Here is a 72,089-nt window from a genome sequence, read left to right on the forward strand (position 1 = left end):
GGCACATGAAGTTCCTCTTCGGCTAGACATTTTCGAAGATGTGACACATGAAATACATCATGAATACCCTTAAGTTCTTCTGAAAGTCTAAATCGATAAGCTACCTTTCATCTCTTTCCATGGAGAAAACTTAAGAAGTACATGATCCCCGACACTGAATTCTAAGGTCTACGTCTAACATCAGTATACCTTTTTTTTCATTCTCTTGCTAGTCTAAGTCGCTCTTTAATCTGGATTATCTTCAATAAGCTCAGGTCCAACCAACTGTCTATCACCAAAGTCAGCCTACGCGACAGGGGATCTACACTTCCGTCCATATAATGCCTTAAAAGGAGCCATATTAATACTCGTGTGATAACTATTATTGTAAGAGAATTCTATCAAGTGTAGATGGTCATCCCAGTTACCACCAAAATCTAAGACACACGCTCTCAACATGTCTTCTAGTTTCTGAATCGGATGCTCACTCTGACCATCAGTTTGAGGATGGTACGTCGTACTCTTGTCTATCCTAATTCCAAAGGCCTCCTGAAATCCTCTCCTAAATTAAGAATTGAAACGAGTATCCATGTCGTATACCATGCTTCTACACGATTTCCTTTACATACTTCTTCACCAACTTCTCTGTGGAGTCTTTTCACGAATGGCCAAAAAAATGAGTAGACTTGTCAGTCTATCGACAATCATCCATGTCATAGCATGACTCTCTTTTGTTCTATGCTGTTTCGTAATAAAATCTATAGTCACACATTCCCACTTGCATTCAGGGATTTCTGGTTGTCTGAGTAATCTTGCAGGCTTCTCATGTTCCATTTTCACCTATAAATACGTCATAAATGGGCTTACAACTCAGTAACATCTTTCTTCATGTCACGACACCATTACAACTCACATAATTCGTAATACATCTTGTTAGTGTCCGGACTTACCGAATACATTAGATTATGAGCTTCATTAATAATTAATGACCGTAGATCACCAATGAAAGGATCCCATAGTCTATTCACAAAGTAAAATCCACTAATGTCCTTTTTATCTAAATGTTGCTCCATGCCTCGCAATTCCTTATTAAGAAGTTCTTCATTGGCAACAACCACTGCATGTGCTTCTATGATCTGAACTCTAACACTTCCTTGCACTGTAATACTCATAACACGTACTCGTCTAGACTTAACTCTTTCCTTACGGCTTAAAGCATCGACCACAACATTGGCTATCCCCCAGATGATAACGTATGTCACAATCGTAAACACTAAGTAACTCAAGCCATCTACGTTGTTTCATATTTAAATCTTGTTGAGTGAAGATATGTTTTACACTTTTGTGATCCATATAGATTACAAACTTGGTTCCATACAAATAATGCCTCCAGCACTTTTATGCAAAAACTACTGCTCCTAATTCCAAGTCATGAATTATGTAACTATTCTCATGAACCTTCAGTGTCGCGAGGCGAACGCAATCACCTTGCCTCTTTGCATGAGCACAAAACCTAATTTTTGACCCGATGCATCTCAGTATACTACAAAGTCATTAGATCCTTCAGGAGAATCAAAATCGGTGCATTAGACAACCTATCCTTCAAAATCTGACACGCTTTTTCTTGTTTTTCGCCCCAAACGTATGGTCTGTTAATCCGAGTCAATTGCGTTAGCGGTAGCGTAAAAATCTTAGAAATCTTTCAATGAACCTTCTATAATAACCCGCCAGACTAAGGAACTGTCTAACCTCAGTCAACATCTCTAGCGTTCTCTAATTCTTAACTGAATTAACCTTGCTAGAATTTACATGCATTCCATCCTTGCTCACAACTTGTCTCAAGAGTGTACCTCATTCAATCAGAATTCACATTTAGAGAAACTTCCATACAGTTTTTCCTTCCTTAACAATTCCAGTACCTTTCTCAATTGTTCAGTATGTTCCTCTTTTGTCTTTGAGTAATTCAAAACGTCGTCGATAAACGCAATAACAAACTTGTCCAAATACGGTCTGCACGCTCTAATCATCAACTCCATGAATACTGTTGTTACATTGGTCAATCCGAAGGGCATCATTGTGATTTTGGAATGTCTATATCTCATTCTAAAAGTAGTCCTTGGTACATCTTCCTCATGTACAACCAATTGTTAATATCCTGAACGTAAGTCAATTTTGAGAAACATTTTGCGCCTTGAAGCCGATCGATAGATCATCAATTCTATGAAGGGGATAACAGTTTTTCACCGTTAACTTATTCAGCTCACGATAATCGATACACATACGAAATACCATCCTTCTCTTTGACGAATAAAACACGTGCTCTTCACGGTGACTGACTAGGTCTAATAAATCCCTTTTCAGGAAGTTCTTTTAATTGCATGTCCAATTCTCGTAATTCAGTCGTTGCTAGTCTATAAGGGAAATTTGCTACAACAGCTGCGTTAGGGACAAGGCTAATATGATAACCAAATTGTCGAAACAGAGGTAAGCCGGGTAAATTATTAGGAAAACGTCTTGATAGTCACGAACGATGGGGACATTTTGCACTAGGTAAAGGGTTTCTAATGACTTTTGCACTACATAGAATAGTCGCGTCGACCAAAGATATCTAGTCCCTACCACCAATAACGTCAAAATTTCCCTTTTCAAAAGGTACTAAGTCAATAAAGAAAACATAGTCATTAAGAACTAATGTGCACGAACGAATGACCCAGTCTAGTCTGACTAGCTCTTAATTAACCATTTGTACGTCAATATATAAATACATATGTAACACCCCGACAGCGGCGAAAAACTCGGGATGTAAGATAAAGCCACGCGCACATGGATGTTACATAGGAATACTAAATGAGTGCATACATTAAGCTTAAATAGTAGTCATCACACACAAGTTAAAACAAGCATTCAAATAGAGATGAGATAAGTTCCCACGCAGGGGAAAAGGTTAGGCATATTGCCATCGAGCATAAACAAGAGCATGCAAATTTCAAAACCTAGCCTGCACTCTGCTAAAAGTCCCATGCTACCAATCCTAGCCACGATTTGCTTGATTACCTGAAAAGAATACTTAAACGTGTCAACACAAAGGTTGGTGAGTTCGTAGGTTTGAGTACATAAACAAGTTGCATAAATATGTTTTATGCCGTCGATAGAATGTTGAGAATAAAGTAGTATGATGTGGCTAGAGACTAACTTTGCACATAATTATGTGTTTGAGTATAAACGTGCACTTATGGTACGTTAAATATGTAATGTTTCACGTTTCGATTGCACACCAAGTTTACAGGCATTAAGTTGCACGTTAAATTTTAAATATGTAATCATACAATATGTAGCAAGTAGCGCGTTTCACATTGAGTTTCAAGTATCATATTGCCTAGCATGCGTCAAGTATCAAGTTAGAAACTAAGTCCATAAGTTTACTTACTAGCTTGAGATATTAAGTTAAGCGAATAGGTGTGGATACTTAAGCTTCATTTGATCTTCTCGTTCCCAAGTGAATTCTGGGCCTCTACGGGAGTTCCAACGAACTTTCACAATGGTATACTTATGTCTCTTGAGCTTTTTGACTTCTCGTTCCAGAATTTCAACGGGTTCTTCTTTGAAGCTTAAATTACTATCTACTCGTATCTCGTTCAAAGGAACATATGTTGTTTCGTCAGCTAGACACTTCTTGAGGTTCGATACGTGAAAAACATCGTGTACGTTACTCAACTCTTGGGGAAGTTTCAGACGATAAGCTACTGCACCAATGCGTTCTACAATCTCAAACGGTCCAACATATCTTGGAGCTAGTTTCCCCCTCTTTATGAATCTGACTACGCCCTTCCAAGGCAAAACTTTAAGCATCACTCGATCACCAACCTGAAACTCTAAAGGTTTCCTTCGGTTGTCTGCGTATTTCCTTTGTCTATCTCTCGCCTTCATGAGGTTCTCCTTGATTTGAGCAACCCTCTTGGTAGTTTCGAGAATGATCTCTGGACCTATTAACTGCATGTCTCCGACTTCGTGCCATGCAAGTGGAGATCGACATTTTCTTCAATACAAGACCTCAAAAGGCGGACACCCAATACTAGCATGATAACTGTTGTTATATGAAAATTCTACTAGTGGGAGGTGAGTATCCCAACTCCCTCCGAAATCTATGACGTATGCTCTTAGCATGTCTTCTAGAGTCTGAATCGTCCTTTCACTCTGTCCGTCCGACTGTGGATGGTAGGCGGTGCTTATATCGATACGTGTTCCCAAGGCTCGTTGCAACGATTTCCAAAATCCTGAGGTAAATCGACTATCCCTATCACTAATGATTGATACTGGGATGCCGTGTTTAGCCACAATCTCCTTAAGATACAGACGCGCATACTGCTCCATTGAGTAATCTTCACGTATGGGTATGAAATGTGCTGACTTGGTCAGTTGATCTACCACCACCCAAATTGCATCCTTACCACTACGTTCTTGGTAACTTTGTGACAAAATCCATAGTAATCTTTTCCACTTCCAACTGGGAAGCTCTGGTTGTGTTAGTAGCCCGCCTGGCTTCTTATGTTCTGCCTTAACCTTCAAGCACGTTAGGCACTTGCTCACATAGACCGCCACATCGTTCTTCATTCCTGGCCACCAAAATAGATTTCGCAAGTCTTGATACATCTTATCTATCCCTGGATGGATAGAATATCTTGCTTGTGCGTTTCGTCCATTATCAACTTCCTTAGTCCTCCATACCTTGGTATCCACAATCGATCGCAAAAATACAACCCTCCATCATCTCTTTGAGCGAACTGTTCTATCATACCTCCCAATCCTTCTCTATCAATATTCTCTTTCTTGTTTGCTTCTACTTGTGCTCCAATCACTCTATCTTTCAGACTGTTGTGCACAGTAATGCTCATGGCTCTAATTCATCTTGGCCTAACTCTCTTCTTCCTGCTCAAGGCGTCCGCTATAACGTTTGCCTTTCTGGGATGATATCGAATCTCACAATCGTAGTCGCTAAACACTCTAGCCATCGTCTCTGGCGCATATTAAGATCTTTCTGAGTGAAGATATGCTAAAGGCTCTTATGATTTGTGTATATCACACTCTTTGTTCCGTATAGGTAGTGCCTCCAACATTTGAGTGCAAAAACGATAGCTCCCAACTCCAAATCGTGAGTCGTGTAATTCTTCTCATGAATCTTCAGTTGGCGACAGGCATACGCAATGACCTTGCCTCCCTGCATCAGCACACCTCCTAAGCCTTGACCCGACACGTCGCAATATACGATAAAATCTTCGGTTCCTTCTGGAAGACTTAAGACCGGTGCATTACATAACTTCTTCTTCAAGATTCTCAAAGCTTCTTCTTGTTTCTCTCCCCAATCGAAACTTCTATCTTTGTGTGTCAACAATGTAAGAGGTTGTGCGATCTTTGAGAAGTTCTCGATAAATCGTCGGTAGTAGCCTGCTAATCCGAGAAACTGTCAGATCTCGGTCGGTGTTTCTGGCCTTCTCCAATCCTCTACTGCTTCTATCTTGCTGGGATCAACCTTTATTCTGTCCTTGTCAACTACATGACCCAAAAACTTCACCTCTTCTAACCAGAATTCGCATTTCGAGAATTTTCCATACAACTTTTAAGCCCTCAGAAGTTCTAAAGCTTCTCTCAGATGAACTTCATGTTCTTTCTTAGTCTTTGAGTAGATGAGAATATCATCAATGAAAACAATGATGGACTGATCTAAGTAGGGCTTACATACTCGGTTCATTAGGTCCATGAAAACGGCAGGCGCATTTGTTAGTCCAAACGCTGTTTTTGGTACGTCTTCTTCACGGACTCTTAACTGATGGTAACCTGAACAAAGATCAATCTTAGAGAAGTACTTGGCGCCTTGCAACTGATCAAATAAATCATCAATGCGCGGTAAAGGATATCGATTCTTAACGGTTAACTTGTTTAGCTCACGATAATCGATGCACATGCAAAAAGATCCGTCTTTCTTCTTAACGAATAATACCGGTGCACCCCATGGTGAAGAACTCGGTCGAATGAAACCCTTGTCTTGTAACTCTTGCAGCTGTGTCGCGAGTTCTTGCATTTCAGAAGGAGCTAAATGGTACGGTGCCTTTGCTACAGGAGTTGCATTAGGTAAGAGATCGATTCGGAATTCAACTTGTCGAGTCGGAGGCAATCCCTGAACATCATCAGGAAATACGTCAGGAAAATCACGGACTATTGGGATATCGGCTAGCTTGATTACTTCGGTTGCCGTGCTCATTAGGATTCGTTTGTGTGACTTGGGTCGTTCACCTTGGATTTCTAGTACGTCTCCCTCACTTAAGGGAATTCTAAGGATTTTTGCACGACATACAATTGTTGCATCTACCAGGGATAACCAATCCATCCCCATTATTACATCAAAGCTACCCATTTCAAATGGGACTAAGGCTATATAGTATGAATGTGTATCAAGTGTTAGCACACATTTAGGCACAATTTGGTCAAGTTTAGAGATTCCACCACAAGCTACCTCTATTTCATAACATGCATGTGTACGAATGGGTTTCACGTTAATGGTGCACACAAAGTTAGTGGAGATAAAGCTGTAGTCGGCACCCGAATCGAATAACACAGTAGCTAGATGATTGTTTAAGAGAAATATACCCGTGACGACGTTTGGATCGTTAGCGGCTTCCACAACATTCAAGGCAAAGACTCGGCCCCTGGCCTGCTGGGCTTGGTTAGCTCTTGGTGGATTTGGTGTTGTGATCTGCAATGGATTCTGATTGACTGCGGCTGGGGCGGGTCGTCTAACAACTCTTGGGCAAGCATTACGGTAGTGCTCAGTGTTGCCACACTCATAACAGGCTCTCTGATTAGCTGGAGGATTTCTGAAGTTTCTTGGAGCGACATTCAGTGGTGCTGCTGGGATTCTAGCTGTTCTGCAATCTTTAGCTAAGTGCCCAAATTTCTGACAGTTCTGACAAAATCGGCATGGCACTGTTGTTGAATGATGATAAGTACAAGTAGCACACTGAGGAGAATGGCCAACATACGCCCTCTGTCCTGACTCAACTGTTGCAAACACCTTTCCAACTCTGACTCTCTTTTCAGCTCTGAAATCTCTCCTCTTACTGGTTTCACCAGAATCTCTTTTCTTCTCTGCAGACTTAGTCAGTATTCCAGCCCTAACCAAGTCATCCGTCATGGCACTGGTTCTTCGAATAGCTTCTTCAATCGAGTAAGGAGGAATGCCAGTCATAGTGTTGCGAATCTGAGGAATGAGACCATAGATGTATCTCTCAATCAACTTAGACTCAGAAGTCACCAAATGAGGTACCAATCTAGCCAACTCTTGAAACTTGCTAGTATACTCTGCATGACCGGATCCCACCATGGTGTGGTGCCAAAACTCTTGCTCAATCTTTTGCATCTCATTTAGTGGACAAAAGTGGTTCTTCATCATCTCTTTAAACTGATCCCATGGTGTTTCCAAAGTAGCAGTTCTTCCACGGGCTCCTAGCAAAGTATTCCATCATGACAGTGCATCATCTGTAAATGAACCTCCAGTGAATCTTACCCTCTGATGAGATGGACATTCACTTATGTCTATGACTGCTTCCAATTTCTCCAACCACTTCATAAACACGCCTGCCCCTCCTCTTCCATTAAAATCTGGTGGACCACACTTCTTGAACTCGGTGTAATTGCAACCTTTTCTCTCTACAGCATACTCATCATTCCTGGGAAACCTTCTGGGTCCAGGGCCCACATACACACCTTCCCCAACAAACTCCACTTCGGGATCAAAATTTTCTGGTTCTTGATTCACTTGTTGCGGCGCAACTCTTGCTGGTTCAGCTTCAACTTCAGGTGCTCTTCAGTTCTGATTCGGGACAGCACCCATTGCGGCAATCACTTGTTAGATAATAGTAGGCATTGAAGCCGCCAACTGTTCAGCAATGATAGTGGCCAAATCAGGGTTCTCAACGTGACCCATGCCATCACCACGGCCACCACGACCTCTACCATGGCCTCTTCCTTGCTGACCTCCACGACCTCCTCTCGGGTTGCCACGACCACCTCCAGGGTTACCACGACCAACACCATTATCTTGAACTTCGACATTCGGGTTTGCTCTTGTTCGCACCATTTTCCTATATTAGGAAAAGATGGGATCGGCGTTAGAATGAGGAAATAGTCGATCGTGATGTCATTTACGCACTCTCAAACACACTCGTTTTAGTTTTCTAGAATCCTGTACACTTATATCTTCATTATCGCATGTATCTCAAGAAATCAAGTATTACATCTGAACGTGAGCATTATCATCAATATCCATCATGCAGTACAAAGTAACATTACAATAAGATATTCAATTCATGAAGGATAGTTCGCAAGATGAATAATGTAACCATTTCAACTTAAATTTAATTTTTGACAGCCAAAATGCGGTCTGGATCTAACACCTACATCCGTTGCACTAGCGATGTATGTATACAGAGTGTACCAGCGGCTAACCCTCCACACCTCTAGTACATCTAACGCAAGGTCGGTTCACGGTACTCATATGCTCCCTAGGTATTGGCAAAGGTATGTATACAGGGTGTACCAGCGGCTAACCCTCCACCCGACCAACACCTATTGAACATGCTAGAGTTGCTACCACACTCTAACCATCTTAGGCACGATCCATGTCGCCATCAAGTCCATAGAAAATATACCACACGCGAGAAGTTGATCAGCCTTTTCAGTGAGGATATATCGTCATACTTCCTTGCTAACAACACGTCATTTCGCTAACTTATTATCATTATTTAAGTTTAACACATCTCATAGTTCGAATACCAATAGCATGAATGTACGTGGCAAGGTAGCATGGTTCTAAGGTCTGCGCATGTATGAATATAATAGCATGGATATCGCAAATATCGATAAAATTCATAGAGGTTGAATGCACACATAATTCCTATCATGCATGCTACGTGCGGTTCCTAAGTTATAGTCTAGGAAAATCCACCTAATTCACTATAACCACGGATCTGATACCAATCTGTAACAACCCGACAGCGGCGGAAAACTCGGGATGTAAGATAAAGCCAGGATGTTATTACATGTTACTGGTATTGAGAGGAATATGCTTAAAATTTTAAATGAAGGACCCTATATTCTTAGAAGTCCTCTCAATCCACTTCTTGATCCAACTGGAGCAAGATCTGGGAGGGAAAAGAGAGAGGAACATTGGTCTGAAGAGGAAAGGAGACTGGTCAATATTGACAATACTTTAAAAGTCATCATCCTCGGGGCCGTTCCCGAAGCTCTAATTCCTACACTAGTGCTTTATCCCAGTGCCAAAAGCATGTGGGATGAACTAGTAAACCAGTATGAAGGTGGTGATGATACTATTGTTACCAGGAAAGTGGCTTTAAATAAGAAGTACGAGTCATTTTTTGCCCTACCCAATGAATCATTAACTGGTACCTACACTAGATTTATGTCTATCATAAACCAGTTAAGAGGGCTTGGGGTAGAAAAGGACAAGGACATACTTCTTGAAAAATTTTATGATATTCTTCCTTCAAAATGGTCTCATATGATCGTGGTCTTGAGACAAGGTAAAACCTTGCATTCCCATACTCTGTCATCTTTGTATGGAGCCTTCAGATTCACTGAAGAGAATCAAGCCCAGAGAATTGAGGCAGAAAAAGATGCTATTAATCATGCTTCCAGTAGTTCCCCTGTGGTTAGTCATATTGAACCACCATGTGCAGTATTAATGTCTTCCGAGAATTTTTTTCTATGAAGAAGATGATGTCTGAATTAATGGATTCTGGAGTCATGAATAATATCTCTCCAGATTATGATGAAACTGATAGTGATGATCTAATGGCTATGATGGCTAAAACGTTTAACCGTTTCAAAGCCAGAGCTAACAGACCCACTGGACACACTGCACCCAGTTCTTCTACTGATAAGACCAATTTGACATGCTTTAAGTGTGGCAGAAAAGGTCATTTCATGAAAGAGTGAAAGTCCAATCAGTTTGTCTCACAATCTGGTCCATCAACTTCTTATAACAAGCCTGATGATAACTACAGATTAAAATACAAAAAGCTTAAGGCTCAAACTGCTCTCATGTCTGCTGAGAAAGATAATAATAAATGCATGGTGGCAAAAGAAGAATGGGTTCCCTTTGATGACTCATCAGTCGATGATGAAGAGGAAAGAGATTGTTGTTATATGGCTGTAGCTGATGAAGAGCATCTGGTGAAAGAAGATGTCACATCTAGAAGATGGGTGGACATTGTCATTAAAAAGGTAATAGATTATGACAAAGAAACTGATCCTGAGTTAAAATTGGACATTGCTGAAGCTTTAAACTCTGATTTAATGGTTGTGGAAACTGTTCGTTCAGAAATGTCAAATAATTTTGAAACAAATTTTTCTGAAATGACAAACTTACAATCTAAGTTAAAAGAATTGCAAGATATTGAACTAGCTTTCAAAGCACAAGTTTTGGTTACCGAACAATTGGTCCAAGAAAAAGAAGAACTGGAAAATCTTTTATCAAAAGAAAAACTTGTTATCCAGTCATGGCTTGAGACCAAGAAACCATATGATGCTGCACGTAACCAGTACCCCTCCCAAAAACGTGCATATCTGGGGGGTGATGTTAATGCTGCTGTATTAATACCTGTTGTTGACCGACTGCCTGAAGTGTTAAAACCTAGCACTATCTATGATGAACCAACAACACCCAAAACTTGTATTATTCCTCCTGTTCAATTGTCTGAGGTTAAGACTGGAGCTCCACAGATGAATGCTCCAATCAAGAAGGTTAAGCAGAATAAACCTTTGCCTCAATCATCTTCTAAAGAACCCCAGGTTCAAAAAAAGAAGAATGTTGTTCCTCCACCTAAGCCAAAAGTACAGTCAACTGGAAAGGCTATGGTGTCATCTGAAGAAAATATTTTGTTAAGGCTGGAGAGTCAGTTTCAACTACTGGCTCGTCAAGTTCAAAGTTGTAATGCAAGAATTAACAATTTTGAGGGTACTTCATCTGGCCCTAAACAAAATACAAAACCTTTTTCCAAGAAAGAAAAATCGAGCACACCTATTGACAAGAAAAAGAAAAAGGTTTCAAAACTATCAGTTCCAATGATGTTTACTGAGAAACCCACTATTTTTGAAAGTGAAATCAACCAGATACCTGCTGGGATCCATCCTTGTGGATCCAGAGAACCCATCAGTCGATGGGTTCGCAAACCTTTAAACTAATAATCTGGTGGATGTGCAGGGCGATCGAAAGAAATATATTTGGTATCTTGACAGCGCTGCTGGCAGGACAATGACCGGATATAAGACCCTGCTGGAGGAGTTCGAAGTTTCAGACGGACCCTCCATTACTTTTGGAAATGATGGTTCTGGAAAGACTGAGGGATATGGTGTTCTGAACAATGGTCAAGTCAAATTCAGATGAGTGGCTTATGTAAATGGGTTGAAGTATAATCTCATAAGTGTGAGCCAGTTGTGTGATGATGGCTACCAGGTGTTATTTAACATCTCTCAAGGCATCGTATTTAATAAGGATTGGAAGGTAGTATTGATTGCTCCCAGAAAAGGGAATGTGTACATAATGGATATGGAAAGCTCTCCTTCAGAGTAGTGTTTCTATCCCAAGGTTGATGAAGACACAAACTGGCTATGGCATAAAAGGTTGTCCCATTTAAATTTCAAAAATATCAACAAGTTGTCCAAAAAACAACTCGCAGATGGGATACCTTCTGTCTCCTTCAAAAAGGAAAGGCCATGTCCAGGATGTGAGATGGGGAAGCTGAAACGCACCAGTTTCAAGACAAAACAGAATTTTAGCATATCTGAACCTCTTCATATGCTTCATATGGACCTCTTTGGTCCAGTGAATGTTCAGACTCGTGCTGGTAAGAAATATACCCTGGTAGTTGTTGATGAATACTCCTGATATTGTTGGGTAATATTTCTTAAATCGAAGAATGAAACTGCTGCTGAAATCATCGCTCTTATCAAGCAAATTGAACTCAAATACAAGTGAAAAGTGTGTCAGTTAAGAAGTGATAATGGAGCAGAATTCCAGAATGCAACTCTGGAGAAATTCTGCACTGACACTGGCATCTCCCAGAATTTTTCATCAGCACACACACCAGAACAAAATGGAGTTGTAGAAAGAAAGAACAGAACGCTGATAGAAGCTGCCAGGAGTATGCTTGCTGAATCTGGTCTTCCTAAAATGTACTGGGCTGAAGCAATTGCAACCGCTTGTCATACTCAAAATCGTTCAGTATACGTGAAGAGACACAAGAAGACATCCTATGAAATATTGAGAAATAGAAAACCAAATATTGGTTATTTTCATGTTTTTGGATGTCCAGTATACATCCTGAATGACTCCAGTCAGTTAGGAAAATTTGACGCCAAAGCTGATGAAGGATATTTCTTAAGATATTCAGCCATTCGCAAAGCCTTCAGGGTCTACAACAAGAGACTGGAAAAGGTCCAGGAGTCAATACATGTCACATTTGATGAGTCAAATGAAGCAATCAATAAAAAGCCAACCCTTAATTCTCCCCCAGAAAGTCCAATTATCTTTTGTGAATCTGATCCTATCAACTACAATATAGATTCATCTGAAGATGCTTCCAGTCATCCTGACTTGGAACCAGTGCAATTTGAAAAACCTTCCAGTAATACTTCATTCTATCCTTCAATAAGTTTCAAACTACCCTCTGAACTTGTTATTGGATCAGATGTTCGTACTACTCCTCCAGTATCAGATTCAATTGATTCTGAGCCAGTAATTCAAGAAATGACTTTAAATGAAGAATTTCATGATGCAAATCGTGATCTTACAGATTCTGATGAAGATGCTGAAGTTGTCTGGCAAGATCCTTCTCCAGAGAATCAATTGAATTCTTGCACTGATATTGTTGTAAGAAACAATCCTGGTCAATATTCTAAGTGGACAAAAGCTCACCCAATCAACCAGATTATCGGTGACTCCAGTAGAGGGGTTCAGACCAGAAGTGCCTCTAGTGAACAATGTTTATATGTCAGCTTCTTATCACTGATGGAACCGAAGAAGATTGACGAGGCAATGAATGACCCAAGCTGGGTGATAGCTATGCAAGAAGAGCTTCACCAGTTCGAACGAAATAAAGTTTGGAATTTGGTTCCTCCTCAAGTTGGCAAGAAAGAACCAATTGGAACTAGATGGGTCTTCAGGAATAAGATTGACGAAGATGGTCATGTGATCAGAAATAAGGCCTGATTGGTGGCACAAGAGTACGTCCAGACAGACCTTGACTTTGAAGAATCATTTGCACTAGTAGCAAGGTTAGAAGCCATCAGAATGTTTTTAGCCTTTGCTGCTTATCATAAGTTCAAGGTCTACCAGATGGACGTAAAAAGTGCATTTTTTAATGGAGAATTAGAAGAAGAAATTTTTGTCAAGCAACCTCCAGGCTTCATTGATGAAAAGCATCCACATTGGGTATATCGTCTGGACAAGGCACTGTATGGCCTCAGACAAGCCCCTCGAGCCTGGTATGATACTCTGACCAAACACTTATCAGAAAATGGTTTCAAAAGAGGTGCAATTGACAATACCTTATTTATTCTTCGTGAAAGAGGTAATCTTCTGTTGGTACAAGTTTATGTTGATGATATTATTTTTGGTTCTACTGATGAATCTTTGTGCAAGAAATTTTCAAAAATCATGTCTTCAAAATTTGAAATGAGTTTAATGGGTGAATTAACATTTTTTCTTGGACTTCAGATTAAACAAACCAGTGATGGTATTTTTATTAATCAAGAAAAATATTTTAGAGATATTTTAAGAAAATTCGATATGAATTCTTCACCCTCAAAATCCACTCCTATTTCTGCACCTTTAACAATAGATTCAGACCCTGATGGGAAGCCAGTGAACACCACTGTCTATAAAGGCATGATTGGTTCACTAATGTATTTAACTGCCAGTAGACTAGATATAATGTTTGCAACATGTCTTTGTGCCAGATATCAGTCTAACCCAAAAGAATCTCATCCGGCAGCTGTAAAGTGCATTTTGAAGTACTTTAAGGGTACTCCCAATTTGGGTCTTTGGTATCCCAAAGGCTCAGGCTTAGATCTAATGGGTTATTCAGATTCAGATCATGCAGGTTGTAAGATAGACAGGAACTCCACTACTGGTGGATGTCATTTCCTTGGTGGCAAACTGGTGAGCTGGACCAGTAAAAAGCAAACCTCAGTTTCTTTATCCACTGCTGAAGCAGAATATGTGTCTGCAGCCAGTTGTTGTGCTCAGATACTCTGGATGAAGCACCAGTTGCTTGATTATGGTATTAAGTATTCAAAGACTCCTATCTTTTGTGACAATACCAGTGCCATTGCTATCTCAAACAATCCAGTCATGCATTCCAAAACGAAACGCATTGATGTCAGGTATCATTTTATTCGTGATCATGTAATGAAGAATGATGTTGAAATCCACTTTATTCCCACTGATAAACAACTTGCTGACATTTTTACAAAACCTTTGGATGAGAAAACTTTTCAAAATCTTGTCAGTGAGTTGGGAATGTTGAACCCTTAATCTGGAACCTTGTTATGAACGCCTTTGTGACACTGGCAGGGTTCTTTGATTCCAGATTTATAAATCTATACCAGTAAAGCTATCGAACGCCTTTGTGATACTATCTTTGCACTGATAGATTTATGGATCACCATTCCAGGGGGAAAGACTCAGACCACATTTTTTATATATATCTAAGTTTCAGGGAGAATTTATTAATTTATTTTCTCACTGGACAAATTTTTTTTTTAAAAAAAAAAAGGGTGTTTCTAGTACCTTGTAAATTTGTCCCTCTCATTAATACTGGATAAGTTGATGTGCATGTTTGAAGTGACTTCAGTTGCTTTGTAAATGTGTCCCTCTCATTTATTTATATTAGTTGATGTGCGTGTTTGAGGATTACTAGAATGGTCAAATCTGGGTACTTACTGGAGTGTCCCTCCAGTGTACCATTAATGCATGTTCTACTGGCCTAATCCACCAGTGAAACTGGAGTGTCCATTCAACCTCCAGATGCATTAAAATGAGTCTGTGTGTGTCAAATCTTTTCTTTTTAATAATCAAGGATAGTATATGCCAACCTTACAAATTTTTCATCTGGACAGTTACTGTTCAGCTTACGTGGCATGATACTTTCAATTTAAATGATGGTTTTTGTTACCTTGGGAAGATAAAAAGTGTTAGTGGATAATTTTTGTGGGCTGTCAACCGTCATATATTTATGTATGATGGGAAACATTAAATGCGGATGTCAAAACCGATCAAAACTGTTTTGAACTTTTTTCAAACTTAACATTTTGAATTTCATTTTCTCTTTCCTCTATAAATACTAACATTTACCTTCACTTTCAGATTCATCTCGAAAAATCTTTTACTCCCATATCTTCAAATTCCTTCATTTATTTCCTTCTTCATTTACTCTCCAATCATCATCATCTCTCTTATTAAATTTTTGCTTTCAATCTTAAATTCCTTCACTTTCATTTTCATAATATCTAAAATGGCTCCTAAACCATCTCCTAAAAATCTTCTTGCTGCAAACTATAATCCTGTCGATAATGTCAAGAAGGCATCTCATATATCTCTCTCTGCTGATGCCATCCGCATAAACATGAATAACTGGATGGCAAAACTCTCAACAAATTACTCTGCCACTTCAATCATTGGAAGGTTGAACACCTTCTTCTTGAGTAGTCCACTCTATGGTGCCCTAACTCTAAATCCGGGCAAAATGTATCATGAATATCTTTGTGAATTCTGGTATACTGCTGTGTACGTGGAAAGTGATGAATCCATCCACTACACCTTAAAACAAGGCACCAAACACTTCACCATTACTGTTGATTCCCTCAGAGATGCCCTGAGAATGAATTATTTTGATGAGAATGAAATGCCAATTGAGATTCCATCTGGAATCAATACCAGGGAGGTGTGCAGGTTGATGGGGCACACAGAAATAGTGGATGAGAATGGTCAGCTGCTCAAGAAGGGCACTGTATATATGAGCAAGCTGACAGACTCATGGAGGTATTTCTTCACTCATCTTGTTGAGTGTTTGGGTGGCAATTTTGGAGGTTTGGATCAGATTAACCAGACACAGCTCCAGATTGCTTACTGCCTATGGAATGGATACAGGGTGGACTTTGCCCAGATCTTCTTTAATGATCTGGTGGACAGACTGAGGGTCAAGAGCAGGAAGGCCTTCATTCCTTACATTCGATTTCTGTCCATCATATTCAGAAGGGCCCTGAAGAATGAGTACAATGTAAATACAACTCATTTTTCAATGTGTGAATATCTGAGGGACCTCAACCAGTTGACCTCATCTCCTACTGAGGTCGACATTCCATCGGTGATGCTCTATCAATTCAGAATTCAAGAAGATGCAATTGCATCATCACCTGATGAGGAGGTTGCTGGTGAGCCTCATAATGATGAGGAAAATGTTGATAATGTTACTGCTGAAAGGGTGCAACCTTTTTCCCAGATCGCCCCAGATCTTCAGCAGCCTGGTGTGAATATTGTTGAAATTCCACCTAACCCCACCAGGCCAAGGAATAGAACTCGTCGTCTTAGGAGAGACGGAGTTCTGGTATCAACCCTTCCAGAATCTACTCATCAGGATTCTGGAAAAATGGGTCAGGAAACTGCCCAAGTAACCACTTCTCCAGTACAAGTAGAAGGAAGTGGTGAAGAAGAAAGAGGATCTGGATCACCTCTTGTCATTCTAGTGGCAATTGCTGAAAGTGGGGACATCATGGCTGCTAATGGGTCCCTGATTGTTGAAGAGGTTGAGGGGGAACAAGTTAGGCAGGTTGAAGGAGAGAATCTGGAGCAGGTGGCTCAGATTGATTTGAATGTTGGGGTGGAGAATATACAAGTAGAGGACCAGGCAGGTGGAACCAGCCCAGATTGGGATATGGTTGATTCTCCACTGTCTAAGGATAATGAATTTTGATGTGAATATGAGTTTTCTGGGAGAAGAAGAAATTGATTGCACCATCCACTCTGTCTCTCAGTCAATTCTATCTGATATGCCTCCTCCACCCCCAGAAAATACACCAACACCCCTTCCAGAACAAACAACAACAATTCTTGAATCACCCTCTGCACCAGAAATTCAACATTCTGAACCACTGGCAGTCACCCAACCAACTAAAAATATCACAAGGGTGTTGCTAGTATCATTAATCACCAGAATCACCAATCCTTCCAGTGGTCTCTCCCCATCTTCTTCAACCGAGGTCCAAGGCCTTTTTGATAAGGTGGCGGACCTGGAGAGATCACTTCAGGCTTCTTCTCAGGTTATTTCTGACTTCAAAAATATAATTTCCAATAATCTTAAGTCAGAAAAGAATATTTTTGCTGGTAATGAGAAGATAGTCTTTGAAAAGCTGGATGAACTTGTCATGGCAACAAATAGAAATTCTGAATTAGTACAAGTTGCAGTCCAGGGAATCAAAGAGGATGTGGTAAGAAGTGTTCAGACTGCCATTCAAACTGAAGTTGCTCAACCTCTGGCAAGTCTAACTGGTGATGTTCAAAATTTGACCACCAGAATAAGCTCTCTGGAGAGCAGGCCAACCCTGGAGAAAAACTCAGTGGTCAGCACCCTCAATGATGAAGTTGTTAGGAAGTTCAGAGGCAATATGTTGAAAGAAATCACTGAGGAGGTGTTTGAAACTCTCCTTAGAAATCTCCGAGATGGGTTGTTGCCTGAAGTTATGAAGATAATTGACGCCCAGTTGCCTCGCCACTTTCCTCAGGATCTTGAGATAATCAAAAAGGAAGTGATGCAGTTGAGGAAAACTGTAAACAACATTGCTCCAGTGTCTGGTCGAACATTTGACTCTGCTGACAGACATAAACTGGATCTGGTATGGAATCATCTTCAATCTGGAGATGCTTCCAAGGGGGAAGGTTCTGGTTCTGGTTCTGGAACAGAGAAGGTTGATCTTAGGAAGAAGATCGAAGTCTGGAAGAAGGTTATTGGTGAAGATGTCACTGGTACTGAAGCCAGTGGACAAGTTGAGGAAGAGGCTGCTGGTATTGATGCCAGTGAGCCAGTTTTTGAAGAGTTCCCAGATATCACTACAACAATGAAAAGTCTCAAAAGAAAGAAAGTGGTATCTGGGGAACCAACAAATGAAGCAGAAGAGTATGTGTCTGCTGATGAGGCCAAGGTAAAGAGACTGGAGCAAGAGTGCATCTTAATTGAAGAAGAGGCTGCTGGTACTGATGCCAGTGAGCCAGTTTTTGAAGAGTTCCCAGATATCACTACAACAATGAAAAGTCTCAAAAGAAAGAAAGTGGTATCTGGGGAACCAACAAATGAAGCAGAAGAGTATGTGTCTCCTGATGAGGCCAAGGCAAAGAGACTGGAGCAAAAGTGCATCTTAATTGAAATCTTCAAGAAAAACTTAAAAGATGACTTGATTGCTCACCAGTTGGATATGGCTAGGCATGGTACTCTGGATTCTTACAACGCTGGTAGGTTGGGCGTATAAATTGAAGTTTACAAGAAGATGAAGGATGATCCCAGGCTGAAGAAGTGTCTGGATGCCTTAGATGACGTCTATATTCGATCCATGTATGCGCAGGATGAACAAGTTTATGATTCTGAAATTTATGGTGTGAGCATACTGGATCTTATTGCCCAGAGAAGAGAAGAACTGAAAAATCTCCAGCAACAAGTAAGGAGCAATGCAACTGCTCTGGAGCATGAATATAGGAAGAAAGTCAAGGGTTTGCCTAAGGCACCAGTAAGAAAATCCAAAGCCGCCAGAGATGCAGATCTTAGCACCTTTATTCCCTTGAACAGAAAAATTTCAACAAGTTGCTGAACAGAGAAAGGTGTCGAGGGAAGTGGATGAAATGGTGAAAAGGGCTCAGATAAAAGAAAAGTATGAACATTTGTCACAATTTAGAGCTGATGTCCGACCTATACTGGGTGCTAAGATCTATCTGGCAGAAAATCATGATAACTCCTCTAAGTTCCATGTCAAACTCTTTAGATAAGGGAACTTTACTGATGAAAGAAAAGACACCTCAATCAGGGCTTTTGGGTGGTCAGAGTTAAGAGAGATTGGGCTTTCATTCAGGGGTAAAGATGTCTCCTAGGATGTGAAATACTTTATGAAGAGGATTGACAAGGAATGGATGAGGAAGGAGTTGATGGAGATGGAGCTGGGCCTAAGGACTTCTCTTACTTCGTCTTCATCTCCAGGTGTAAAGAGGAAGCCACTGAAGAGCCAGCTGGGCATGCTGAAAAGAAATAGGCCTGACTCTGATATTGTACTTGTATTTATTTTAATGTTGATAAAATTGTAACTTTCCTCCAGTTGATGTCTGTATATATAAGTTGCAATTCCTATTTTTTTTTTCAAGTACTTATCCAGATTAAGTCTAGAAATTAAAATGTACAAACTGGAAACACTGATGATCTATAAAGTGGCTCTCCAAAAAATCAAATTAGACTTAGTCAAATTTTTCAAGGATTCTTCAAGCACAAACATGTATAGATAAAAGCTTGAAAATCCTTGCATAATTTCTAAACAAATAGGGGGAATTTGTTAGGTCCAGATTTACTGGACTCGCTCCAGACGTAACTACTGGAGCCCACTGAAGATTTGTCCAGAAATTATGTGAAGACCAGTGAACAACTTACTTGTATAGAAATCTGGATTCCACCAGATTTGTTCACTGGACTTCACTCCAGTCAAGATCTTTCCACTGAAGAACATTCTCACTGAAGTCGAAGACTGAAGTCTGAAGAAAGAAGTCTGACAAATAGCGGAGCTCACTGGAAGACTTACCAGATCTCCTGACTGGAGTCCTTGTCAGTGTTCTAGACCTTACAAGTCTGAACACTGATTACGAGGAATTGACTTTATGCCTTTACATGCCCTTAACCGGACAATCCATTTGTCTTTTGTTAAAAGCCTTACACGCATGTAAAGATGGTTGGTTAATTAGAAGACAAGTCACTATCATGTGACTTTATTCTTGTACTTTAATCAATGCTTTTAAGGAATTAAAGTAGTTTCCTTAAATGCATGTAACCATATTTGTACGGCAAAAAGAATATTATATTTATTTCGTTTTGCCTATAAATACCAAGTCACTTCCTCGTCCAAATAATATACTTTTGCAATTTGGTGCCTTTGCTCAAATACTCTCGATCTAAACAGTCATACTTCACAACTTTAAGTATTTCGATCAAAGAGTTTATTTAGCAAAGATTAGATCACTTGTAATTCATAGGTTGTTTAGATACTTACTTTGTAATATCTTGTTCCGCAACAACCTTGTATTTTATTTAACATCAATAAATAAAATACACTTGAAAATTACATTGTGTCTCACCATTTACTTATTTGCTTAAGTACGTATTACGTTATATATATTCTTGCATTTATATTAATCGTAATACTAGTCCAATCTAGTGCTTACTTGACGTCTAATACTAGTCATCTCTAGTGATTACTTGACTTGTTATTCTACACTTGTGGGTTAAACCATCGAGTGAGGGACTTCACATTAATCATACACAACCCCGGACCCTCGTGGCCCTGTGTGTTATACTTCTTAACATAAAATGCTACTTTCTGAATTTATATCAATATGAAGTTGAAATGGACCATCTATCAACGCATCTCAATTTTCCTAATAAACTAGTCTTTAGTGCCCGTGCTACGCTCGACATGGTTAAAACGTAACTGATTACTTGTGTAATGTTGTCGGCTCTTTAAATCGAGTATGAAACTAAAAAGCATAGTACGTAACCTCATAAAACACCTAAAAACTCTAACAATCTATGTAAATTCCAACATAGTACTACTGCTACTAATTGAAACATTTATGAAATAGAAACTTGAACAACATCAAGTTTTGTAGTAATCTTCTTTCGAGACTCAAATACATAGGCTTCTCAAAAGCTTGGGGAAGAAGTCTGCTGCTCTGCACAAGAAGATCAAAAATCTTGAATCTCTAGGGGGAAAGTTTGGTTCTAAGGATGATGTCTTAAAAAATCGTCAAAGGGATGATGATGATGATGAAGGCAAAGATGCGAGTGATTCCAGAAAGAAAAAGATACAGAATTTACATCTCAACTGTCTGAAAAACCAACTGAAAGATACAGAATTTACATCAAATGCTCCTTCATCTGAAAAACCAACTGAATGGTTGGTATCCAGGAACAACCGGCTATAGAGGAAGTGGTTGACACTAAGAAGTTGGAAGTGAAGTCGTGGACGTTACTTCATACTTCATTTTTGAACAGTATGGAAGCCTGTTTGATAACCTGTGAGACTTTTCGGCTTAAGACAAGTGTGCATATCTTGATGCGGTATTTGATCTACTAGGTTCAAAAGCCAAGGAATCTATTGAGCTATCTCTACAAGGAACTGTTGCCAGGGGCAAAGTCAATGTCGACAATAAAATAGATTTGGGCTCAATTCTTGAGAAAAGTACTTCTGTAGTGATTGAAAAGAAGAGCACGAGTCTAGGGGATGTAACACCTAAAGTTTCTTATGATAAGACAATGACAAACACTTAGATAAACATACGTAAGACTTGAAAACCACATCAAGGTGTCAAGGGGGAGAATTTTGGTGCATGTTTTACAAAAACATTATAGATGTGTTATCTATTTTGTTGTCTAAGTCTTGAAATTTATATTGGAAATTACCGTTTGTTAATAAAATTACCTTTGCATACTTTACGATCCAAAGGGGATCTCTATATGTTTCATATGTTAGTTAATTGGTTTATCACTCAAGGATAAATATAAACAATACATATAAATGTTAATTAGTTTTAGATTTATATTTTATAAATGGATTAGTATTTTAAATGTAAACAACTTTACATGAATTGTCATAGTGTTTATCGAACTTCAATCTTGTGCATTGTATGTAATAAACTTTCAAATCTCATGCATTGTCTGTATTCGGGTATATGTGGCAACCATATAAGCTGCCATTTAATTGGTCGAATACATACAATGGAAAGGATTTGAAAGTTAATTACATAAAATGCACGGGACTGAAGTTCGATACATACTATGACAATTAGTGTAAAGTTGTTTAAATTCTGAGGTACCAATCCCTTTTATAAATGAAATATTAACTTGGAATATTCCTAAGTGTGAATTGAGTGTTCGTGGACTCACGTATGTGTTGTGTGTTGTGGGAACACTCAAATGTTTTGCGTGTTCTTGAAGACATGCCTATGTTGCGTGTTTTGGGAACACGCATATGGCCGAAACCCTAGAGCTATTGGGCCTAAAGGAAACACGTAAAGGTAAAGGGCCTGTGTGTTCCAGCCCAACTCTATAAATAGAGAGTGTGGTTTGCGCATCAAATGAGAGAACGTGAGTGAGAAATGAGCAAAATGGATAGTATTGGAAAGACTTGTTCAACTAGAGCCTAAGAATTCGCAAATCAATAGGTTCCCATTTCACACAAACTCCACAAAACACACACACTCGTGGTGTTTAGGCTTAGGAAGTAGGATACATATCGGGTATTCTTTTCCGGAGAGCCATTGCACCGATTAACCAAATACGAGTGTTTATATTCACACATTTTATATACAAAACCTCAACATGACGGTCTACAATCTCGTTTTGACGGTCTATAAATGAGGGCGACCTGGAACTTACAATAGGTATTGCTGAGTACTAATGTATTGTATCGATTTGGTGATGACAAATCCGATAGTAACCACTTGTAAAACTTTTGTGCTTCTGTGATCAGAGTCGGTCTGATCTGAGTCAACACAAGAAATCCTTATTTGACTCAGATCACGCTTCAGATACTTAATGTCGCATCATGCATTAACAATGTATTTAAAGTTCAATCCAAGTCGAAAAGGAGGATTGAAGATAAAAGATCAAGCTGAGTGTGGAAATCAGCTTGGGATTAACAGACAACTTGGAACACCTGGACAGATTGAGGTCTGACAAAATCCCTAGTTTGTGTATCACACAACTAAGAAAAGAATCAAACTAATGAGGATATATAAGGATAAGATGGCGTGACTATGCACGATCATAGTTGTTAGGTCATGATAGATGTGAGGCATCGAACTTTACAACTGTTGGTGCTATAATTTAGTGGAAGTCAGAAAAGGCTGCACCTAGTATTGTTGGTGCTAGTACGTCCGAGGATCCACCAGATCAAAATCAAGAACTAAAAACTGATAAGACACTATACCCTAATATTGAGTTTGATCGACCAGATCCACTCCGTACAAAAGATGTTGACATTGATCAATTACATAAAGCTCAAGAATTTCCTGATTTCCTCAATTAAGTGAAAGTTCAAAACAAATTGAAGCTTTGAAGAATGTAGATGAAAACCTCGATTTTTCAGATGTTGAAGAGTTAATTAATCCATCCAGAGGATGAGAATCTAGATTTAGAAGAATGTGAGATTCTACCAGAGGATGGATTGGAAGCTTTTCAAATTCCTTTAGATGCCGAGGTTGAGCAAAGTGAAGTTTATATTCCAGAACTGTTAACTTTAAAATTAATGTTGTTGAATTGTAATTTCGTATGTGTGGAAGGGGTTTAGTGAAATTAGGCATTATGTATAAATACCCCTTCCACCCCCATTTGTCAAAGTAACGCTTTTCATATAACAATATCAATATCTGTTCAATTACCGGTTTTCTCGCTTCACACACACACAAACAAACTTTACACACACTAGATCTAAACTCACGATTCCACCATTTTACCTCAAATTTAAAGATTACAATTGGCATCAGAGCCTATGGGAAAAATCCGACCTGTTCCATGATTTGATTCCTTCCGATTCGATGAGATTCAGCTTTTCCGGCGAGTTAACCGGCGGCCGTTTTCTGCCTCCAACCTTCTTCTGCTACACTCAAATACCGGTTTTCCATTTTCTTTGATTTTTAATTTTAATACCGGTTTTCTTACCGGTTTTCACCTTTCCCATACCTTTACCGGCTTTCCTATTTACATACATATACCAGCTTTCCTTTTCACCATACGAATACCGGCTTCCACTTTTCATAAAAATACCGGCTTCCACTTTTCATAAAAATACCGGCTTTCACCTCACTTTATTCACTTTTCGCTGTGTGGTTGTGGTTATGTGAAATCTATGTCTGGTTTACACCAAAACCGGCATTAGTACATATTTTCGTATATTTCCTAAACGAAACTCTATCCGTTTGAAATCTCGAAAACTGGTATTAGTTCATCAAAACTCAAAACTTTCCACACCCACTTTTACCTATGTTTTTCTTCTGCAAATCGATCTTACCATCTTTAAAGACTTGAATATTGGTTTTCGTTGTGTTTACTTGAGTATCTTGCACTTTTTGTTCATTATGTGTTAACTCTCGTTTGTGTATGAGACATTGAGAAACAGAATTTGTCTGTAAAAGAAAAAGAGGTTTAATTGTTGAAAGTGTGTTCAAAGAGAGAATGTGAAAAGCAGAGAAAAATAAAAGTGTGTTGAGAGGAGAGAGTTGTAAAGAGTATAAAGGACAATTATTTTATTTATTTTCTTTTAAAATCAATTGTGTGAGAAAAGAGAGAATCTCGAGAGGTAAAAGAAAGTGTGTACAGTGGAGATAACGTGTAACGGATGTAAGCTGTCACATGCGATTATTAGCCAACACGCGTGCTTTGATAAATACAAATCTGTGTTGTGCTGTCAAAAAGTAATTGGGTTGAAGTGTGAAAAGCCTGATCTATGCTCCATTGAGGTTGTCAATTTGTCAATATTAGCTGGCATTGTAATTCAATAGTTGACACGCGTGCTCCATTCAAAATTGAATTGTTACATCCATTGTTCTTGTGATTTGTTTCTTGTTTATATATAGTTTTTAAATAAGTAAATTTTCTTTTCAAAGTTTTTTTCGTGGACCGTTCTTTCTGTTGGGCTGACCAATATTTGGGCCGAGTTTTACATAAGTTTTTTTTTTCCTGGACTGGCATTATTTTTGGGCTGCTATTTTTAACTTGAGCTGAACTTCAAGTGTATTTAGGGCTAATTTTAAATTAGTTTTTTGGGCTACATTTTTTGTCTTAAGTTAGTTCTTTCTTTAGGTTGTCATCAAGTTATTGATTCAAAATGTCCATTAAAATAACACATGAGTTTGTTGCGACGGTGTTAGATCTTTTAATGGGTGAAGAGCCAAGTTGGGAAGAAATACGTCGTCACGATAATCACATTTGTATGTGTTGTACTAGTTCGTATCCATGTGGAGTGGTTATGTTTGAAGAAAAACAGGTCGATGTGAATACATTTAAAAAGATTGTGACAGAACACAACAGTTTTCAACTTGAAATTAAGCAACTCAAATATGAAAACAAAGAGCTTAAATCTACAAATAATCTTAGTTTGTCAGCCATGGAAAGTCTTCAATCTACCATTGACCGAATCAAATCTGAGAACAAAGAGCTCGACTCTGCTAATAATCTAAGTTTGTCTGCCATGGAAAGTCTTCAATCTGAAGTTGACCGAATCCAATATGAGAACAAAGAGCTCAAATCTGTTAATGATTTCATTTTGTCAAATATGGAAATTCTTCGAAAAGATAATGATCATTTGCAGTCAAAGATTCTCAATTTAACCAATGAGTTGGATATTTCTCACAAAGTGCTCATTGAAACCAACCTTGAAACTCAAGTTAAAGAACTTGTTCTACAACAGCAACTTTCGAAGCTGAATCATGAATTGCAAGACAAGTCCATTTCATCGATGAATAATGAGCAAGCATGTTTGAAGTTAATTCACCAACTTCAAGCTCATTCCTTGTCTTTGGAGAATCAACTTGCAACCAAGTCAAATCAAGTGAATCCCCTTTCAACTCATGCTCCAGAATCACATCTTCTCAACCCAACCACTCCATCTCCAACTAAAATAAAATATATTCCTTCAAATGCCCAATCAACCCACAATCACCCAAAACTATCAACCAATACCAAGCAACACCCTTCCTCCAAAACCAAAACAAATCCTCATGGTACCAAACCATCTCACCAAAACAATAAACACCCACAACCATTTTTCAAACCAGCTCATATCACTCCCAAATTCTCAAAAGTATCTCATTCCACCAAAACAAAAACTCTTCTACCTAAACCTCGTCCTTCTCTCAAACAAATGAACCCATATTACACACCTCGCAAGACCGGATCTCCCCTAAAGCCTATAAACAACCATTGCCAGATATGCAAGGATTCCACCACCGGAATCATTCCCTATAAAGATCAATATGGTTGGTTCTCTCATAGTAAACCCAACCCAAAACCTAAAAGCACTCCCATCAGGTACTCTCTCTCTGAGTTATTTAAGTTTGCACCACGAATCATTCACCCTAATGTGCAAAAAGTGCTTGACTATGCACAACCTCCTACTTCTCTTTTCAAATATCCAATTGGACCCACTCTCACATGGGTTCCAACGTCTGGATTCAAGTAGGTGTTTGTGATATGGCTTGTACACACTTCAGTGTACAACCCGTTCAAAATCTATTTTTCTCAATACTAATACTTCATAATAAACATTTCCATTCACCTTTTGTGCTATCAATCACTGGTGCATGATGAACGTGGTTCTCACATTCATCATGAGGGGGAGAGATAGAGATAGAATGGTTGAAGATATTGTTCATTTGAGGGGGAGCATGGGAGAACACATATACATGTATTTTTTTTTCTTTCCTATTAAAGGCTCCAAACAATAGATTGCTCATTTAAGGGGGAACACGATGAAATCTTTGAAGTTTGATTCTTTTCTCCGAAGACTATGCTCAGATTGAGGGGGAGAAAAAGTTTTAAAGATTGATTATCCTTTTTGAGGGGGAGCAAAATGCATAAGTTAATCCGTTCTTTTGAAGATTATGCTCAACTTGAAGGGGAGCTAAATGACGAACATTTTTGGATTCATTAGTATGTTTTGATTGTATATTTTAAAAAGAGTGATTGATTAAGGGTGTGGGAGTAAGAATTAGAGAAGATTCTGTACATATAACAAGTTGAGGGGAACTAAAATGACAAATCATGTTCATACCAAATTTTCACTCATTTACAAGCCAAGATTCCGTACTTTACACAAAACCAAGCTTCCTCATTTTATACCAAGCTTCCGCATTTTACAATAAACCCAGGTCTTCGCTTCCACATTATGTTTAAGGACCCAACAAGTCAAAGTTTCAAGGTCACTCAACATTAAAGATCCTCAACATAAATGGCCCACCAAGTTTTAAAGATCGAAGACAGAAGCTGCATTTACAATTCAACACCAAGGGGAGGAATGTTAACTTTAAAATTAATGTTGTTGAATTGTAATTTTGTATGTGCGGAAGGGGTTTAGTGAAATTAGGCATTATGTATAAATACCCCTTCCACCCCCATTTGTCAAAGTAACGCTTTTCATATAACAATATCAATATCTGTTCAATTACCGGTTTTCTCGCTTCACACACACACAAACAAACTTTACACACACTAGATCTAAACTCACGATTCCACCATTTAACCTCAAATTTAAAGATTACAAGAACCAGAGCCTGAACTTGTAGTGATGTCGATTGTTATTGACGAGGTAAGACATGAGACTAAAGAGTATATGAAGTTGTTTAAGATTTTTGCTGAAATTACGAGTGAGAATGCAGAATGGACGGTAGATGAGAATCGTTTGAGTTTAGAATGACATTATAATCCAGATATTGATGAGGATAGAGATACCTTGCCTATAACTGAGAGAGGACGATTTGATGATCTGTATATCAAAAATTATTTTGATTTGAAGCAGCGTACATATACAGGAGATAATATTTGTTGGATTTTTTATTCAAGCAATGGGTAGATAATGATTAAGCATAGAACTTGACTTCAGACGAGATCCTTTGTCTTCCATTACTTGAAACATGCTTCCTTCTTTTGGAGTCAACAAACACCCAGCCGTCTTCGTATTTTTCTCTCTCTCCCATCTCCAAAATGGTATTTTTGGAAGTCGGTGGTTAAAGCGATCGAGTCAATTAAAGTAGCGGATAAGGGCTTGGATAAGGTGTTTAAAAGGATTTGTGGCAACGGCCAGGAGCTAAAATTCTGATTGGATGTTTGGATTGGTAAAGACACTTTTAGAGATAGGTTCCCTGATCTCTTTCGGCTCGAAAAGAACAAGAACTATAGGGTTGTTGACCGTTATGATGGTTCCTTAAATATGTTTTCATCGCTTTGGAATTGGAGAACACCACCTCGATCGGCTGAGGAGCCGAATGAGTTGCAGGACCTGAATGCTCTACTTATCGGAAAGAAGCTAATGGATACTAACGACAGATGGATATGGCAAGGAAAACATGGTACGGAGTTGACGGTCAAAGCTGAAAGAGGCCATGACAAGCTCCCGTGATTATAGTAACAGGTATGTGCTTCGATGGTCTAAATGGATACCATTAAAGGTTAACATTTTTATGTGGAGAGTTAGTTTGAATCGGATTCCTACATTAAAGGCTCTTAAAGATAGGAATTGTGTTTTTGGAGATGGACTTTGTATTCTATGTGGGGAGTATGAGGAATCAGTGGATCACCTTTTTTGTGGGTGTGAATTGGCTAATTTGGTTTGGATTTTCATTAGCTCGTGGTGTAAGGCTACACCGTTCTTTGTTTTTTCAACAAAAGATCTAATCAAGATCCATGAGAATGTTGGTCTTGGGAAGAAGGAAAAGAAGGTTCTGAAAGGGGTTATCATGGTCGCGTGTTGGTGTATTTGAAAGGCTAGGAATGAAGCGAGGTTCTCAAATGTCCAAGTCAATATCGAGAAAGTTGTACAAGACATAAAATCTTTGGCCTTTCTTTGGTATAGTAATAGAAAGAAAAATGTTAATATTACTTGGGATAGTTGGCGTAGATTCTTGATATAGTATTTGTACATAAACGTTGTATGTTGTTTGGTATCGCCACTTTGGCGGATACTTATTGAATGAATTTTACTTTTAAAAAAAAAGATAATGATTAAGCAAATATACATTCATGTCCAAAGATAAAATTAAGAATTAGCTAGCTAAAGTATTGCAAGTATTATTATAACCATTTTTAAGAACACCAAATAGTATTATAGCTGAAGCTGTCGGGCGATCATCCTACTTTATACGAGGATTGTATCACGAAGTTGTCTAATTACATATATGAGCTAATCTTAATTTATTTGCCTTTTTTGTATCTTGATAAATTATTTACAATCCTGCAAGGCAAATTATAGTAAACTTCTCAAAATTGGACTAATATTACATATAAGAGAGGCACATATATATATTAATTTATTTACCTTTTCACAATACATGTTCTTATCTACACCAAAAAATTGTCAACCATATGTTGTATGACGTCTGCACCATCAGAATTCATCCAGGGAGTATTTACCTGCACCCATTAATCATTAAGAAATGAAGGATCATTCAGAGTTTCAGATATGATGTAATGAATTAGCAGCTTTATAGTGCAATGTTTTTACATTATATGTTTTGTGCTGGATTAGATATATATGGTTCCAATTCCAGTAAATAAACTTTTTGTAGTTAGTTGTAATTGGGCTTTGAAAATACACCCCTGTTCCAAAATAATTCCCAATACCTTCACAGATGCGGCGGTTAAACAGTAATGATAATACAAAACATTGGGGGAGGAATTGACATGCGTGTGTGTAAATAAGAAGGAGAGAAAAAAGTGACCGTGTCTTAGATCTTGGTAGGTGTTTGTTTGATTGTGTTTAGAGATATAAAAATAAAGGTAATGTGTGAATTAAGGACAACATGTGGATATTGAAAAAAGTACTTAAATTACTTATAATTGAGTTTCAATATGTTTTATAAGGCTTTATAGATATAAGATTTCATACATAGCATTTTAACGTAGTTTTGGTTTTGACATCGACAGTAAATGCATGAGATTTAAGCCTCATAAGTCAATATAAAAGAAGTTTTACATAGAAATTTGACTTTTAAGGTGAACAAACAAAAACCAAAATAACGACCTTTTTGGTCTCAGTTCTAAGAAAGTTACACTTAGTGAGTTATGAAGGAAACTTTGATAAAGTATTATATTTTGTTTGGTTAATTGTGATCATTTGAAAAATAAAATTTTCGTGAAAACTAGAAAGTTGACAAAAACACACTATGATCTAAATTTATTACAATGTGTTTTTGATGAGTTTTTAGAATACATATTGTGTTAAGTTCATATCACAGTGTGTTTGAACAATTTTCTGATTTTCACGTGTTATCAAAAATCACATTGTGATTTAACAATGTATTTTTAGATTACACAATAAAAACACAATTAAAATATATTGTGTTAAATTCATATCACAGTGTGTTTTGCCCAGTTTTCTAGTTTTCATAGAAAATTTAGTTTTCAAATGAATATTTTCCATGTTTAGTTACACTATTTTGAGTTTCTAAAATTGAAAATTTTTAAATTTGAACTTTACGCTTTGAAGCTAGGCTATTCATGACACTTCCCTTCCCTTTGATTTGATATCAGTTAACTTGTCATTCTGGTATCCCAACGCGATTTTATGAACAAGAGTTGAATACAAACACAATACGAATACACATCTAAATATTTAACAAAAAGTGTTAACAATTAAAGGTCAAAGCTAACATAATTTGTGTTTTCAACGAAAAGTGTACGTTGGCAATTAAAGGCCAATTGAAATTTACCTTAAAAAAATAAAAAATAAAAAATTAAAGGCGAATCATTTGGTTACCTTAAAAAGAAAAATCACGTTGAAAGCACGTGAGTAATATCTCGAGGGTTTGAAAGTGGTGTTTGCGATTTTTAAATGAGTTCAATTAGCCAGGTTTAATTGTATCGCATACGCTACAAAAGAGAGTAAGCTATTACGGTGGACACATTAGCCACATTAATGATCTTGCATTTACATATGGTGCACAACGGGTGAGTTATTTTGAGAACCACTAAAAAAATGTGAGAACTAATGTCAGTCTTCCATTCATCAAGATCAAGAAGGGTATGATTGTCATTATGAAAAAATTCAAATCTCTTTTTTTCTCTCTCTTCTTATTAAATTAATAAAAATATCTAATTCATTAAAAATCTTTTATCTCACAAACCGTATATCATTAGACGGAAAAAAAAACATGGGTAATCTTGAAATTTCGTCCTTTTTTATTAGAGATGCAATTCAATATACTTTTGAAAACTTTTTAAATTTCGTTTTTTCCCCATCCCGTTCATCCTACACATGTGTAGGTTCATCTTACACATGTGTAAGGATAAATAAAAACCACTAAAAGGTTCATCTTACACATGTGTAGATTCATCCTACACATGTGTAAACATCAAAGAATAATAATTTACACATGTGTAAGATGAACGTGATAAAAAAAAACAAAACTTAAAAAGTCGTCAAAAGTATGTCGAATTGCATCTCTAATGAAACAGGACGAAATTCTAAGACTACCCATGCTCTTCTTTTCGTTTAACGATTTACGGTTTGTGAGATAAAAGTTTTTTAGTGAATTAGATAAAATTATATTAATTTAATAAAGTAAGAGAGAGAAAAAATAAAGAGAGTCATACAAAGGGTTTTTTGTTTTTAATCTAGTCCATTCATTTTATTTGATCCAAGGATGGAGGGGGTTATTGAGTTTTTTTTTTTAAGGGTTCTTAAATAACCCCTCCTCTAGTGCACAATTTCTTTTATTTCAAAACCAATAACGTCGCGCTTGCCTTCAGAGACATGTTGAATTAAATAGTAAGAAAAGATGATAGCGGTGATCTAGGTTAGAGGTTAACGGGATCCGTGGTTCAAAATATTGAAGCCTGTGAGTTTTTGATGCAAAAGTGAATGATATTTGTCTAAATTGAATTAGAAAGAAGAAACGTACATACAGTTCCATAAAGATTTTAAAAAGCTTTTTTGTCGAGGATTTTGAAACTCAAATACTTGCAATAAACATCTTACGCAAATTTAGAAAATCTGACTAATTGCAAAATGAATTTTTCACCCTTTATTACGTATTTATTGCTTTTTTTAGTTTTGTAATTATAATATCTATACTTTTGATTGACTTTTTTTTTTTCTTTTTAAGACATTCAGAACTTGAAATATTTAGATTACCCTTTAACTTAAAATATGTATCATCTCATGCTCCAAAGAATTCCCACCCTAAAAACTCTCCACATTCGCTCCAAGAACCCTAATCCCCTCCCTCTCTCCGGCAGCCATCCCCACCATCATCCCTCACGCACGCAATCACCACCATTAGAATTAGAAGGCTTTTTTCAATGACTTTTAATCAGATTTCGGTTCTCATCCATTTCTTCAAGAAGGGGGATCCAAATTTCTTATTTTTAGGATACATTAATTAGGTTTGATTTCTTAATAATTTTTCTTTGATTAATTATCAATGAATTCTTTGTTTTCAAATGATGTACAAATCATATCTAATACTCTTTTCTTTTTCTTTTTTTTTTTGCCGTTGATTATCTACCAATTCAATTCACATCAAACCTCATTATCTGAATTTTTACATTATTTATATATTTATTAAAGATTTGAAACTTCCACATTGCTATTTTATATATTAAGATGAAAATTTCTGTTGTGAAGAAAGATGTTAATCCATCATATCAGTTTCCAAAAAGCATGAGTTTTGATAGTCTAAGTCTAACCTCGATGGATTGGATTAAACAAAATTTAGGTATATTCTTGCGTTTTTTTTTGTTGATTCGGGGAAATTGTAATACTTGATTTTAGATGTATTTGATATCCTATGATACGGCTGCTTGGATAATTAAATAATATGAGAGAGTTAATTAAATTAAAAATATTGAATATTGAATGCTAGGATCTCAAAGGCAAGCTTCTAAGAGTAGAATATATAAAATACCGAGATCCCAAACGAAAACGACGTTCGGTGTTATATACAGCTGGGGAGTGTAAGAGCATAAAAAAATTTCCCGATATAATAATTACCAAAACGAGCTTTAAAGTAGGAACTTTGCAGGTTCGATTTATGCCTTGCTTAAAACTAAGATATGGCTTCTGATCATCCTTTAAAGCTTTAATTCTGAATGACTTTCTTTTACTTGAATCATGACATAAAGATAGAAAATGTTAATACAAACCTAAAGCTTTCAAAATGTTCCTATGGCAAAGTTTTTACTATTAGAGCATGGTACCTGCTCAATGCGGTGGTGATGACATTAGTTGCGATGTAGTGGCGTCGACCGATGGTGATGGCGTCGGCGTCAAATGGTGTAAGTAATTGATCCAAAGATATTTAATTTTTAGGGATAGTGAATATGTATGGAATGATTATGTAAGTTAATTAATTAAGGGTAAAATGGTAATTTCGCATGTTACTAAATTGTAAACTTTCAACATAGGGACATAATTTTTATATAATAGTATAGATGTGAGACATACATGTATCCAAGGGAGTATTAGTTTTATGTCTTATGATACATGATTTACATGCATCACTTCTAAATTTGATCAAGAAGCTCAAGATCCATGATATCAAGAGTGGCCCAGGGTGTGTTCAGCACGTTAGTTACAAAGAAAGCTAAACTTTATAAATCTTTGAGTTGTAATCTAACTGTTAATGATGTTTAAATTTGTAGCAGAATTCCTTGGGTTGATGAGAACCAGGTTCTTCTCTTGATTTCTATTTATACACAGGTATCGTGTTCGTCATGTATTTAGAGGTTGCAAATTTGATCTTTTGGTATATAAATGAGTTGATTTCAGCTATGTTATATCTCTAATGGGTCAAATGGGTTGAAACTCATCTAAAGTGGATGAATTCAGTGTCATAAAGTCAACAAGCTATTTAAGGGCTGGAGCATCGTTTTATATCATAATGATTTTGAATTATGAATTAAATATGTTATTCCTATTTATTTAGTTACATAAACTCTGGATCGTTGGGGATTTTAACCTCTTTATCTAGAGACAATTGAACTTAATAGCACCAAATAATGAGGTCAACTATGTTGCTCAGCCAACTCTTAAGTAGCCTGGTATGTTAATCATGAGTATGTGCTTATTTTGATGGATGTTAACTCCTATCATATAAGAGCAGATCAAGACGAGAATTGCATTTATTTAAATTTATATATTTAAGGTTTCTTAAATACATCTATTTTTCCAGTGATGTATAAGTGTTTGGTAACATTATTTGAAACTCTGTACTCTACATTTGAATTGTTTTAGTAAGATTATTCGCTGCATCACATGCGTAGTTCTACTATATACATACTATATCCATGTGTTTTGTTTGTATATACACACAACATAAAGGTACCGTCACATTTAACCACAACCTTTTCAGATTATCCACTGCATCGCGCGGGCACCCTTCTAGTTAGTTAAAGGTATATTATAATAAGGTTGACCAATTAATCGTTTTTATTTCTAAACGTGGACATTTAATCAATGTTTTCAAACCGGGCGGTTGGACCGATCGGTCCACAGTTCGACCAGATTTTGAAGTTTTCCGGTTCAAATGCCATCGGTCTGAACGGGATAAACCAGACAGAACCGGCGAAACCGAAAAGAATCGGAGGGGTTTGTTAAACCGGTTACTCTAGTGAATTTTTTCCGTATTTGTGTGTAATATATTGAGCTAAGAAGGTTGAAGAGAATTGCAGTTTGATATTAGCATGAGAATGGTAAGTTTAAAGTCGCCCAAGAAAGTAGTCACCGCTTGACCATCAGAATGTCTGCTTCTTCTTATCTTCGTCGTAATCCACCGGTAGTTTGTGGATAAGGGAAGGAAGGAGATTGGATGATGAAAGTCCCTATGCCACCGGATCAAACGAGATTAAGTAACTAATGTATAAGTGCGGAAATTCTTATACAAAATTAATCAACAACACGAACACGAATATGAATAAACTAGAACTGTATATTACTTCGGTAAATGCAATTACAAGTAAATACCATGTCCCAAAATACGAATTACAATGACTGAAAAGAACCAATATAATATCTCCGTTGGCTCTCATACCAATTGAAAGTCCCTATACCACCGGATCTACGAAATTAAGTATCTAATGTATAAGTGCGAAAAATCTTATACACTAGCAATCAACAACATGAACACGAATATGAATAAACTGGAACTGTATATTACTTCGGTAAATGCAATTACAAGTAAATACCAAGTCCCAAAATACAGTTCTACCTCGAGCTCAACCTCGACCTCGACCTCCTACTAGCTCGACCAACCTTCTGATATTTTGTGTTAGAAGGTTCGTGCACTATATATATATGTATCTTTTGTTGAAGTAAAATACTTTTGAGAATTTGCAACCTTGTTTACCTTTAGGTCTGAACTTGGCTGAATATTGAACACATAACTCTCTTGAGTTTAAGTTTGATTTCTGTTAAACGAGTTTTGGACTTGTAATCGTGATCAAGTTTGGATTCTAAACAATTACTTACCGATTTTTGAAGATCAAGTTTGGATTCTAAACTATTACTTACCGATTTTTGAAGAACTTGTAATCTTGCTGAACTTTTGGTCTGAGATTGTTTGAACTCTGAACTTGAAAATTCTCTTGGAGTTTTGGTTCAATTTCTGTAAACCAATCTTTGGATTTGAAAAACTTGGCAATTTTAGGTTCTTTGATTTCAAAAATGGATCAGAAGTTGTTAAGCCGATTAATGGAGATGGAACATGTTGTGGGTAAATCCACATCTCCTCCGAAACTGCTAAGGATTGAGGAATATCCATCATGGAAGACTCGTTTTGAAAACTATCTAAGATGGGCGGATGTTCGTATGCTGATTTGCATAAAGGATGGTTTTAGTCAAGCAACTGTAAGTTTTGCCGATGTCAAAGAAAAGGCCAAATGGATAACACTTTCTGATGATGACAAACGGATTTTCGAGGCCGAACACAAGGCATATGGTTGTACTACTATGTGTCTGCCAGAGGACATTCTACACACTTTTGAGCAAGAATTATACACTACGTCAAAGGAACTTTGGGATGCCTTACCTAATAGGTATGAAGGAGACGACATAGTGAAGAAGGGAAAACAAGAACTTCTGAAAGCTCAGCACTTGGTTTTCAAGGCGATGAAAAATGAGACACTTGATGAGTTGGTGAATAGGTATTACCATCTCATGATGGAGATGAGAAATCATACAGTGACTCTAACGAACGCCGAAAAGAATGAGAAATTCCTAGATGCCTTACGATCTCAATGGGATTTTTATTCGGTATTGATCAAACGTGACCCTACGTATGCTCAGATGACTCTTGATACGGTGATAGCGCATTTGAAGGGATTTGAGTTGAATATTAAGAAACGAGAAACTCAAACTGATGTCATGCAAAATCTGGAGATTTATCGAGTTAAGAAGCCAAATACGGTTGAACCATATGAGTCAAGAGCAAGTGCTTTCTTTTCAACTTCTGTTGAGCAAACTGAGATGTTAGGAGATGAGAATAGTTATTGATTCGTTGCTGCTTCAGCTGAGAAGAATCAAGTTTCATCAGATCAAGTTGGAGGTTCTCAAAGGACTCTAAAGACTATGCCTCTGAGTGTCAAATCCGCTGAAAGTCATGTTAGTTGTTGGCTGCTTTCATGACATCTTACGAGGCATTGATCTCTGGAAATCTGATAGACCCGGAGTTGGCTGATCTAGAGTATGAGCAATTGGATCCTGATGATCTTGAAGAGATGGATCTCAAATGGCAATTGGCTATGGTAGCTCGTAGAGCTAGAAGATTTATGGGACGTACTGGAAGAGACTTGACAAATGGAAAAGTAAAGTATGATAAATCTAAGGTTAAGTGCTATAATTGCAATTGATTCGGTCACTTTGCTAGAGAATGTCATCGACCAAAACAAGAGGCAACCACTAGTTTCTCGAAGCCAAATCTAATTGCTGGAAATCAAAATTTTGGGGCTTCTACTGGATCTAAAGCTTTGGCTGCGCAAGAAAAAGCTGAAAAGTTTGATTAGAGTACTTTTGTGGATGAATCGGGTAACTCAGCCAATGCTTTTATGGCTAAAATTGTTGATCATGTGGCATCAGCTGGCATCAGCCGAAGAAGAGGCACCTAAGTCAACAGAATCAGAATTTTATTGAAAGTACTAGTGAAAAGAATGGCGGAGGAGAAGTCTTTAAGCTGAATATTGTTGAAGGATTAAAGATTGAAGAAGCCATTGGCTATATGGCTCGAGTTTCTGCTCCAGAAGACCAAAAGGTACTTTTCAATTTTAACTTTATTGCTGATATCTGTGCCATGTATGTTAATTTGTCTAAAAGAAATGAGGGTTTGACTAGACTCAATGATGGATATGCTTTAGGAATGCAAGCTATTCATAATTTACAAGAGTTTCGAGAAAGAATTAAAGATTTCAAGTCAAAAATGAAAGAAGACGAAAAAGATCGTACTGTTTTGCGAGGAAGGTCAAATCATCGATCTGGCTATAACAACTTTTGAAAACAAAGTTAAAGAATTGAGCACAACCCAAAAAGAATTAGTTGAGGCAAATGCTTAAATTAGTGCTTTAAAACTTAAAATAGGTGATCTTCATTTGAAACAAAAGAGGATAGATGCTTTTGAACCATTATGTAACAAGAAAGGGAAGAATGGGTTGGGTTATGGTGAAGTAGAACCTCCTTTTAATGATAATTATTCTTTCTTCAAAACTGATGAAATAGAGTTGAATCCAGTTGAGCCTGATGATTTTTCTAAGATAGTTAGAACTACTGAACTTCCTGAGGTTCCTAATTCTGTGGAAGTTAAGTCTGATGAGTCAAAGTCAGTGGTTTTGGGTGAGACAATTCCAACAAGTGATAAGTCAATTGAAGATGATAAATTGTTCAAATCTCACTCAATCCCAAGTGAGATTCAAGAAACTGTGAAGATTTCGTTTTCAAAATTGGAAAAACCTAAAATGATTACTGTTTTTACTTTAAAAGGGAAGTCTCAAGTGCTTTCTGAAAAAGAATTTAGTTTGGATAGTTTTAATCCTGACAAAATTGATAAGGTATGGTGTGTTGAAGAAAACGAAGTTTTGTACTTAACTCCACCGTCAAAGTTACCTAGAAAGGTACATTTTGATGAAAGTAGTAACAAAGTTGCACATATTGAAATTCCTGAGACATCGAACTCTTCATCGTCTGGCTCAACTGATGGACTTAAGGTTACTAAAAAGAAACCGGTTGAGTAAATGATTTGTTTTAAGTGTCATGAAAAAGGACATGTTGCTAGTATTTGTCCTAACAAGAAAAGTAGTGACCCACCAGACCAGTCTATGACTGTTCCACCTTCTGCAAAAGTTGAATCCAAAAAGAAAATTGATGGGTTAACTAGTGGTTTGGTTAAAAATTTGAATCAAGGAGTCTTAATAAAAAAATCAACCGCAGGTTTATACTAAAGGTAATGTGTCAGTTGGAACTAGCACAAGGAGACCTATAACACCATTAAGGGGGAGAACTTCTCAACAAGTTCGTCCTCCAACAATGGTTCAGAATCGACCTCCCATACATCACTATGTGACAAGTGCCCCTTTGCCTCATCAAATTAGAAGTCAACTTAGTGATTTGAGAACTTTTACTAATTATGTCCTTGAATTGCGTATAGATACTGGTCCACCGTTACGAAGGTCGGTAAACCCTTCGGTTTGGAGGCCTTCGGGATTGAATACGCATTCTGTTACAAGATCTTCTGTACCGAGTCAATATGATGGGGAACTGAGGGAGATTATTGAAATGGAGGATGGTAGACACAAGACCATAGTGGCTTGGGTCCCCAATAAGAAGTGATCTTTTGTTTGAATGTGCAGGAACAGTTAAGGAGAGCTATCAGTTAGTGGTACGTAGATAGTGGCTGTTCTCGGCACATGACAGGGGAAAGGGGATTACTGTGTAAATTTGTAAAAGTTCAGGGTGGTCATGTGAATTTTGCTGGAGAAAATGGTGGAAGCATTACTGGGATAGGAAATGTTTCTAATGGCAAGATTACGTTAGAAAAAGTGAATTATGTTGAGCAACTCAATCACAATTTAATGAGCGTCTCTCATATTTGTGATAAAGGAAATGCAGTACATTTTAATGTGACTGAAGCTGTGGTACTCAAACCGGGATTTGTGATACCCGAAGATTGGATAGTTATGCGAGCACCACGGGTTAAAGATACTTACATCATGGATATGAGTGTTGATGATCCTGATATGGATGCTAAATGTTTGCTATCTAAAGCTTCTAGTCCGATTCAGTTCTTTGGCATCGTAGGGTGGCTCACTTGCATTATAGAAAAATGAACTATATTACAAGAAACGGTCTAGTGCAAGGTGTGCCATTGAAGAATTTTGTGTACGAGGATAAATGTGTTTTGTGTTTGAAAGGGAAGCAACATAAGAAGCCTCATATATTAAAGACAGTAAATGCTATTGAATCTTCGTTTGAACGTCTTCGTATGGATCTGCTTGGACCTATCCATGTGAAAAGTTTAGGTGGTAAACCTCATTGCTTGGTCGTGACAAATGATTATTCTCGTTATTCTTGGGTATTTTTCTTAGCTTTGAAAAGTGAGACGGTAGGTGTTTTTATCAACTTTTTCACTGAAGCTGAGAATGTGTATAATACGAGGATCAAGAGGATAAGAAGTGATGATGGTACAGAATTTAAGAATCATGCTATGGAAGTTTATTGCCTGAGTAAGGGAATTCAACATCAGTTTAGTGCACCGTACACACCACAACAGAATGGAGTTGCTGAGAGGAAGAATTGGACACTGATATATTTTAGGACGATGCTGGCATATTCAAAACTTCCTGCTATATTTTGGGGGGAGGCTGTGAATACTGCGTGTCATGTTTTAAATCGGGTTTTGACGGTTAAGCGTTTTAATAAGACTAGTTATGAACACCGTAAACCAAATTTAACAGGGTTTGAACCGTTTGGTGTCCCATGTACATTGTTGAAGACTAGAGATCAACCTAAGTTTGGTGAGAAAATTGACGAGGGATATTTTCTTGGTTATAAGTCTGGTTCACCGATTAAGCGAGCTTGGAACAAAAGAGTTCGCGAGGTTCAATGGGTTTTCGACATTGTTGTTTCGAGTTATAAACCTAAAGGTCATGATGGACACGAGACATTATTTGATTATGATGTTGTTTTTACCTCGCTTACTGTTTCTATGTCTGTGGATGCATGTTCTTCAGGAATTGATCCAAAGTGTCTTTTACAGAATGAAAATGATAGAGTTGTTCCAAGATCAAGCATACCGATTTTAGTGTCTGACTCTACTGAAAGTGGATCTCCTCAGCCGGTACATGATAGTTTGTCTTCTAGTGGGACGTCTGGACCTTCTGATGATGATGGAACTCCTTCATTTGAAGCTATGGAAAATGAAGATGAGTTCGAAGGTGAGGTTCCGTTTGAGACTTACGGGAATTATCGTGTGCATAAGGATTATCCTCTTTCCAACGTTATTGGGAGTTTGGAAGAAGGAATGCAAACTCGATCAAGTCTTACAAGACAAACTAGTTTGTATGCTGAGGTTAAGGATAAGGGAGATTTTAATGAATGCATGTATAGCTGTTTCATTTCACAAGTCGACCCGAAAAATGTTCAGATGGCTTTGAAAGACAATTCGTGGGCGGAAGTTATGCAAGAGGAGTTATCTCACTTTGAGAAGTTAGGCGTGTGCCATTTAGTTGATTTGCCTGACGGTCAATATCCGATAGGTACTAAATGGGTTTTTAAGTGTAAAAGAGATGATGGAGGAGTTGTAGTGAGAAATAAAGCAAGATTAGTTGTGAAAGGTTGTGCACAATTACCGGGGATCGATTATGATGAAGTGTTTGCACCGGTTGCTAGGTTGGAAGCAATTCGTTTGTTTTTAGCCTTTGCATCGAATAAGGGCTTAAAGGTTTTTCAACTTGACGTAAAGAGTGCTTTTCTTTATGGTGAAGTCCAAGAACAAGTGTATGTTGATCCACTGCCAGGGTTTGCTGATCCAGAATATCCGGATAGGCTTTATCGATTAGATAAGGCTTTGTATGGATTGCATCATGCACCTAGGGCTTGGTATGAAAGATTGTCAAAGCATCTTTTAGAGAATGGTTTTGAAAAAGGGCAGATTGATAGCACTTTATTCATTAAGCGGAAGAATAAGGATTTTCTGTTAGTTCAAGTATATGTCGATGATATCATTTTTGGTTTATCTGATGTTAGCATGTGCAAGGATTTTGAAAGGGTGATGAAAAGTGAGTTTGAGATGAGTGCAATGGGGGAATTAAGTTTTTTCTTGGGGTTGCAAGTTGATCAGAAAAAGGACGGCATTTTCATCCATTAGACGAAGTATGTGAATGATATCTTAGAAAGGTTCAAGATCACGGATGCAAAATCAATTGCTACTCCTATACCGGTCAATCATCAACTTGGAGCTGTTGTAGATAATGAGCCTGTTGATCCCACTCTTTATAGAGCAATGATAGGCTCTCTTATGTATCTAACGACTTCTCGCCCTGACATTATGTTTGCTGTTTGTATTTGTTCTCGATTTCAGGCCGATCCACGAGCATCTCACCTAGCAGCGGTGAAGCGAATCTTTCGTTACCTTAAAGGACGACCAAAACTGGGAATTTGGTATTCTTCGGAGGGTGATTTGGATTTTGTAGCTTATTCTGATGCTGACTAGGGAGGCTGTAATCTGACGAGAAAGTCTACTTCTGGAGGTTGTCAATTTTTAGGAGGAAGGATCGTGTCCTGGCAGTGCAAGAAGCAAACTTCGGTTGCTAATTCGACGTGTGAAGCTGAATATGTTGTTGCTGGCAATTGTTGTTCTCAGGTTCTCTGGATTCAACAGCAGTTGCGGGATTACGGTTTGAATTTCACTAATACTCCTATTATGGTTGATAATGAATCCACGATCTCAATCACCAATAACCCGATTAAGCATAGTAAGACTAAACATATTGAAATGAGACACCATTTTATTCGTAATTGTGCTGAAAAACGTTTGATTCATATGGTTAAAGTTCATTCTGATTATAACTATGCTGATCTTTATACTAAGGCTTTTGACAGATCACGTTTTGACTTTTTGCTTCAAGTGAACGGAATGAGGAACCCCGAGTAACGGATTTTGCATAAGAAACATGTATAGTTAGAGTCTTTATTTTTTGTTCTTTACTTTTATGTCCTTTACTTTCTGTCTTTAATATAAAACATAAAAAAATAATAATAATAATAAATAATAAAAATGAGGGTCACTACTGTTTGTGAGAACAAGATGACGAGATTTTAGCGGCTGGTTTGCACCTTAATTATTAAATTAAAGTTGACTTGACCAATGACTTCATCATATGATGTATCAGTAGGCACAAAGCACCAAAGTTTTTCACTTAATTATTATCGTTCTAGTTTAACAATGTACTTATGGTGAACATGCTAGGTAGATGGTCTTCAATGTCTGCTCATTAAGTGAGACTGGTCCTTAATTCTTACGAAATAGATTGCGTTTGATTTTCATGTTAACTGGGTATATGGGCCATCCGGGGGTGTACTCGCCTATGTCCTATATCAGGGCTCGTGCTTTTACATCTATGAAGGAGTAGTGATGTGTGAGCATTCGTGCAATCCTTCTGGAGTAGTGTTGGGTTTCACTAAAGAAGCACTGTCAAAGTTATGTCTCTCTGCGAGGTGTGATGCCTCGACCTGTTCACCTCTGTCTTTGGCAACCAGCACTGCTTCAGCGCTTGACTAAGTTGGTGTACCACTCTGACCTTAATTAAAGTACGTGCTTTAATTATTAAGGATGTCTTCTGTTGCAAGGATGTAATACTCATATATTCTTTTAATATGGAAATTTAAACTCATCCCTAGATTGTAAGGGTATATCTGGGTGTGGGACACACAAGTGCGCAAATAATAATTTGGTCATTAGTAAATTACCTTGGTTACATGGGTATATCCTTGGCCCGGGTATATCGAAAGTGTCCGTGGGAGCTGGAAGTGCCGAGTGTTTAAGAGGATAAATATATCGATAATCGTCTTGAATTATTGGTCATACTAATAATAACAAGAGAATTGTATCTCTGTGCAAACTTGGCTCTGATACCAATTAAAAGTCCCTATACCACCAGATCTACGAGATTAAGTAACTAATGTATAAGTGCGAAAATTCTTATACAAAAGCAATCAACAACACGAACATGAATTTGAATGAATTTGAATAAACTAACTGGAACTGTATATTACTTCGGTAAATGCAATTACAAGTAAATACCAAGTCCCAAAATACAAATTACAATGACTGAAAAGAACCAATAGAATATCTCCGTTGGCTCTGATACCAATTGAAAGTCCCTATACCAACGGATCTACGAGATTAAGTATCTAATGTATAAGGGCGGAAAATCTTATACACTAGCAATCAACAATACGAACACGAATATAAATAAACGATTATAAATAAACTGAAACTGTATATTACTTCGGTAAATGCAATTACAAGTAAATACCAAGTCCCTTAAAACGAAAATACAACGAAAATACAATGACTAAAAGATTCATGAGTTGCAACTCAAACTCTCTCCCTTTCGAAACCTAAACCTTACATCTATATATATAGGTTGAAAAATGGACCGGACCGGACCGGGCCGACGTCAGATCAGTCGACCTCGTGTAGGTCGAGCTCGACCAAGTCAACACAAGTTTGACCAGGTCAACACGAGTTTGACTGACATGAGTTCAACTTATTAAATGCAAAAACTTAACGTTCATTATAAGTACATATTCAATAGACTCAAGACAAACTTCTATAATGATGTTGTCACCCGGAAATGCACCAACAGACTCCCCCTTGACAATAGCATTTAGAAGTTTTCATCGATCTTTAAAGTCTTAACTTGTAATGCATGGAAATAGTAACAGAAATGCCCAATCAAGCACTCCTTGATTATTGCTATCAATTCTGACAATCATCAGTTAAAAAATCTGCAATCAACAAGTTTTCGTTAACTAATAATATTATGTCTTCTTTTGGTAAGACTTGATCTTTATACGCTGCACACTGATCTTTAAACTGTAAAATCTTTGTACCCTGATGACAATTAACAAATCCAATACACAAATTGTAATTCTCCTTTAAACAGTAACCTCTAAATTAAGCTCCAAGCAACATTATCATGCCAAACATCATCACTTTAAAGTAATACAGACATCATTGCCTCCTCATGCAATTCGGATATCATCACTTCAGACATTATGCAAAATATCATCGCTCAATCTATTTTGATCTTCAAGCTTAACCGACATATGTTAAAGAAGTTGAATCTCCAATAATCAGCATCGAATTTAATTAGCTCTCACAATGATAAGAAATTCTGTAACTTGAATTTCAGATATGCAACACTCACAAGATCCATGTCTTCAACCAATAGTGTCTGACTTTGTCTTGTATCTTCATGAATCCACCAATCACCTAAAGTCTTTCATATCAAATCTCCCCCTCAAGGTAAGCATCTCCAAAATACATAGGGAACCACTTAATCTGCAACCTCTTCACTAGTCACTGGATTAATCATCTCTACATCATGGGCATTAAATAAATGTTTGATTTTCAATTACTCGGCTACAAATGATTAACTTTATCACAAAAGCTTTTCGACAAAATCCCAAACACATGTTAAGCAAAGATCATGAACAGTTTACTCGGATTTTCAATCACGGTCTTCAATCTTCATCTGATTCGTTTGAATCACCTAATCTTAAATCAGGTGCCCTTGATCCAAAAACTAGGTCGGACACATGTCACACAAATTCAAAACCAAAAAGATACCATGACTAAACCCCGTCGAAACACCATGATCTTCATTGCTACGTACATACAAGAATTTTGCTTAGAAAACATGGAAGCTTTAAACTTTTATCCCCTCATTTTCTTTACAAAATTCTTAAAACAACCTATATGTTTGTTTTTGGTTACAACACATCTCCCATTCTCATCTTCATCCAACGGTTGTTCACATATGCAATGCAGAGATAACACAGTAGCTCATTGCCATAACAACATCATGACACAATTGTTCACATATACAATCTTTTTAATCCCCCCCCCCCCTCTCCCGTAGCTCCTTGCCAAAACAACCTTTTTAATCTAGTCTTGAATTCCCTCTAAGATTTCTCGGAATCTTCTATAAAGGATAGACCTTTAGTCATTGATTCGAGTTGTCTAAATTTAGAACCTAAGTTGATCAAGTTTTCAAGTCTATTGCTTTATTACAGAAATCGAACCAAAACTCAAAAAGTTTACAAGTTCAATATTCCAACAAGCTTAGACCAAGACTAAATCAAAATTACAAGTTCTTTGACAATTCAAAAAGTAATAAATTAGAATCCAAAGTTGATCAAATTTACAACTCCAAAACTATCGATAAACAAATATCAGACCTAAACTCAAAAGAGTTTACAAGTTCAATATTCAAACAACTTCGGAACCTAAACATAATCAAGATTGCAAATTCTAAAAAAAAAAACAATCACTTGGAGCACAAAATTTGATTATATAGTCGAACAAGAAATATCGGAACTTAGTTACTCGAGCCCGAATAGGTCGAGCTAGGATAGGTCGAGCCCGAATAGGTCGAGCTAGGATAGGTCGAGCTTGACTGGGTCGAGCTTGACTAGGTCGAGCTTGAATGGGTCGAGCTTGACTAGGTCGAGCTTGACTGGGTCGAGCTTGACTGGGTCGAGCTTGACTAGGTCGAGCTTGACTGGGTCGAGCCTGACTGGGTTGAGCGAGCTTGACTGGGTCGAGCTTGACTGGGTCGAGTTTGACTGGGTAGAGCTCCACAGGTCGAGCTCCAGACTAGGTTGAGCTCCAGACTAGGTCGAGCTCGAGCTCAAGTGGTTTGGTCGACCCCGGGTAGCTGGAGCCCGAGTGGAGCGTGTGAATCTAGACTGCACTGAACAGCTGAATGAAACCTTCTTAATCTTGGTCGAAACCTTAATCCCGAACCAATATATATAGGCTTAAACATGGACCGGACCGGGCCAACGTCAGATCAGTCGACCTCGTGTAGGTCGAGCTCGACCAAGTCAACACAAGTTTGACCAATTCAAGCTCGTGCAGGTCGAGCTCGACCAAGTCAACACAAGTTTGACCGGGTCAACACGAGTTTGGCTGACATGTGTTCAACTCATTACATGCAAAAACTTAACGTTCAATATAAATACATATTCAATAGACTCAAGACAAACTTCTATAATGATGTTGTCACCCGGAAATGCAACCAACAGATGACATCTGGATAATTTATTTTCTAGATCTAATGATATTTGTATCTGTTGGTATGTGATCACGTTATAATAAAAGCATGTCCAGAAATAATTTAAGCCTACACGGTCACACGAAATGACACGGTAACTCTATATTATTAATTAGTATCTTATGTAATATATTAATTAAAATATAATCACGAATTAATTAATTATGGATTTAATTAATTAAAGAAGAGGTGTTTAAATGTAATTAGGAATTAGTGGAGTTTCCTAATTCTAATTAAAGGGGCCGAAATTTTAAGGCTTGAAAAAGCCTTTGAAGTTTTTTGTCCATCAAGTTTAAAACCCTAACTAATTAACCTATAAATAAAAAGTTAATTCCAAGGGTTTTACACACAATTACACAAAAGCAAAAACCTCTCCTCTCTCTCTTCTTTGGGTCCATCGGTCGAAACCCTCCACAAGGGTTTTGGAATTTCAACTTTAAGGGTTTATAAACAAAGGGTTGTTTGGTTCGTGATTCGGGTACTACCATACGGTATATGGGTGTCTAGTGTGCGATCATAGAAGGGTTTTTTCTTTAAACCCTAAATAATAATAATAATCATATTATTTATAATCTTATTGGAAGCTTTGCGCAAAGGTACACGTTTCATTTATCTCCTTGTTAATTAATTTGATTACATATTTGTTTTGATTCTTCCGTTGCCTTTACTCGTGATTATATGTATGATTATATGCTTATATTCTAACAGTGGTATCACAAACACATATGTGATCTATTAGTTACAAAGATCAAAACTTAAAGGGGGGGGGTGTTAAGGGTTGGTTTGTTTTTTAATTAATTGTTTGAATAATTAAAAAAGTTTTCTTATTTTTTAAATTAATTAAAAACGATTTTAATTAAATAAAATTAGTATTTTGTTTAATTAATATGACCTAATTCAATGATGGATTGAAACTCTCAAACAAGTTTTGAATTATGTAAATCGACATGATTTATTTGATATAAATTGCATGATGTGTATCTTTTTATTTAAACTTGTTAAATAAAAGGTAAAATCACAAGTGATTCATGCAAGATTACTTGTGATTAGTACCATTATATAGAGATATAAATAGCAAAGCATGATAGTCCAATACTTAGGGTTTATTGTGTGACTATGTGAATTTTTCGTGTAATTTTCCTGGTTTGCGACAGTTCACCAACAATTCATATCTTTTAATCGGCAATGAGTTAGAAGCTAATTTTCGGACTGTACATAGTCGACACATTTGTAGTTCTAGTCAAAAGCTGAATCGGACCAGAAACAGGTCTAAACTAGTCGTCAAGCTGCTGGAAATTTCGAGTCAACATGTTTATGTGTTATTACTTGGTAATTAGATTGTTTAAAGGCTTACGCAATCAAGGTGACTTGATGTATGTGGTCCTCTTCTTCGGAAGGGGAAGCCGGATTTTAAACATATGCATGAAGCATAGTAACCATGTTTAGGTGACCCACCTTAAGTTGTTACATGATTAAGTAGCTTGGTAATTAGTAAGTTTATTAATTTTTCTTGTTTATAAGGACATATAAAGGTGATGCAAAATTGTTTTCTTGGAAAAATATAAACTTGACTAAGAACTATCGAAATTGAGATTTCATTAATAAAATTGGAGTCTTATAACCTTGAGATACACCGGCTCACCCATTTGAACAAACTCTAATTGAGGTATAAGTCGGAGTGTACTAACCTTCTAAAAGGGTGGGTTTTTAATTGCGTTCATCACAAACCTTTGCCCTTGCGCTTCTTTGTGCGTTCAAATGGAGCTACCGAGCTCTCTTGTGTTGCTAAAACTATAAAAATGATTTTATTAAACATTATGTTATGAAGATTATGCATGAGTCTTCATACATAAACTTTTTATTCACATAAAATGCATTACCCGGTTAAAGTTAAGTCATTGCCACTCACTTTGATTAGAACACTTGCCAGTGCTTTTCGCTCCTACGTGAGACCATAGGCGAATTGTATCTCTTCAAGGTAAATTACCACTCCGTTGTGAGATCAGCGGTGGACTATCTACATGTTCTTAACTGGGCGACTTAAAACGAGTTAAGAAGTGAGATCCTTAACCCGTGGCATAGGATAAGATAAAACATGTTTACAAAACACTTAATACCCCTTTACAGTGTTATTGTAAGTCCCGTAATTCTAGGAGTTGCATGAATGCAATTATCGATCCTCGATTACCTTTTGAATGCCATCCTTTCTAGCTGATCAACAGATGAAATGATTGTATGTCAAGTTGGATCCTAGCCTTAGTGAAAAGTAATTGTTAGATGAATTTAACAAGGGTAATTACATTTCTTAAGGATTATTATCGGAAATACCAATAATTGAACTTTTTGTCTGTTTTGTAGATGGCAACAACCAATCCTACTCAAAACATACATCAATCGGCTTTTAGGTCGATGCTAGAAAGGGAAAAACTTTATGGACCAAACTTCAATGAATGGTATCATCAGCTAAGGATTGTTTTAAGAGCTGAAAAAAAATATCATGTCATTGAAGAGCAGAGACCCGGTGCTCCGGGTGCTAATGCTACTAATGAAGAATTCGCGGATTATAATGCTGCGTACGATAGACATAATGAGATTGCTTGTTTGATGCTGGGAAGCATGAATGCCGACTTTCAAAAGCAATTAGAAAACTATTTTCCTTGTAATATGATTAACGAGCTCAAGTCTTTGTACGAAAAGCAAGTCGGAGTGGAGTTGTTCGACCTAGTTGACACACTTCATGACTTGCAACACGAGCAAGGAGCACCGGTTAGCCCTTATATCCTCACGATGAAGAGGTATTTTGAGCAATTGGAAAGGTTGAATTATGCTTATCCACTACCTATTGCTATTGGCATGATTCTCAAGTACCTTTTTAGGGATTTTGAGGAATTCGTGCGCAATTACACTATGCATAGCATGAATAAAACCATTGTTGAACTTGATGCCATAGCGAATGAGTATGAAAAGGATCTTCCAAAGAAGAAGGGGGGTAAGATCCAGAAAAGCAAACAACCGAAGGGAAAGGGCAAGAAAGAAGGTAAAGGAAAGCAAGTTGCTACTCCTAAACCTATGAAGACCCCTCCAGTGAAAAATGAAAGTTCTGCTAAGGACCAAGCTTGTTATCACTGTAATGAAGTGGGACATTGGAAGCGGAATTGTTCTAAGTATCCAGCTGAGTTGAAGAAGAAGCAAACTGGTTCGACAATTACTGGTTCAACAATTACTTCAGGTATCTTCACCATTGAATTATATTCTTTTTCTAAGCGAAATTTATGGGTTTACGACACCGGGTATGGTACTCATATCTGTAATTCTTTACAGGGCTTAGAAGGAGAAGGAAACTGCAACCAGGATCTTCACAACTGTTCGTGGGAAATGGCCTACCGGCAACTATAGAAGAAATAGGCGACTATCATTTGGTTTTACCTAGTGGTTTAGTAAATGTTTTAGATAATTATCATTATGCATGTCTATTACTAGAGGTGTCATTTCAGTTTCTTTGTTGAAAAACAACGGATTTATTAATGTTTTTAATGATTATGGTATTTCAGTTTCTCGAAATAATGTTTATTATTTTAATGCTATTGCTTGTAATGGTATTTATGAAATTGATATGCATAGTTGTGATTCAAAGGATAATTCAATATATAATGGTAGCAAACAAGTCAAGCCCAATTTGGACTCGACTTATCTTTGGCATTGTCGTCTTGCTCATGTTAGCAAGAAACGCATTGAAAGACTTCAAAGGGACGGTGTCTTAAAAACAAATGATGAATCATTTGATAAAGGCATATCTTGTGTTTCTGGTAAAATGACAATAAAACCTTTTCCAAATAAACCGGAAAGGGCTAAAGAGCTACTTGGACTAATACATACGGATGTCTGTGGCCCATTTAGGCATGTGACTATCAAGGAAATGTGCTAGCTACTTCATCACTTTTACGGATGATTTCAGTCGTTATGGTTATGTTTATTTACTTAAGCATAAACATGAAGTGTTTGAAATTTTCAAGGAGTTTAAAAGTGAAGTGGAGAATCAACTCGGTAGAACCATCAAGATTCTTCATTCGGATCACGGTGGTGAATACTTAAGTCAAGAGTTTAAAGATTATCTCAAAGCTTGTGGAATTATTCAACAGCTTACTCTTCCATAATGGTGTTTCGGAGAGGAGGAATCGAACATTTAAGGGTTTATAAACAAAAGGTTGTTTGGTTCATGATTCAGGTACTAGCATACGGTATAGGGGTGTCTAGTATGCGATCGTAGAGGAGTTTTACTTTAAACCGTAAATAATAATAATCATATTATTTATAATCTTATTGGAAGCTTTGCGCAAAGGTACACGTTTCAATTCTCTCTTTGTTAATTAATTTGATTACATATTAGTTTTGATTCTTCTGTTGCGTTTACTCATGATTATATGTATGATTATATGCTTATATTCTAACAGTATGTCTATTACTGTGTATGTAACTATATACAGAGAAGAGATTGAAACTTTGAAAGGGTGAAAGAGAAGTTGGGTGGACTCTTGTGCATGAAAAAGAGTTCAGCACGTGACTTGTGGTTTTGTAAAAGCTTCCCCTAAATTAAATATAGGATTAACAAGTATGCTTCTAGCAACACACTTTTACTATTGAGGCCAAAAGGTGCTTTGAAAACTGATCTGGTTAATTTTATTCCTTTTTGAATGTTAGCAATGATTAGTAATGTAGACAAGGGTGGAAGGCCAACTCGTGTCAACCATTAGGTGAGCAAGCGGGTAGTCGTGGGTATGGACAAGATTGGTGTATCCACGCCGGGTTTTGGTGGAGGGATAAGGTGGTGTATCCACGTCGTGGGTATGGACAATTTTATTCTTTCTTTATTTATTTTTTGTTTTTTTTAGTTGGGTATTGAGGTATTGTAGGGGTATTTTATTTTAAGTGTTGTGGACTTTTGGGGTCTAATTTTTAAGGTTATTATTGTGAATGTTAAGTTATTATGGTGTAGTGGTCTAATGATTAGTAATGTTCATATATAATCATGGTATGTTAGATGAAGTTATAGCTTACATTTTCTTGTTCATTGATTTTATATTATGGAAAATTAAACTAAAATGTAAAGGGGAAAGGAGTGGTGGGCGGGTTGGCTCTGCCCTCCCAGGCACACCGCCGCCATGCATGCGGGTTGAAGCAGGGTTGAAGTTGGGTGGGCTTTAAGCTGGTGGCGGGTTGGAAGATTTCGAACGTTGTGGAGCGTGTAGGGAGGTGGGGTCCAGCTTTGAATTGACCATTGCATCTATTAAAAAAAAAACCATAAAGCCCTATTTTGAGTTGCTGCTGCTTTTCTTTGCTTCTTGTTAACTTTTTATAAATTATTAAGACAAATAATTTGTGTGGTGTGTATCTCGTCCACAAAGACCACAAGAAGAAACTATTTTGCAAATTGGAGTGCCTACGTGGCAGATTAATATTGGTTGGTCAAAAGATAACAAGAGTGTGTCGATTTTTTTTTATATTATTTATGAATGGTTTATGTTTTATTTATATTTTTTTGTTAAGAAAATGATTGATTAAATTAAATTAAAAAGAAAAAAAAAATTTAGGAGGGTTGAGAAAGTGATAGAATGCCATGAAAAATGGTTTTGAGGGTTGAAAAGGAAAAATGAGTTAGAGAAATGTAATTCGTAGGATTTGGGAGGGTTGAGAAAGTTATAGCTTACATTTTCTTGTTTATTGATTGGGAGGGTTGAAAAAGAAAAATGAGCTTTATTCAAAGGGAAAAGTATCTATGTGTGTATGTAACTAGTGTCTAACTACTATTGTATGAAAGAAACTTTAGTCGGGTTCATTGTATGTAAGTAGGGATGGCAATGGGGCGGGGATTGTCGGGGATCTTAATCCCCATCCCCGTACCGGATTTTCACTTGTAATCCCCATCCCCGTCCCCATCCCCGTCGGGGAATTAAATTACATCCCCATACCCCCCATACCCGTCCCCATCAGGTATCGGGGATCCCCGTCGGGTATTGGGGATACCTTTTTAAATGAACATGAATTTGCCTTGATAAAAAATACGTAGGAGAATGTGTATTTCGACATTTTCTTTCTATGTATAAAGTAATGTATATGTTAAGTAAAAGATTAATAAAATATAACACATAAAAATTATTAAATAAAAGCTCTAAACTTAAAATTCATTTTAGAATATAGATAAGGACTTAAAGTGATTCTAATAAATATATATAGTATTTTCGGGTTCGAGTATGGGGATTGGGGATTTACGGTTTCCCATCCCCGTCCCCAATTCCATCGGGGATTAAATTTAAATCCCCATACCCGTCCTCATCCCCGATCAACTCGGGGATTCCCCGGTCAAATCGGGTGCGGGTATCGGGTTCCCCATCGGGTACGGATATTTTTGCCAATCCCTATATGTAAGTAACCTACTAAAACTGAACGAATCGTGTAAGAAATCAACGTGGCTCCACCAGGCATCTCATACATGGCCTAATGAAAGACTTCCACATCAGCTTGTTTACATAATTTATTCAGTTTTAACAGGTTACTTACATACAATAAACCCGACTAAAGTTTCTTTCATACAATAGTAGCCGGTCACAAGTTACATATACACACAGATACTTTTCCGTTATTCAAATTATCGTTGTACAAAACAAACTTTCAAAATGTGCATTTAACGGTACTGAATCCTTGCAACTTTACCATTTGATGTAAAGGACCTCCCATTGCCAGTAAACTAATAATGTGGGCTTCAAATAGTAATGTTTTGCAGGTTCATTCACGTAACATATTGAAAGTTAGTTACATACAATAACAAGTTGGATTTTGTTATTATATTCGGGTTCCATTAGCAATTGATATTAACATTAAAGTTGAAATTCTTAGACCTCAAGTTTCATGTTGCTTGCCTCCTTGTATTCTAGATCTAACAAAAGCGACACCATTTTTCTGGGTGGTTTACATTCTCTTATGAAAATCTGTAACATCAACTAGTGTTTTCTGTCGTTGATTATGATCTAATGACACACATTAAGATATTGAGTGATTGGGTAAGAGAAGAATGAATAGATTCTTATTTTATTCAACTGGGAATAATTAATTTTTTTAATGTAGAAAAAGACAATGAAATTACTAAGGGTTTTCATAACTTGCCTGGATTGTGTTGTGTGCAAAGTATCTTTGTTTGCTTCCTTTGAAGCTGACGTCGACCCGTTCCCATTTTACTTTACTCAATCCTTTAATCATCGTCTCTACATATATATATATGATATATATAGTCAAACTATCAATATTTATCATTTAAATCAGTATCAAGAATTGTAAGGAGCTAGACACTGCTGGAGGCTGCAACATGAGTGGGTTGGGTAACAACTTTAGTTGATATAAGTTTTTTTTTTTGTACAAGCCGAAAAAACAAAGTCAACTTAGACTGACCACAATTAAACAATATTATTACTATAATCGAATTCGTTGTATAAAAATGATCAGAAGAATTGGTTAATGTTAACCCAACTCTGTAAGTAAATTTATTGATTCGATCCATTTGCTTTTGATATGAGATAGAAACTAAATTTACGCCTTCATGTATATCCTAAACGTAAAATAATTAAAAAAGTATTTAGTATACCTTCCATGGTGGCAGTCTTACTCTTGTGTCTATTGGTATGTGAGTTGGTAGAGACTTCTTGGTTTGTCATATTTGCTGCACCTTCCTTCAGAATATGGGGGTATCTATCACTTCTTTCAAGATTCTTACGCTGAACAAGAAAAATAAATGAGATTCTCGGAAAATATCATACATTACAAAATCAATGCGTTCCTATCTTACCTTAGGCAGCTCACTTTGAAGGCGAATTGATGACGTGCTCCATCCTACAAGATCTGTGTAAAGTTTGTTATTAAGAAAAAAAGGGAATGCATGCTTAAATAATAAATTAGCATTAATATAAAATTATAACTAATTTATTTCATCCGTATTTTGTTTGCTCTTCTTATATGTCTAAGCCTATGTGTCATGTAAACCAAGGGTAGAGGATGTAGTAGAAATAGGATACGGTCAGAAAGGACATTTGCGTAAACAACTTGGCGTTTGAATGACTGCAAAGCAGATCTGCAAAATCAAGAAAAAATGTGAAGCTTGGAGAAATTAGCGATAGTAAGTGACTCTAGCAAAGGTAATCCCTAAAGACTAACATGAACTTGAGCTCTTCGGTATCATTTGCCATCTGAACCAATAGAGGGGGACGACCATTAGGCTTATCTTTCAAATACACATGTCTTCCTGTTCGTTTAAGAATTCCGGATGTGTAGAATCCTACTTTTTCAAGACCTTTAAGTCCACAGAACATCGGGACCTGTAATCGGTAATGACCTATTCTGTAAATTAACTATTAAATGTAGTAATAATGATGTGGAACATATTGGGATGATAGTTGATACGTTTCTGGCAGTTCATCCTACGTTTCTTCTGTTAGGCTGCAAATATTTTTCCTTTTTCTAGAAAATGTGATCTGTTTATATCTTTACTTGTTAAATGATTATATCACTTGCGATTTTTGGAAGTAAGTCATTAGGATGTGCTTTAGTCAAAGACTTTCAGAAGTAATATTATGTCCAAGCCATCAAAGAAAACATTTTTACAAATTCAAATTACCTGTTTACATCCTCTTGAACCAAGGTGTGGAGTAGCAACAGTAATAAAGTTTATAGGTTCCAATCCAGCAATTTTTCCGTTAGAGACATGTTCTGAGGATAGATCATCAGATGCCACAGATTTACAGTCCCCATTAAGTTGACATACTTGATTTGTGTAATCATCTGTGTAAAGCTTGGCAATCGCATATCTTGCAATTAGACCACCAAGTGAGTGACCAATAAACGAGATCTTCTGAAGATTAGGATGACGTTCTATCACAGATCTCACCTGTAGAACCGACACTTACATTTGAGATTCTAATCATTTTTGGAAAGGCGGGCAGAGGTTATTCAGACATTCCTTTAAAGTTCATGATTGTAGGTTGTTAGAATAAACACAACTAGCATACAGAAATATACCAACCTCGTCTGCTAATCTGCTTCCCATCACGTCAATGCCATCAAGTGTCGCCAGTGCGGAGTTGCATTGGCTGCCTGTTGTTACCATACCAATCCAGAACAAATAGTTTTAATTACAGTTATGGAGTGGAGGAAACATACATGCTAGGATTAAAAATTCAAGTATTCTTCATACCCAATTAACATGGTACACTAGTCGAATTATTCGATTGTTCAACTATGTATATAGTACCATCCAAATGAATTAAACCTTCTAGGTTGTAAGCTAAATTAAACAAAGAAGTTCGTCACTTCTTCCTTAAGCAGAATGCCACTGATCTTGCTAACATATGGATCATAAGGGGGACAATGGATGCATTTCTATGATCATGTTCATCTTTTAGCTTGAGGCTACCTCGGTCAATTAGTAGATTATCTCGTCGTTTTCAGTCAATAAACGTTATAAAATAGCAGTGAAATTTTGGTTACATTATATAGCATAATCCAGATTGACATCTATAAAGTCTTAAATGGACTGTTTGGTCGGTGGAACTAAGAAAGATATATGTGCACATCATTCTACTACTCAATTATTTAAACCATGTACCAACTACAAAAGCATCAAACTTCATAGTATTCTTCAAATGTGGTATGAAAACTAACATGACAGAGAACATCTGCGAAAGAGAGGAGCAATGAAAGAAATACTTACAGTGGACAATAAGATCCTTCGGATACTTTTTGAAAAATTGTTTTGCAGCAAATCTCCAATTTTGAGCACTGCAAGAACGTTAGATATCTTAGGTTACAACACAAAGCTGTAAAAAGCTGGATAAAGGGTATCTATGAGTTTTTGTAAGCCGATCCAATATTCATCAAATTACTTAAATATAAGTCGTGAAAATGGACACGGAAACCTTGAGGCCCTAAAAGGAAAGTAAGAACTAATACTGGGTGGTCACTATGTATCTAGATAGAGAACTTACAAATCGGCATAATTGGTACCTAAGAATCAACCTAAATATACAATGGCAAGACATAACAAGATCAATAAACATGAAGGTCTATATGCAGATGAAAGATTAGTAGACTAGCCCAATAGGCTATTCATGTAACTAGTTAAAGAAGAGAAGAGGTAGGTAATTTGAATCATCTTTGTAGGTAGCATAAACTCCTTAAAAATAAATGCCTTTGCATTGGCCTTGAAATTTTTTTGTGTTCAAAACTCAACTCCACTGGAGACATCTATACTTCCACCCGCTTAAAATGCCTTGTCGTTTTATAGGTGATTACTAACGTAGTAAAGTTTGATGACTCTAAAATTTGGAGGTCATCTAAGCTCACGTTCCCCTTGTTATATACGACTAGTTATATTATATACTACTCCGTATTTCTTTTGCTGGATACTTACACTTGTATATATGGCAGGCATAGATGAAATCAGACAATAGTCATTTTATGTTTTTAAAAACAAATAGCACCTTAGAGTTGTTGTACAGATCCTCGAGGGCGACCCAGAACTCAAATTTGCATTTCTATATAACTAAGTTCAATAATCAAAAAATTTAAAATAAAGCGTTAGATGAGAAGAATTCCTTAGCTAATTAAGGCGAATTGATGAACTTTAATTTGTCAAAACAAATATAGGCCAGATACGGAGCCTTCCACTACACTCATTAGGGAAGAAAAAAAAAAAAAGACAAGTTATAGAATAAGGATAGTCCTTTGCCACAGAACTTGAAGGAAAGGCAAGGAATTAGCTAGTTAACCACTTATAAGTTTTCCGGCCAAAGGGCGATTTTATCTAAATATAATAATAAATAACTAAAACCGAAAAAATCTTAATAACTGACCTTCCAATAAGGCCATTAACCATAACAACAAGGTGGGTCGGAGAATGTTGTTTAAGACCCCCTGAATTAGATGATTTCATATCAACGTTACCATCCTCATCAACTTTCTCAACCGTTGGATGATCATAATCTGACGATCCAAAACAACTACAATCCATAATACGTAACTTCCCACTTCTGATTGGCTTCTTAACATCGTTTAATTCAACCTTTGATCCTTTCAAATTCTTTTCTGACTCCATAAATATTTTGTTTAATTAACAACACCAAAATGAATGAGTGAAATGTGGTGATCAGTTGAAGTTAGTTATTAAGTAGGAATTAAAAATGCATGGGTCCTACGATAAGCTGGTTTTATTTGACTAATGGGAAATGAATAATTCAGTATTATTTTTAAGAGGGGGATGTTTGGTTGTTTCCGCCGCCATTGGACTGCCGGGGATGCGTGGCTTGACCTGGCAAATAAACTACTACGAGTATTATTTCAAATTGGTTTCTAGAAGTGGATGATGTAACAAAGGGAAGCAAGTGGTAATTATAAATTAGAAAATGATTAATCAACCTAATTGATGTGCTTAAAGATATGCCTAAAACCTTAAGAATTTGACATGTGGATTCCACTAATTTTCTTTCCTAATTTTGTCCCCTGATTTTTCCACATGTCACCATCTTACAATTAGGCACATCTTTAGATTTACCAATTAGATTGATTTATCATTATCCTTATAAATTTTAGTTGTTGGATAATGAAAATTCATGTCAATTATTGACCTATTGTAATTGTCACGATGGATGGATGGTGGGCCATATATATAATAATAATAATAATAATAATAATAATAATAATAGGACTAGCCGGTTTAGTAAACATGCTAAGTTAACAAGGTAGGGCTTATAGTATTTGGTAAATGCTTTTATCTTCATTCAATCCTTCACATGGGTGCTTTTCACACAACTTGGGAGTTATTTAAGGGGGTGTTTGACCTAGCTTATTTTAAAAAGTTTATGTTTTTTTTTTCTTATTTTCTTTAACATAAGCCTATTTAAGTGTTTGTTTTAGATTATTAGCTTAAACTTTTTAGCTTATAAAAGCCATTTTTGAGAAGCCAAAAAACAAAGCTTCTATAACAAAAGCCTAAAGCTTTCTTTTCTTTTTCTTTCAAAATCAAAAGGCTAATCCAAACACTAAAATAAAAGCTTATAAACTTATTAAAAAAAAGTCACAAGCTACTTATAAAACATAAGCATAAGCAACAAAATAAAAGCCAACCCAAACACCCTTAAGAGTAAAGTAAGCATGTGGTTAAAAATAAGAAGGTAAACATGCTTGAAAATTAATAATTATACATTAGAATTTAGATGATGAATGACTAAGCTTTAAAGAAGAAAATATCATACAGTTAATATTTTCTCTTGAAATCTTAATCATTCATCATGTCATACGTCAATACCAAGATTATTTTAGACATATATGTAAGTCTTAATCATATTTGTCATGACGATCCATTTATCGTGAAAGTTGTCGTTACAATCCAAGGCCAAAAAATTCTAATGAAGTTCTCTTCCCAAAAATATGGGCTATAACTTCAATTTCTTCAACTTTTAGCGAGATTCATGCCTTATCTTTTGTTCCAACGGATCCTGTTGCTAGGAGTGTTGACAATGGGGGTTCAACACTTTTGGAACGACATTTGGGAGGGGCATCAAGCTTTTTCGAGCAGATTTAATTTGTCGTGCAGCTAATGAAGACTCATGGATTTGGAATATGTCCAATGTCAAGTTTCCTTTTTTTTTCTATCAATTCTGCTTATGAAACTTGTTAGTGCCTAAAAAAGTTAACATTTTCATGTGGGTCCTACGTGATTGTCTACCGTCAAGTTTTGACAATTGCAACAAAAGTTTGGACATTGATTATATCCCATGCCATCATGATAACATCATAACTTTTTATTAGTTCGATTCAAATTAATGAAAAAATGGATAAACTAATGGTAACTCTCTGGACCCATGTATCGAATTGGTATCTATGATAGCTCTCTGGTCCCATGTATCAAATTGGTATCTATATAACCCCATGCTAAGATATATAGTATTAAAGTTAACTACCATTTCAACCTCATGATGGACCTGACGGCTTTGCTTTTGGCAATGATCGAACCTAGGTGGGCTCTAAGAAATGGCGGCAAGGTAGCCAACCCAATAACTAGGTTGAAGTTGATGAAGAGTGGATTCATGCTTCTTAGTTTGTGTGCATATTTTAAAATGCTTAGGAAGTTATTTGTTTCATGTGCTTATTAATTTGGAAATACAGGTGTTCTTCACCGGGCTCATGTCGACTCGATCGTATAATGACATTTGAAGTCTACGGTTTCTATAATTTTCTCTTTTTTTGTTGGACCTCTAATCGTGATAAGAAAACTAGTTTCTCACAACCTGCCAATGAGTCCAGCTTTTCCCTAATAATAGTATGGATCTCTTTATTGTTTAGACGTCTTGTCGAAACAATATTAGAATTAGAACTCTTCAACATAAATCTCATTTATCATTTTTCATCTAATAAAGTATATTTTTTTTCTAAAATATTTTTCCTTTTATAAAATACATATACAATCATATATATCATCACTAATTTATGTTTTTGAAAAATTATATAAGTCGTGATATATACATGTCACCGCCTATATCTATCTATCTTACAAAAAGACCTTCTAATTTACTGTTACCTCAAAAAAAAATGCCACGTGAAGGCCCACAGTTTGTGACTATTTCCCAAAGAAAAGTCTTCCTTAATTACTCGTACCTGATATCTCTGATCTGTCTCCCATACACACCTTTCATCTACATCTTTCTTTCCATCTCCTACACCCATAAAACAATACCACATACTCACACACAGGAAAAGAGATCTGAAAAAAGGTACAGAGCTCATTCATCTTATTGTCATCTCCTCATAATCCGCCTATCTTGCCGTCGTTGATTTCTACTCGGTACCTTCTCTCAGGTATATTAATCTCATGTATAATAATCTCTTCATCTTATTTAACTGTTGATTTCGAGGCATGGAGATGCTTGGGAGATGTGGGGATAAGCTTGCTGACAAGCCTTTTCAACAAGATTTGGACAAGTTAAAAAATGCCAGAAGAATGGAGACTTAGCGAGGTCATACCTATCTATAAGAACAAGGGGGACGTGCAGAGTTGTAGCAACTATAGGGGCATTAAACTCCTAAGTCATACCATGAAGCTATGGGAGAGAGTAATAGAGATGAGGCTTAGAAGGGTTACAAGGTGGCAGAGAACCAATTCGGTTTTATGCCAGGTAGGTCGACAATGGAGGCTATCCATATCACCAGAAGCCTTATGGAGAGGTATAGGGAAAGACAAAAAGCGCTACACTGTGCCTTACTAGATTTGGAAAAGGCATACGATAGTGTACCACGACAGCTGATTTGGAGGACGCTACAAGCGAAAGGGGTTACCGGGAGATACATTAGGGTTATTAGGGATATGTACGATAGGGCGAGGACCGGGGTTCAAACCCCTGTGGGGAACACGGAACTTTTCTCGATAGATATGGGCCTACACCAGGGTTCGGCGCTTAGCCCATACCTTTTCACGTTGATCCTAGACGAACTGTCTAAGGGCCTACAGGAGGAACTACCGTGGTGTAAAATTTTTGCCGATGACATTGCGCTGATAGCGAGATCGACGGAGGAACTAAACCAGAGGCTAGAGAAATGGAGAGAAGCCCTTGAAGACCATGGTTTGTGCGTGAGCCGAGAGAAGACAGAATACCTTAGGTGTGACTTCGATAACCAGGAGATAAGACAAAATGGGGATGAGGTTATTAGCATTGGGGGCCGCATATTGCGTCTGAAGGAGTCTTTTAGATACCTGGGATCAGTGATACACAAATCGGGTGGGATAGACGAAGACGTGACACAAAGAATCCAAGCCGGATGGATGAAGTGGAGAGCAGCTACGAGAGTCATGTGCGACAAGAGGATCCCGCTAAAGCTGAAAGGGAAGTTCTATAGAGTGGCTATTAGACCGGCTAAGCTATACGGGTCAGAATGTTGGGCGATGACGAAAGCCCAAGCGGCTCGAGTAGAGGTGGCTGAGATGAGGATGTTAAGGTGGACTTGCGGGAAGACCTTAGCAGACAGGATCCCGACGAAAGTTTTTAGAGCAAAACTTGAAGTAGGGACCATCATTAACAAGCTAAGGGTATTCTTCGGTATAGGTGTTCATAGATTTATAGGAGCCGAAAAATATATTATTAGTGACAATACCAAAAAGGGTATTCTTCGGTTATCTGTTGCTTTTCTTGCTGGTTTTTTGTTAGATTTACCCTTTTTTGGTGAGCTTGAACAAAACGTTCAAAGTCGCGACTTTTCTTTTGAAATCAAAGGTCATAGTCTGGTTTTAAATGTTAAACAAGATGTTGTTATTGATAAAGTTGATAAATTCAATGATGTGAAGGAAAGGTTTGATTATGACGTTGTTGATAAGAAAGAAGTGATTGTTGTGAACAACGACTTATGGTAGAGCGTTGCAAGCATTTTATTTGAATAGGTTAGGCCATACATTAACGCTTTTGCTGCCACCGGTTCTTTGTATGGTTGTGGAGATCAAGGTTGTAAATATCGGTTATCGGTTTATTATCGGCCGACCCCCGATAAGCGATAAGTAGGATATATCGGGGATATATCGAATACCCTAAAATGTAAAGGAATTTATCTAAAATTTTATATATGTAGCAATATATACGATTGTCTTACAGTTTGAGCTGGAAAAGTGGCTGGAAAAGTGGCGATTACGAAGACAACTCCTCAAGGCGCAATAAAGAGTTCTTTTACAGCTTACTGTAAAGAGTTGGATGGTGGTGGATTCGCCGGATATTGGCCGGCGATGGATTCGCCGGAGACTGGACGGAGGAGGGGCCGGAGTTGGGGATGGAATCGCAAGGGGGGCAGAGGTGGGAGTTAGGTAGGTGAAAGCATTGAATGAAATAAAAACCTTAAAACTGACAAAAACCCGTTTCTTATTAAAAAAAAAAAAGTCAATTTTTTTATTGACCGATAAGTTGACCGATAATCCCGATAACAACCGATAAGTACCGAGTTTGACCGAATTTTGACCAAAACGAAAAATGGCCACGATAATGCATTTTTCTTATCAGTGAACCCCCTATAAGCGATATATCGCTGATATATCGGCCGATAAGTACGATATTTGCAACACTGGTGGAGATGAATGTGGCGACAAGCTTGACTGGATTGTGTATTTGGCAGATGGCTATATTATAAATTCGCTTAAGTTTAAGTCTTTCAGAAGTCTTTGAGAAACATCAAGTGCTTTGTTTGCTTCTCCAGTATTTTTTTGTTGCAATGATATACTGCGTTTGTACGTATACGTATCCAAGTCATTATGATACTGAATGTTGATATACTGGCGACAAACCGACAAGAACTGGTGTATGTTTGCTTCGGTCGCTGATTAATCTAGGCTAACTCATGTATTTTGTATTGAGAAATAACTCTTCTTCCTAATATGAGCTGAAAGTCACAAACAGAGCTTTAAAAAGGATAATAAACTGTGAGCACCTAAACATATATTCTCCCCATTTATCTCTATCAAGGCAGCATAAGAGCTGTACATAATCTGTATCAGTAGCTAAGCATGAACAAAAAAACATAAGATAGAGCAGCATTAGGTCCATAAGTAGATTATGGACTATGATACTGTTCGTATGTTATAGATTCTGTACTCTTACTTGGTTAAGTGGTTAACTACTTCTTTTCTTATCTTCCTTCCAAAATTTTGGGAGGATTATATCTTTTGGTTTGTTTTATTTTTCTGGGTTGTTGTACGAGTTGCAAGTTTTTGTAGGAATGCATTTAGTTTGCTCAGCAAAAAAAACTTGTGGGATATGTTAAAAGAAATTTAGATTTGCTTTCATTCCATCACTTGATCCTTTGCTAAATTTTAAAGCTCTTTTGTTGACTTTGTTGACTGCAGGCGTTCTCGCACTTAACGGGTTGCAATACTTGCACCTAGCAAAAACAAGACAACTTCAGAAAAGTCCTGTATGAAATGGAACTCAAGTAATTAGGTGGCATACCAATGAAAAGAGTAAAATGCTTCCACGATTCTATTTTCACATGTCGGGATTTGCAATCAACGACACCATTCTGTGGGACCTACAAAGTAGGAAAAATCCACCTGAGCCTTGATTTGTCAATTATACACCGTTATGGAGGGATTTCAGGTATGCATCAGTTATTCCTTTTTACCTCTTGATTAATCTTCTAAAGCATGGAGTTGGTTTACAAAAAATATTAAATGTCAACGTTTGTTATTGGTGCTATGACATTTCAGGAGACCACTTTTATCTAACAATTGGTAGAAGATACAAATAGAAGCTACTCCAGCTGGCTGTTCTAAAATCATGAATTGGCATCTTCATTTGGAAGCTCATGCTCTTGGTAATCCGTAATCCTAGACGTTGGTTGCTTCAGAAGAACATAACTGCTGTTTTCCCAATCGGGAAAACGCTAATGCATTTCATTTTTAAAACAACTTCCAGAAAGAGGTACCGCTCAGACTTCGTGTTATAGTTGACCCTATATATAAAAGCATCATTGAACATTCATAGTTTTTTCATTTTCACAAACAAAAAGATTTATGAGTTCACAGACCTATATCCTTACTTGGTACCCATTTATCCAATCTATTAAACAGTAGATTGATGTGTCCATGATGAATGTACAAATGCTTTTATGAAAGAATGATGATCTAGGAAAGTGAAACATGGGGCAAATACCCAAGTACCAGCAACAAATACTGAGAGGCAAAGAACACCGGGATCTCAGGGAAAAGGTTCGTTCAAGAAACCCCATTGTATTTAACTTTTTAACACGCTCCTTTTGAGCATTTTAGTTTGAGTTATCATGCTACGTGATGACAGGACAAAGCCCCCGCGACTGGAAGATTACCTACTGCAGTTCATTCCTTTGATGAGTGAGCCACTACCTAGGCTGAAAGATCGTGTCCACTGTGGTGCCCCACTAAATTTTACTCTGAAACAAAGGAATTTTTATTGCTCGGACTGTCATGTTGTTTTGGCTAACAATGAACTTTCAAGGATCCTGAAACACCTTTTGAGATCAATATCAGACAAAGCAAAGGCATTTAGAACATACATTAGGACATATAACGACCTTTTTGCTTTTACTTCGTGATACAAGTATGTGAAACTTAATTTTTTGTTTCTCTATTCTATTTTTAAAAGAGATATTAGCGAGCTGTGTGTTGATTCTTTGCATCTGATTCAGAATTTCCTACATCCGCTGTAGATTTCTTGCAGTCGAGTGGGCCTTGTTACAAGTATGTGCAATAAGTCAGACCATCATCTTGTTGCTGCTAGAAAAACATTTATCCTGGTAAGCTGCTAGACAACCATCTCAATTATGTCTAAATGTGTTTAGATAGCCCAAATCATCTTATTTTATTTATATGCACATCTTTTTGTGTAATAGCAATCAAATCGAAATATCTTATGACTTCAGTAGCATGCGTGTATAGTGTTCTTGATGCCCAGATTCTTGATACTCATCTCATCCAGATTTTGCGTGTATGTGGTGACATCATCACAAAAGATCACACATTTGACCAGTCAACGCCCTTTGCGAGTTCTTATTGCCAAACTCACCCATTTGCGTGTTTCTCACCATTTGCGTGTTGTGGCACAGTTTGCGTGTTTCATGACTTATAAATTTTTATGATAAAAACTTTAAAAAGTAAAATATGAAACACCACTCGCATTGACTAGTCAAACCCGACACCATATGTGTGTAATGTCACCAAATGTGTGTATATAAGGAAATTGTCGATCTAGGGCTTATAAAATTTTCAAAAAGGGAAAATTTTTAGTCAAATTAGAAGGGACGTTTGCCTTATAAATTTGAACCTTAAAATTTAAGAAAAATAATGGTTTTAATTAAATTTGGTAAAGTTCAAATTGTCGATTATTAAAACTTATAAAATGTTTTTAAAGAATCGGAGACAAATGGTCTCGTTTATTAGAAAAACAAGAAAAGTTTTAATATCGATGTGTTGATTCGATGAAATTGATAACATTTTGGTGGAACATGAGACAAATAGTTTCTATATCCTGGAAAATGATCACAATTTTATCATTCAACGTTATTGTCAATGTTTAAAGTTAATAATATTTTCGGAGCCAATGAGACTAAAAGTTTCAAGGGCTTAGAAAATGATTAAGGGCTTTAAAGTTTGACATCGCTTGTCGATGGTTAAAGTTGATAACATTTTTGGAGCCGATGAAACAAGGTGTATCAAGGGCTTAGGAAATGATTAGGAACTTTAAAGTTCGACAATTATTATCTATGGTAAAGTTTATAACATTCTTAAAGTTTATAAATTACAGGAATTCAGGAGCTTAAGATGTCAGGAGCTTCCAAAGATAATAAAGATAGTTCATCTCAACAGCATAAAAGGAGGAGAATTGCTGAAGGAGGTGAACCATTTGTGACTTCTTCTCAACCAAGCAACTCAAGATCCAATGAAGACATTGTGTCAGGATTATCGAATGAACTGGAAGATATGGGAGTCTTGATTGTACGCCTGACGGAAAGATTTTCCAAGCAAGAAGAGTCACACCATCAAACGCTTGAAGAGTTGAAGAATGAAAATATTCAACTTCAGACAAGTCATGAGGCTCTACAGAAGATTCAGTCTGAGACAACTTTTTATCTGAAAAGAGTTGTCAAGAAGCTGAATAAGCACAAAGAGGCAATAGAGAGCCATACTGAAGGTCTAGCAAGCTTTGATGTAGATTATATCAAGCTGACTGAGTTAATTGATAATCTTGGATCTAAGGGGGAGATAGATCCAAACTGCAAGGATGGTGATCTCAGGAAGCAAAGGAGAGAGGGTGAGATTAATATTCCTAGCAGACAAGAAGAAGAGATCTCAAGATTATCACAGGGCATACGGATTGGCACTCCAATTGCTACATCTCAGGGGAGCAAAGCCAGCATGATACTGTTGGTACCTTTCAGGATCCCGCAGCTCAAGACAAAGGGAAGGGTATTGTTGAAGATACTTTACCATTACCGACTGGAGATGTAGATGTCGATTTCCAGACTCATGCCTATGAATCCGAGAGTGAAGAGGAGCTAATTGCCATTGATGCTCTTAAAGACTTGGATGACTTGGCTGAAGATGATTCAGGAGGCTTAGAGGAAGGGGAAAGGATACCTCGCTCAGATTGGAAAGGAGTGATGGTATAGCCTGAGCATAGGTTTGAATATGAAGATGCACTTATCATAAACCCAAATCTCTTCAAGTCTGAAGGTCAGAAGGAACATAAGATTAAATCCTTTTATGAGCTTCCCACTTAGGATTTAATGTAACACCCCACCGTTGGCGGAAACATGAGGTGTCATGAAAAGTACAGCACGACATGGAATTACTGTTATATGAAATAGAATATAATGAATATATTCCCGAAACATGAGTTCAAAGTCATGACAATGTTAGGAAATCTTATTACAAGTACATCCATAAAAGGAATAAACCAAGGCATGCAGCCTTAAAGTCTGACAAAAGTAAGGAGCTCTAGTCTCCAAAGTCCAGTCCTAGCATGAAAGTCCTTATCCCTTAATAGCCCGATTACCTGAAAAGTATACTAAAACTTGTGAACACAAAGGTTGTTGAGTTCGTAGGTCTTTTGTCGATTCCTTAAAGTCTAAACAAGTATTAGTTCAATACATAATGAGCAGAGTTACGCCATAATATGTCCAAAGTCTCAAGTCTCATGCCTCATGTCTCAAAGTCTCGATGTCTCAAAGACTTAATGTCTCGAAGACTCAATATCTCAAAGTCTCAATGTCTCAAAGTCCGGCCTTACGGTACCTGCCGTAGTCCAAGTCTCAAGTCTCATGTCCAAGTCTCAAACTCATACAATAAGCACGTCCAAACCATAAGTCACAACAATAAACACATAAATCACACACATATGAAAAAAATCAAGCACGTCAAATGGCACAAGTAACTCTATACGCACAGGCTCCGTATTGAACATAAACAGGAATCGAAAAAACTGTTTGAAAAATAAGTATACTTTCCACCCCAAAACTTGTAAAAAGAGGGGCTACGAAACTCACCTGAAAAGTGTTATGAAAATATAACGGACGAGCACGACAAGCACAATCAAAGTCCATGACAATCAACACCTACCAATAATACATGACAAGTCACAATGAAAGTATTTGGTCTTAAGTCTTAGCCTATTAGAAATGCCTTTAAGTGCACATGTCTTTATTTAACTTCTAAAACGACGTTTGACAAAATTCGAATAAACCGAACAAGAGTCTAGATTTGACACCAATGACCTTTCTTAAGTTCAAAATAAATTATTTTATACCTAAAACCTGATTTGAAATTATTTTGTAGCCCAAAATAAGTTTTACTTGAATTTTAATCAAAACTAGACGAAACCGGAGATTTTAACCGAAAAACTTACGAAACTGAAACGAGTAGAGGTTGAGCTCAACCTAATGGTTGAACTCAACCAACTAAAGACCAAATATGTTATTTTAAAATCTTTTATTAATATGTTAGCCAATTGGACCAAAACTACACCTTTTGAGAAAACTAGTCAAGTTTAAGAACCGAATAAGCGCGTATGGACATGAAACGCTAATGAAATCGACTATATGAGTTGGAAAGTGGTTGAAATCGACCATGGCAGGTCTAGTTCGATCTGGACAGAGGTCAAAATGATTTCTTCCCGATACTTAAGGGTCCGAGAGTTGAAACAAGTCATTTCGGGTCAAACTAGTATCTTTACGTGACGTTTAAGTAACAAAAGTCAACAGAGGTTCAACCTAGACCCCCAGAGGTCGAACTAGACCACGTAGAGGTCGAGCTAGACCTGCCTAGGTCGAGCTAGACCTGGCCGGGGTCTGATTCATACGCGATTTGAGCAAAAACGAACGATTTTGACGCGATTTTGTTAAAATAACGAGATCTAAGGCTAGCCAATTCATACCCATGAGTCTTGATTGCACAAAAGTGTCACAAATCAGTACAAAAAGGGTGAAGTTCGACCGATTTCATACATCATGTGATTGACAATTGCACAAACCTTAATCTTGGATACGAAATCGACTAGTTTTGGAGTCTTTTAGCCAAGTAAAGGATATCTTTAATTTTTGTAGTTGCATAAAATCCAAATTACGTGAGTGCATAATGTATCAAATCAAAGCCTTAATCAAGGTTCAATTCATTTCTTACACACAATTATAACCGAAATTGCACAATCAACAATCAAAGACATGATCCGCTTAGCTTTTGATAAGAACCGAAAAGTAGTTACATAAATATGTTAAGGGCCGAATTAAAAACATGAAAATCAGTACCTTTTTATGTTTTTGATGAAGAAAATGATAACAAACACTAGTTTCTTGATCAAAGATTGAAGCCTTGATTGATTTGCAAGCGTTTAGAGCCGAAATCGAGAGAATGATTTAAGAGAAGATTTGAAAGACAAACTCGTTTCTCTTCTTGTCTATGAAATCTGAATTTTTTTGTTAATAAAGGGTGTTTTTCAAAGAAAACCTTAGAGAGAAATCTTATGTGTGTAAACCCTTTTAATGGAATGAAAGATCAAGTTTATATAGGCATGTATATGGTTGAATTCAAGCATGGTAGAACTCAACCAGGTCGACCTCGACCAAGTTGAACTCAACCAGGTCAAACTCGACCAAAATATGGAAAATAGACTCTTTCACAAAAACGTGGCCGCTTGAATCGTCAAAAACGGAGTTACGGTTTGAAAGTTATGACCAAAACAAAATCAATACGTTTTTCTGTTGTCGACTCGTTTAATTAATTAAAACGACGCCATATACGGCAAAGGTAAATGATATCCGTTGATTCGCTTAATGTTTTGAAAGTTCATTTTAACTTTATTTGGCATTTCTATGAGGCAACTAGTCTTCCTCAATCATTTGCTCCAAGTCTTAAAAAGTTAAAGGCACTAGTACTCAATAAACATGTCTTGTCTTATTCATACTCTAATCCATATAGACACACGTCTAAAGACTTAAATTGATAGTTAATGACCTTTTACAAACGGAAAAGTATAGTCAGACGAACGCTGAGGTGACGGTTGTCACATTTAACTTTCTCAGTCTACTATAAGAAAGGTACAGGAAGAGGTACTAAGCCTGTCGTTAGCAGTCTCATGGATAAACAGGGCATAGATATTGATGATGCCTTTACTTCTGATGATGAAGATGAATATTATTATGTCATACCTAATGTTTATCGTGGAGATCCAAATCATGCATACTCAAGGTTGCAGAAGTCGTTAATCATTCCCAAGGCGCCCAACAAGCGAGTTGGGAGTACTCGGGTGTATACGGTGAGTACTCAGGGGTCAAAGTAGCCATGTCGGAGAGTACTCGGAGTAATCGGTCGACTCGACACCCTACCTTGTAGCGAGTACTCGGAGATTACTCGGATCGACTCGGTGAGTTTTACAACAGTGTCCATACTGTAAGTTGGATGTGCCTTTTCCTCATAGGTATTTTGAGTATGTCAAAGATCCTCGTGCATCAAGTTTAAAAGAACTCATCCTCAGTTGGACATATGAAGAGACTTGATGGAAGTCAGTACCTTCAGCTTAATTTTGAAGCTTTTAATTCAATGTCAAAGGTAGACTTCTATGGTCTTGCAGGGCTTAGGCTTATAAGTAATCACAAGCATGCAAGGTTGTTTAAGAGCTGGATCAAGAATGACAATCATCTCAAACAGAGTGGAGAGTCAGATCCAAGAAAGTTCAAATTTAAACCAACCCTAAGGAAGAAGCGTGTCACCCAAGGAACAAATGGCGAAGAGATCGTTGTTAGATTCATTAACAAGATCAAGAATGTTCGCAGGGTTCCTTTGAAGAAGTGGCCGCAAAACATGCTTGGTGATATGGAGTATTGGAGAGTAGATGACTTTAGTGCAGTCGCTGTTGTTATGTCAACAAGAGTATCTAGGCATAAAGAGTTGCTTCGTGTCTACGATCCACTTCAGCTTATTAGTCTATTAAGAAAGGAATTGAAAAGATTACATAGGCATCAGCTAGAAAGCTCACAACTCCTTATTGGCATAAAGGGTGTCTATGAAAGGATGGTGAAGTTTTGTCTTGCTGAGTATCTCCATGCTGACAATCGAAGATTCATTGATGAAATACCTAGATGGGTACGAGCAAGGGATCCAGTTGGAAATGAACAAAGTATTGTTCCTACAGTTGTTGAGCCAAGTGCAGAAGCAGGGGTTCCATCAGGAGTTGAACAAAGTGTGGTTCCTCCAATTGTTGAGCAAAGTGCAGAAGCAGGGGCTCCATCAAGAGTTGAACAAAGTATGGTTCCTCTAGCCGTTGAGCCAAGTGCAGAAGTAGGGGTTCCTGAAAAGGAAGTTCAAAGGGTTGATCTTCTTGTAGATGTTGAGCCAAGTACTTCAGTACCAGTACCTTAGACTGACGTTCCTGATGACAGGGTTTTTGGCCACCACTTAGGATGACAAACGAAGACTTGAAGGCCATATCTAGATGCTGATGTCAAGGGGGAGACTGTTAGTGCATGATTCTTAGTGACATGAGCATTCTAGATATGTGAAGTATATTTGTTTATATATTCAAGTCTTGTAATTTTCTTGTAATTACCGTTTGTCAATAATATTACATTGGCATATATTGTTGATCCAATTGGGATCCTTTTATGTTTATATGTTTGTTTATTATTTGTATTTTGCAGGTTTTAGACATAACATGTAAAGAGTCATTAAGTTAATATTGTTTCTGCGTTTAACAGCAGTTTAGATATTAACTTAATGTACTTCCAAAGGGAAGTTAAAATAATTGTGTTTCTGTGTATTAACAGCAGGATAAACATTATCTTATATACACACTTCCAATAGGTAATATAGACGACGTTGTTTTTGCGTATTCACAGCAGTAGAAATGTTGTCGAAAGCTAATGTTGTTTCTGCGTATATTTACAGCAGTTGAAACATTGGTGAGTTAATGTCAGATCTGCGTCTTGACAGCAGTAAAGACATTAACTCAACATAACCTAAGTGTTATTTGAGGGTTCTTAGGAACTAGCAAAAGTTTTGCTTGTTCAAATAAGAACACTCCAATGGTCATTTGAGAGTTTCTATGAAACAAGCAAAAGTATTGTGAGTCCACCTACACAAGATGTTATTCGAATACAGGATATAATAAGTGTAAATAATAATAACAATTATATCAAGTAACCCGACTGGCAAGTAATACTAATCTAGATAAAGACTAGTTTAGATTACGATCCAGATATGGATATGAACAAATAAAAACAAGTGCTTGAAACTTTATAAATACTATGTATAATCAAGTATTATGGCAAAGAGTCAAGATGTATTTTTCCAAGTATTTTATTTATTGCTATAAACAAAATACAAAGGTTGTTGCGGAACAAAGATAATCACACTTGTGAAAATATCTAAACAACCTAGAAATACAAATGATCTAAACAACAAGGAAATACTCGTAAGAATACTTAGAGTATATATCACACGTTGCAATGCCAAAGTTCCAAGCATTTTTGCAAGTGTGAGAAGTCTTATGTTTATAGGCAAACATGTCTAGATGACATGGAAAATGCCGTACAAATATGGTTGGGTGCATTTATGGATTTGTAGGACAAATCCATAACATGTTTGTTAAAGGTAAAGTATGTAAGTTT

The 72,089-nt window shown here is 37.0% G+C and overlaps 1 protein-coding gene across 2 annotated transcripts; it reads right to left on the reverse strand.

The window, feature by feature from the left end:
- Nucleotides 1-2,816: 2,816 nt before the first annotated feature.
- Nucleotides 2,817-57,745, reverse strand: LOC122586775 (putative lipase C4A8.10). 2 transcript variants are annotated; one of them, XM_043758762.1, is made up of 11 exons: nucleotides 57,284-57,745; nucleotides 56,143-56,210; nucleotides 55,456-55,526; nucleotides 55,051-55,320; nucleotides 54,591-54,751; nucleotides 54,452-54,507; nucleotides 54,226-54,278; nucleotides 54,025-54,154; nucleotides 53,550-53,647; nucleotides 29,383-29,477; nucleotides 2,817-3,033 (listed from the first exon to the last, which is right to left on the reverse strand). In XM_043758762.1, exons 1-10 carry the CDS (start codon nucleotides 57,523-57,525, stop codon nucleotides 29,406-29,408), a joined length of 1,221 nt encoding a protein of 406 aa, XP_043614697.1. In that variant the 5' UTR covers nucleotides 57,526-57,745; the 3' UTR covers nucleotides 2,817-3,033; nucleotides 29,383-29,405. The 2 variants fall into 2 exon arrangements, with proteins under 2 accessions (XP_043614697.1, XP_043614696.1); XM_043758761.1 differs by lacking the exon at nucleotides 2,817-3,033 and adding an exon at nucleotides 29,116-29,298 and having other exon boundaries at nucleotides 57,284-57,744.
- Between the last annotated feature and the right edge of the window lie 14,344 nt (nucleotides 57,746-72,089).

Source organism: Erigeron canadensis, chromosome 2 (genome assembly GCF_010389155.1).
Source record: "Erigeron canadensis isolate Cc75 chromosome 2, C_canadensis_v1, whole genome shotgun sequence".
Taxonomy (NCBI): domain Eukaryota; kingdom Viridiplantae; phylum Streptophyta; class Magnoliopsida; order Asterales; family Asteraceae; genus Erigeron; species Erigeron canadensis.

What these genes read in the sequence shown, in the direction of transcription:
- LOC122586775 (XM_043758762.1), bottom strand. Translation starts at nt 57,525, where the DNA reads ATGGAGTCAGAAAAGAATTTGAAAGGATCAAAGGTTGAATTAAACGAT. An exon ending in GAAGGATCTTATTGTCCACT is followed by an intron (nt 55,527 to 56,142) that starts GTAAGTATTTCT and finishes TGGTAACAACAG; the next exon opens with GCAGCCAATGCAACTCCGCA. An exon ending in GTTCAAGAGGATGTAAACAG is followed by an intron (nt 54,752 to 55,050) that starts GTAATTTGAATT and finishes TACCGATTACAG; the next exon opens with GTCCCGATGTTCTGTGGACT.